The following is a 72,089-nucleotide window of genomic DNA, read 5'->3' as shown; positions in this document are numbered from 1 at the left end:
ATCTCCAACCTTTCGGTTAACAGCCGATCGCGCTAGCCAATTGCGCCATCGAGACAGTCGTGCTCTACTCTCACCACCATCAGAACATATCTTCATAGCTATCAGCCCAAAGAAAAAAAAGCGCCGCACCACCACCGGGTGGGCTCGAACCTCCAACCTTTCGGTTAACAGCCGATGGCGCTAGCCAATTGCGCCACGGAGACAGTCCTGTTCCACTCTCTCCACAATCAGAACATGTCTTCAAAGCTATCAGCCCATAGAAAAAAAGGCGCCGCACCACCACCGGGTGGGCTCGAATCACCAACCTTTCGGTTAACGGCCGAACGCGCTAGCCAATTGCGCCACGGAGACAGTCCTGTTCCACTCTCACCACCATCAGAACGTATCTTCAAAGGTATCAACCCAAAGAAAAAAAAGCAACACACCACTCCCGGGAGGGTTCGAACCTCCAACCTTTCGGTTAACAGCCGACCGCGCTAGCCAATTGTGCCACGGAGGCAGTCCTGCTATACTCTCACCACCATCAGAACATATCTTCAAAGCTATCAGCGCAAAGAAAAAAAAGCACCGCACCACCACCGGGTGGGCTCGAAACACCAACCTACGGTTAACAGCCGATCGCGCTAGCCGATTGCGCCACGGAGACAGTCCTGCTCCACTCTCACTACCATCAGAACATATCTTCAAAGCTATCAGCGCAAAGAAAAAAGCCACACACCACTCCCGGGAGGGCTTGAAACTCCAACCTTTCAATTAACAGCCGATCGCGCTAGTCAATTGCGCCACGGAGACAGTCCTGCTCCACTCTCTCCACCATCAGAACATGTCTTCAAAGCTATCAGCCCAAAGAAAAAAAAGCGCCGAACCACCACCGGGTGGGCTCGAACCTCCAACATTTCGGTTAACAGCCGATCGCGCTAGCCGATTGCGCCACGGAGACAGTCCTGCTCCACTCTTACCACCATCAGAACATATCTTCAAAGCTATCAGCCCAAAGAAAAAAAAGCGCCGCACCACCACCGGGTGGGCTCGAAACTCCAACCTTTTGGTTATTAGCCCATCGCGATAGCCAATTACGCCACGGAGACAGTCCTGCTATACTCTCACCACCATCAGAATATATCTTTAAAGCTATCAGCCCAAAGAAAAAAAGCGCCGCACCACCACCGGATGGGCTCGAAACTCCAACCTTTCGGTTAACAGCCGATCGCGCTAGCCGATTGCGCCACGGAGACAGTCCTGCTCCACTCTTACCACCATCAGAACATATCTTCAAAGCTATCAGCCCAAAGAAAAAAAAGCGCCGCACCACCACCGGGTGGGCTCGAAACTCCAACCTTTTGGTTATTAGCCCATCGCGATAGCCAATTGCGCCATGGAGACAGTCCTGCTCCACTCTCATCACCATCAGAACATATCTTCAAAGCTATCAGCACAAAGAAAAAAAAGCAACACACCACTCCCGGAAGGGCTCTAACCTCCAACCTTTCGGTTAACAGCCGACCGCGCTGGCCAATTGTGCCACGGAGACAGTCCTGCTATACTCTCACCACCATCAGAACATATCTTCAACGCTATCAGCGCAAAGGAAAAAAAGCACCGCACCACCACTGGGTGCGCTCGAAACTCCAACCTTTCGGTTAACAGCCGATCGCGCTAGCCGATTGCGTCACAGATACAGTCCTGCTCCACTCTCACCACCATCAGAACATATCTTCAAAGCTATCAGCCCAAAGAAAAAAAAGCGCCGCACCACCACCGGGTGGGCTCGAAACTCCAACCTTTTGCTTATTAGCCCATCGCGATAGCCAATTGCGCCATGGAAACAATCCTGCTCTACTCTCATCACCATCAGAACATATCTTCAAAGCTATCAGCGCAAGAAAGAAGCAACACACCACCACCGGGTGGGCTCGAAACTCCAACCTTTCGATTAAAGCCGATCGCGCTAGCTAATTGCGCCACGGAGACAGTCCTGTTTCACTCTCTCCACCATCATAACATGTCTTCAAAGCTATCAGCCCATAGAAAAAAAGGCGCCGCACCACCACCGGGTGGGCTTGAATCTCCCACGTTTCGGTTAACGGCCGAACGCGCTAGGCAATTGCGCCACGGAGACAGTCTTGTTCCACTCTCACCACCATCAGAACATTTCTTCAGAGCTATCCGCCCAAAGGAAAAAAAGCGCCGCACCACCACCGAGTGGGCTTGAACCTCCAACCTTTCGGTTAACAGCTGATCGCGCTAGCCAATTGCGCCACGGAGGCAGTCCTCCTCCACTCTCTCCACCATCAGAACATGTCTTCAAAGCTATCAGCCCAAAGAAAAAAAAGCGCCGAACCACCACCGGGTGGGCTCGAACCTCCAACATTTCGGTTAACAGCCAATCGCGCTAGCCGATTGCGCCACGGAGACAGTCCTGCTCCACTCTTACCACCATCAGAACATATCTTCAAAGCTATCAGCCCAAAGAAAAAAAAGCACCGCACCACCACCGGGTGGGCTCGAAACTCCAACCTTTTGTATATTAGCCCATCGCGATAGCCAATTGCGCCACGGAGACAGTCCTGCTATACTCTCACCACCATCAGAATATATCTTTAAAGCTATCAGCCCAAAGAAAAAAAAGCGCCGCACCACCACCGGATGGGCTCGAAACTCCAACCTTTCGGTTAACAGCCGATCGCGCTAGCCGATTGCGCCACGGAGACAGTCCTGCTCCACTCTTACCACCATCAGAACATATCTTCAAAGCTATCAGCCCAAAGAAAAAAAAGCGCCGCACCACCACCGGGTGGGCTCGAAACTCCAACCTTTTGGTTATTAGCCCATCGCGATAGCCAATTGCGCCACGGAGACAGTCCTGCTATACTCTCACCACCATCAGAATATATCTTTAAAGCTATCAGCGCAAAGGAAAAAAAGCACCGTACCACCACCGGGTGGGCTCGAAACTCCAACCTTTCGGTTAACAGCCGATCGTGCTAGCCGATTGCGCCACGGAGACAGTCCTGCTCCACTCTTACCACCATCAGAACATATCTCCAAAGCTATCAGCCCAAAGAAAAAAAGTGCCGCACCACCACGGGGTGGGCTCGAAACTCCAACCTTTCGGTTAACAGCCGATCGCGCTAGCCAATTGCGCCACGGAGACAGTCCTCCTCCACTCTCTCCACCATCACAACATGTCTTCAAAGCTATCAGCCCATGGAAAAAAAGGCGCCGCACCACCACCGGGTGGGCTCGAATCTCCAACCTTTCGGTTAACAGCCGATCGCGCTAGCCAATTGCGCCATCGAGACAGTCGTGCTCTACTCTCACCACCATCAGAACATATCTTCAAAGCTATCAGCCCAAAGAAAAAAAGGCGCCGCACCACCACCGGGTGGGCTCGAATCACCAACCTTTCGGTTAACGGCCGAACGCGCTAGCCAATTGCGCCACGGAGACAGTCCTGTTCAACTCTCACCACCATCAGAACGTATCTTCAAAGGTATCAACCCAAAGAAAAAAAAGCAACACACCACTCCCGGGAGGGTTCGAACCTCCAACCTTTCGGTTAACAGCCGACCGCGCTAGCCAATTGTGCCACGGAGACAGTCCTGCTATACTCTCACCACCATCAGAACATATCTTCAAAGCTATCAGCGCAAAGAAAAAAAAGCACCGCACCACCACCGGGTGGGCTCGAAACAGCAACCTACGGTTAACAGCCGATCGCGCTAGCCGATTGCGCCACGGAGACAGTCCTGCTCCACTCTCACTACCATCAGAACATATCTTCAAAGCTATCAGCCCAAAGAAAAAAAAGCGCCGCACCACCACCGGGTGGGCTCGAAACTCCAACCTTTTGGTTATTAGCCCATCGCGATAGCCAATTGCGCCATGGAGACAGTCCTGCTCCACTCTCATTACCATCAGAACATATCTTCAAAGCTATCAGCGCAAAGAAAAAAGCCACACACCACTCCCGGGAGGGCTTGAAACTCCAACCTTTCAATTAACAGCCGATCGCGCTAGTCAATTGCGCCACGGAGACAGTCCTGCTCCACTGTCACCACCATCAGAACATATCTCCAAAGCTATCAGCCCAAAAAAAAAAGCGCTGCAACACCACGGGGTGGGCTCGAAACTCCAACCTTTTGGTTAACAGCCGATCGCGCTAGCCAATTGCGCCACGGAGACAGTCCTCCTCCACTCTCTCCACCATCAGAACATGTCTTCAAAGCTATCAGCCCATTGAAAAAAAGGCGCCGCAACACCACCGGGTGGGCTCGAATCTGCAACCTTTCGATTAAGGGCCGAACGCGCTAGCCAATTGCGCCACGGAGACAGTCCTGTTCCACTCTCACCACCATCAGAACGTATCTTCAAAGGTATCAGCACAAAGAAAAAAAGCAACACACCACTCCCGGGAGGGCTCGAACCTCCAACCTTCCGGTTAACAGCCGACCGCGCTAGCCAATTGTGCCACGGAGATAGTCCTGCTATACTCTCACCACCATCAGAACATATCTTCAACGCTATCAGCGCAAAGGAAAAAAAGCACCGCACCACCACTGGGTGCGCTCGAAACTCCAACCTTTCGGTTAACAGCCGATCGCGCTAGCCGATTGCGTCACGGATACAGTCCTGCTCCACTCTCACCACCATCAGAACATATCTTCAAAGCTATCAGCCCAAAGAAAAAAAAAGCGCCGCACCACCACCGGGTGGGCTCGAAACTCCAACCTTTTGGCTATTAGCCCATCGCGATAGCCAATTGCGCCATGGAGACAGTCCTGCTCTACTCTCATCACCATCAGAACATATCTTCAAAGCTATCAGCGCAAAGAAAGAAGCAACACACCACCACCGGGTGGGCTCGAAACTCCAACCTTTCGATTAAAGCCGATCGCGCTAGCTAGTTGCGCCACGGAGACAGTCCTGTTCCACTCTCTCCACCATCAGAACATGTCTTCAAAGCTATCAGCCCATAGAAAAAAAGGCGCCGCACCACCACCGGGTGGGCTTGAATCTCCCACGTTTCGGTTAACGGCCGAACGCGCTAGGCAATTGCGCCACGGAGACAGTCTTGTTCCACTCTCACCACCATCAGAACATTTCTTCAGAGCTATCCGCCCAAAGGAAAAAAAGCGCCGCACCACCACCGAGTGGGCTTGAACCTCCAACCTTTCGGTTAACAGCTGATCGCGCTAGCCAATTGCGCCACGGAGGCAGTCCTCCTCCACTCTCTCCACCATCAGAACATGTCTTCAAAGCTATCAGCCCAAAGAAAAAAAAGCGCCGAACCACCACCGGGTGGGCTCGAACCTCCAACATTTCGGTTAACAGCCGATCGCGCTAGCCGATTGCGCCACGGAGACAGTCCTGCTCCACTCTTACCACCATCAGAACATATCTTCAAAGCTATCAGCCCAAAGAAAAAAAAGCGCCGCACCACCACCGGGTGGGCTCGAAACTCCAACCTTTTGGTTATTAGCCCATCGCGCTAGCCAATTGCGCCACGGAGACAGTCCTGCTATACTCTCACCACCATCAGAATATATCTTTAAAGCTATCAGCCCAAAGAAAAAAAAGCGCCGCACCACCACCGGATGGGCTCGAAACTCCAACCTTTCGGTTAACAGCCGATCGTGCTAGCCGATTGCGCCACGGAGACAGTCCTGCTCCACTCTTACCACCATCAGAACATATCTCCAAAGCTATCAGCCCAAAGAAAAAAAAGCGCCGCACCACCACGGGGTGGGCTCGAAACTCCAACCTTTCGGTTAACAGCCGATCGCGCTAGCCAATTGCGCCACGGAGACAGTCCTCCTCCACTCTCTCCACCATCACAACATGTCTTCAAAGCTATCAGCCCATGGAAAAAAAGGCGCCGCACCACCACCGGGTGGGCTCGAATCTCCAACCTTTCGGTTAACAGCAGATCGCGCTAGCCAATTGCGCCATCGAGACAGTCCTGCTCTACTCTCACCACCATCAGAACATATCTTCAAAGCTATCAGCCCAAAGAAAAAAAAGCGCCGCACCACCACCGGGTGGGCTCGAACCTCCAACCTTTCGGTTAACAGCCGATGGCGCTAGCCGATTGCGCCACGGAGACAGTCCTGTTCCACTCTCTCCACCATCAGAACATGTCTTCAAAGCTATCAGCCCATAGAAAAAAAGGCGCCGCACCACCACCGGGTGGGCTCGAATCACCAACCTTTCGGTTAACGGCCGAACGCGCTAGCCAATTGCGCCACGGAGACAGTCCTGTTCCACTCTCACCACCATCAGAACGTATCTTCAAAGGTATCAGCCCAAAGAAAAAAAAGCAACACACCACTCCCGGGAGGGTTCGAACCTCCAACCTTTCGGTTAACAGCCGACCGCGCTAGCCAATTGTGCCACGGAGACAGTCCTGCTATACTCTCACCACCATCAGAACATATCTTCAAAGCTATCAGCGCAAAGAAAAAAAAGCACCGCACCACCACCGGGTGGGCTCGAAACACCAACCTACGGTTAACAGCCGATCGCGCTAGCCGATTGCGCCACGAAGACAGTCCTGCTCCACTCTCACTACCATCAGAACATATCTTCAAAGCTATCAGCCCAAAGAAAAAAAAGCGCCGCACCACCACCGGGTGGGCTCGAAACTCCAACCTTTTGGTTATTAGCCCATCGCGATAGCCAATTGCGCCATGGAGACAGTCCTGCTCCACTCTCATCACCATCAGAACATATCTTCAAAGCTATCAGCGCAAAGAAAAAAGCCACACACCACTCCCGGGAGGGCTTGAAACTCCAACCTTTCAATTAACAGCCGATCGCGCTAGCCAATTGCGCCACGGAGACAGTCCTCCTCCACTCTCTCCACCATCAGAACATGTCTTCAAAGCTATCAGCCCATAGAAAAAAAGGCGCCGCAACACCACCGGGTGGGCTCGAATCTGCAACCTTTCGATTAAGGGCCGAACGCGCTAGCCAATTGCGCCACGGAGACAGTCCTGTTCCACTCTCACCACCATCAGAACGTATCTTCAAAGGTATCAGCACAAAGAAAAAAAAGCAACACACCACTCCCGGGAGGGCTCGAACCTCCAACCTTTCGGTTAACAGCCGACCGCGCTAGCCAATTGTGCCACGGAGATAGTCCTGCTATACTCTCACCACCATCAGAACATATCTTCAACGCTATCAGCGCAAAGGAAAAAAAGCACCGCACCACCACTGGGTGCGCTCGAAACTCCAACCTTTCGGTTAACAGCCGATCGCGCTAGCCGATTGCGTCACGGATACAGTCCTGCTCCACTCTCACCACCATCAGAACATATCTTCAAAGCTATCAGCCCAAAGAAAAAAAAGCGCCGCACCACCACCGGGTGGGCTCGAAACTCCAACCTTTTGGCTATTAGCCCATCGCGATAGCAAATTGCGCCATGGAGACAGTCCTGCTCTACTCTCATCACCATCAGAACATATCTTCAAAGCTATCAGCGCAAAGAAAGAAGCAACACACCACCACCGGGTGGGCTCGAAACTCCAACCTTTCGATTAAAGCCGATCGCGCTAGCTAGTTGCGCCACGGAGACAGTCCTGTTCCACTCTCTCCACCATCAGAACATGTCTTCAAAGCTATGAGCCCATAGAAAAAAAGGCGCCGCACCACCACCGGGTGGGCTCTAATCTCCAACCTTTCGGTTAACGGCCGAACGCGCTAGCCAATTGCGCCACGGAGACAGTCTTGTTCCACTCTCACCACCATCAGAACATTTCTTCAGAGCTATCCGCCCAAAGGAAAAAAAGCGCCGCTCCACCACCGAGTGGGCTTGAACCTCCAACCTTTCGGTTAACAGCCGATGGCGCTAGCCAATTGCGCCACGAAGACAGTCCTCCTCCACTCTCTCCACCATCAGAACATGTCTTCAAAGCTATCAGCCCAAAGAAAAAAAAAGCGCCGAACCACCACCGGGTGGGCTCGAACCTCCAACATTTCGGTTAACAGCCGATCGCACTAGCCAATTGCGCCCCGGAGACAGTCCTGCTCCACACTCACCACCATCAGAACATATCTTCAAACCTATCAGCGCAAAGAAAAAAGCAACACACTACCACCGGGTGGGCTCGAAACTCCAACCTTTCGATTAAAAGCCGATCGCGCTAGCTAATTGCGCCACGGAGACAGTCCTGTTCCGCTCTCTCCACCATCAGAACATGTCTTCAAAGCTATCAGCCCATATGAAAAAAGGCGCCTCACCACCACCGGGTGGGCTCGAATCTCCAACCTTTCGGTTAACGGCCGAACGCGCTAGCCAATTGCGCCATGGAGACAGTCCTGTTCCACTCTCACCACCATCAGAACGTATCTTCAAAGGTATCAGCCCAAAGAAAAAAAAGCAACACACCACTCCCGGGAGGGCACGAACCTCCAACCTTTCGGTTAACAGCCGACCGCGCTAGCCAATTGTGCCACGGAGACAGTCCTGCTATACTCTCACCACCATCAGAACATATGTTCAAAGCTATCAGCAAAAAGGAAAAAAAGCACCGCACCACCACCGGGTGGGCTCGAAACTCCAACCTTTTGGTTAACAGCCGATCGCGCAAGCCGATTGCGCCCTGGAGACAGCCCTGCTCCACTCTCTCCACCATCAGAACATATCTTCAAAGCTATCAGCCCAAAGAAAAAAAAGCGCCACACCACCACCGGGTGGGCTCGAAACTCCAACCTTTTGGTTATTAGCCCATCGCGATAGCCAATTGCGCCATGGAGACAGTCCTGCTCCACAATCATCACCATCAGAACATATCTTCAAAGCTATCAGCGCAAAAAAAAAGCAACACACCACCACCTGGTGGGCTCGAAACTCCAACCATTCGATTAACAGCCGATCGCGCTAGCTAATTGCGCCACGTAGACAGTCCTGTTCCACTCTCTCCACCATCAGGACATGTCTTCGAAGCTATCAGCCCATAGAAAAAAAGGCGCCGCACCACCACCGGGTGGGCTCGAATCACCAACCTTTCGGTTAATGGCCGAACGCGCTAGCCAATTGCGCCACGGAGACAGTCCTGTTCCACTCTCACCACCATCAGAACGTATCTTCAAAGGTATCAGCCCAAAAAAAAGCAACACACCACTCCCGGGAGGGCTCGAACCTCCAACCTTTCGATTAACAGCCGACCGCGCTAGCCAATTGTGCCACGGACACAGTCCTGCTATACTCTCACCACCATCAGAACATATCTTCAAAGCTATCAGCCCAAAGAAAAAAAAGCGCCGCACCACCACCGGGTGGGCTCGAAACTCCAACCTTTTGGTTATTAGCCCATCGCGATAGCCAATTGCGCCATGGAGACAGTCCTGCTCCACTCTCACCACCATCAGAACGTATCTTCAAAGGTATCAGCCCAAAGAAAAAAAAGCAACACACCACTCCCGGGAGGGCTTGAACCTCAAACCTTTCGGTTAACAGCCGACCGTGCTAGCCTTGTTGTGCCACGGAGACAATCCTGCTATACTCTCACCACCATCAGAACATATCTTCAAAGCTATCAGCGCAAAGGAAAAAAAGCACCGCACCACCACCGGGTGGGCTCGAAACTCCAACCTTTCGGTTAACAGCCGATCGCGCTAGCCGATTGCGCCACGGAGACAGTCCTGCTCCACTCTTACCACCATCAGAACATATCTTCAAAGCTATCAGCCCAAAGAAAAAAAAGCGCCGCACCACCACCGGGTGGGCTGGAAACTCCAACCTTTTGGTTATTAGCCCATCGCGATAGCCAATTGCGCCACGGAGACAGTCCTGCTATACTCTCACCACCATCAGAATATATCTTTAAAGCTATCAGCGCAAAGGAAAAAAAGCACCGCACCACCACCGGGTGGGCTCGAAACTCCAACCTTTCGGTTAACAGCCGATCGTGCTAGCCGATTGCGCCACGGAGACAGTCCTGCTCCACTCTTACCACCATCGAAACATATCTCCAAAGCTATCAGCCCAAAGAAAAAAAAGCGCCGCACCACCACGGGGTGGGCTCGAAACTCCAACCTTTCGGTTAACAGCCGATCGCGCTAGCCAATTGCGCCACGGAGACAGTCCTCCTCCACTCTCTCCACCATCACAACATGTCTTCAAAGCTATCAGCCCATGGAAAAAAAGGCGCCGCACCACCACTGGGTGGGCTCGAATCTCCAACCTTTCGGTTAACAGCCGATCGCGCTAGCCAATTGCGCCATCGAGACAGTCCTGCTCTACTCTCACCACCATCAGAACATATCTTCAAAGCTATCAGCCCAAAGAAAAAAAAGCGCGCACCACCACCGGGTGGGCTCGAACCTCCAACCTTTCGGTTAACAGCCGATGGCGCTAGCCAATTGCGCCACGGAAACAGTCCTGTTCCACTCTCTCCACCATCAGAACATGTCTTCAAAGCTATCAGCCCATAGAAAAAAAGGCGCCGCACCACCACCGGGTGGGCTCGAATCACCAATCTTTCGGTTAACGGCCGAACACGCTAGCCAATTGTGCCACGGAGACAGTCCTGTTCCACTCTCACCACCATCAGAACGTATCTTCAAAGGTATCAGCCCAAAGAAAGAAAGCAACACACCACTCCCGGGAGGGCTCGAACCTCCAACCTTTCGGTTAACAGCCGACCGCGCTAGCCAATTGTGCCACGGAGACAGTCCTGCTATACTCTCACCACCATCAGAACATATCTTCAAAGCTATCAGCGCAAAGAAAAAAAAGCACCGCACCACCACCGGGTGGGCTCGAAACACCAAGCTTTCGGTTAACAGCCGATCGCGCTAGCCGATTGCGCCACGGAGACAGTCCTGCTCCACTCTCACTACCATCAGAACATATCTTCAAAGCTATCAGCCCAACGAAAAAAAAGCACCGAACCACCACCGGGTGGGCTCGAAACTCCAACCTTTTGGTTATTAGCCCATCGCGATAGCCAATTGCGCCATGGAGACAGTCCTGCTCCACTCTCATCACCATCAGAACATATCTTCAAAGCTATCAGCGCAAAAAAAAAATCCACACACCACTCCCGGGAGGGCTTGAAACTCCAACCTTTCGATTAACAGCCGATCGCGCTAGTCAATTGCGCCACGGAGACAGTCCTGCTCCACTGTCACCACCATCAGAACATATCTCCAAAGCTATCAGCCCAAAAAAAAGCGCCGCAACACCACGGGGTGGGCTCGAAACTCCAACCTTTTGGTTAACAGCCGATCGCGCTAGCCAATTGCGCCACGGAGACAGTCCTCCTCCACTCTCTCCACCATCAGAACATGTCTTCAAAGCTATCAGCCCATAGAAAAAAAGGCGCCGCAACACCATCGGGTGGGCTCTAATCTCCAACCTTTCGGTTAACAGCCGATCGCGCTAGCCAATTGCGCCATCGAGACAGTCCTGCTCTACTCTCACCACCATCAGAACATATCTTCAAAGCTATCAGCCCAAAGAAAAAAAAGCGCCGCACCACCACCGGGTGGGCTCGAACCTCCAACCTTTCGGTTAACAGCCGATGGCGCTAGCCAATTGCGCCACGAAGACAGTCCTGTTCCACTCTCTCCACCATCAGAACATGTCTTCAAAGCTATCAGCCCATAGAAAAAAAGGCGACGCACCACCACCGGGTGGGCTCGAATCACCAACCTTTCGGTTAACGGCCGAACGCGCTAGCCAATTGCGCCACGGAGACAGTCCTGTTCCACTCTCACCACCATCAGAACGTATCTTCAAAGGTATCAGCCCAAAGAAAAAAAAGCAACACACCACTCCCGGGAGGGCTCAAACCTCCAACCTTTCGGTTAACAGCCGACCGCGCTAGCCAATTGTGCCACGGAGACAGTCCTGCTATACTCTCACCACCATCAGAACATATCTTCAAAGCTATCAGCGCAAAGAAAAAAAAGCACCGCACCACCACCGGGTGGGCTCGAAACACCAACCTTTCGGTTAACATCCGTACGCGCTAGCCGATTGCGCCACGGAGAAAGTCCTGCTCCACTCTCACTACCATCAGAACATATCTTCAAAGCTATCAGCCCAAAGAAAAAAAAGCGCCGCACCACCACCGGGTGGGCTCGAAACTCCAACCTTTTGGTTATTAGCCCATCGCGATAGCCAATTCCGCCATGGAGACAGTCCTGCTCCACTCTCATCACCATGAGAACATATCTTCAAAGCTATCAGCGCAAAGAAAAAAGCCACACACCACTCCCGGGAGGGCTCGAACCTCCAACCTTTCGATTAACAGCCGACCGCGCTAGCCAATTGTGCCACGGACACAGTCCTGCTATACTCTCACCACCATCAGAACATATCTTCAAAGCTATCAGCCAAAGAAAAAAAAGCGCCGCACCACCACCGGGTGGGCTCGAAACTCCAACCTTTTGGTTATTAGCCCATCGCGATAGCCAATTGCGCCATGGAGACAGTCCTGCTCCACTCTCACCACCATCAGAACGTATCTTCAAAGGTATCAGCCCAAAGAAAAAAAAGCAACACACCACTCCCGGGAGGGCTTGAACCTCAAACCTTTCGGTTAACAGCCGACCGTGCTAGCCAGTTGTGCCACGGAGACAATCCTGCTATACTCTCACCACCATCAGAACATATCTTCAAAGCTATCAGCGCAAAGGAAAAAAAGCACCGCACCACCACCGGGTGGGCTCGAAACTCCAACCTTTCGGTTAACAGCCGATCGCGCTAGCCGATTGAGCCACGGAGACAGTCCTGCTCCACTCTTACCACCATCAGAACATATCTTCAAAGCTATCAGCCCAAAGAAAAAAAAGCGCCGCACCACCACCGGGTGGGCTCGAAACTCCAACCTTTTGGTTATTAGCCCATCGCGATAGCCAATTGCGCCACGGAGACAGTCCTGCTATACTCTCACCACCATCAGAATATATCTTTAAAGCTATCAGCGCAAAGGGAAAAAAGCACCGCACCACCACCGGGTGGGCTCGAAACTCCAACCTTTCGGTTAACAGCCGATCGTGCTAGCCGATTGCGCCACGGAGACATTCCTGCTCCACTCTTACCACCATCGAAACATATCTCCAAAGCTATCAGCCCAAAGAAAAAAAAGCGCCGCACCACCACGGGGTGGGCTCGACACTCCAACCTTTCGGTTAACAGCCGATCGCGCTAGCCAATTGCGCCACGGAGACAGTCCTCCTCCACTCTCTCCACCATCACAACATGTCTTCAAAGCTATCAGCCCATGGAAAAAAAGGCGCCGCACCACCACTGGGTGGGCTCGAATCTCCAACCTTTCGGTTAACAGCCGATCGCGCTAGCCAATTGCGCCATCGAGACAGTCCTGCTCTACTCTCACCACCATCAGAACATATCTTCAAAGCTATCAGCCCAAAGAAAAAAAAGCGCGCACCACCACCGGGTGGGCTCGAACCTCCAACCTTTCGGTTAACAGCCGATGGCGCTACCCAATTGCGCCACGGAGACAGTCCTGTTCCACTCTCTCCACCATCAGAACATGTCTTCAAAGCTATCAGCCCATAGAAAAAAAGGCGCCGCACCACCACCGGGTGGGCTCGAAACTCCAACCTTTCGGTTAACAGCCGATCGCGCTAGCCGATTGAGCCACGGAGACAGTCCTGCTCCACTCTTACCACCATCAGAACATATCTTCAAAGCTATCAGCCCAAAGAAAAAAAAGCGCCGCACCACCACCGGGTGGGCTCGAAACTCCAACCTTTTGGTTATTAGCCCATCGCGATAGCCAATTGCGCCACGGAGACAGTCCTGCTATACTCTCACCACCATCAGAATATATCTTTAAAGCTATCAGCGCAAAGGGAAAAAAGCACCGCACCACCACCGGGTGGGCTCGAAACTCCAACCTTTCGGTTAACAGCCGATCGTGCTAGCCGATTGCGCCACGGAGACAGTCCTGCTCCACTCTTACCACCATCTAAACATATCTCCAAAGCTATCAGCCCAAAGAAAAAAAAGCGCCGCACCACCACGGGGTGGGCTCGAAACTCCAACCTTTCGGTTAACAGCCGATCGCGCTAGCCAATTGCGCCACGGAGACAGTCCTCCTCCACTCTCTCCACCATCACAACATGTCTTCAAAGCTATCAGCCCATGGAAAAAAAGGCGCCGCACCACCACTGGGTGGGCTCGAATCTCCAACCTTTCGGTTAACAGCCGATCGCGCTAGCCAATTGCGCCATCGAGACAGTCCTGCTCTACTCTCACCACCATCAGAACATATCTTCAAAGCTATCAGCGGAAAGGAAAAAAAGCACCGCACCACCACCGGGTGGGCTCGAAACTCCAACCTTTTGGTTAACAGCCGATCGCGCAAGCCGTTTGCGCCACGGAGACAGTCCTGTTCCACTCTCACCACCATCAGAACGTATCTTCAAAGGTATCAGCCCAAAAAAAAGCAACACACCACTCCCGGGAGGGCTCGAACCTCCAACCTTTCGATTAACAGCCGACCGCGCTAGCCAATTGTGCCACGGACACAGTCCTGCTATACTCTCACCACCATCAGAACATATCTTCAAAGCTATCAGCCCAAAGAAAAAAAAGCGCCGCACCACCACCGGGTGGGCTCGAAACTCCAACCTTTTGGTTATTAGCCCATCGCGATAGCCAATTGCGCCATAGAGACAGTCCTGCTCCACTCTCACCACCATCAGAACGTATCTTCAAAGGTATCAGCCCAAAGAAAAAAAAGCAACACACCACTCCCGGGAGGGCTTGAACCTCAAACCTTTCGGTTAACAGCCGACCGTGCTAGCCAGTTGTGCCACGGAGACAATCCTGCTATACTCTCACCACCATCAGAATATATCTTCAAAGCTATCAGCGCAAAGAAAAAAAAGCACCGCACCACCACCGGGTGGGCTCGAAACTCCAACCTTTCGGTTAACAGCCGATCGCGCTAGCCGATTGCGCCACGGAGACAGTCCTGCTCCACTCTTACCACCATCAGAACATATCTTCAAAGCTATCAGCCCAAAGAAAAAAAAGCGCCGCACCACCACCGGGTGGGCTCGAAACTCCAACCTTTTGGTTATTAGCCCATCGCGATAGCCAATTGCGCCACGGAGACAGTCCTGCTATACTCTCACCACCATCAGAATATATCTTTAAAGTTATCAGCGCAAAGGAAAAAAAGCACCGCACCACCACCGGGTGGGCTCGAAACTCCAACCTTTCGGTTAACAGCCGATCGTGCTAGCCGATTGCGCCACGGAGACAGTCCTGCTCCACTCTCTCCACCATCACAACATGTCTTCAAAGCTATCAGCCCATGGAAAAAAAGGCGCCGCACCACCACTGGGTGGGATCGAATCTCCAACCTTTCGGTTAACAGCCGATCGCGCTAGCCAATTGCGCCATCGAGACAGTCCTGCTCTACTCTCACCACCATCAGAACATATCTTCAAAGCTATCAGCGGAAAGGAAAAAAAGCACCGCACCACCACCGAGTGGGCTCGAAACTCCAACCTTTTGGTTAACAGCCGATCGCGCAAGCCGATTGCGCCACGGAGACAGTCCTGCTCCACTCTCTCCACCATCAGAACATATCTTCAAAGCTATCAGCCCAAAGAAAAAAAAGCGCCACACCACCACCGGGTGGGCTCGAAACTCCAACCTTTTGGTTATTAGCCCATCGCGATAGCCAATTGCGCCATGGAGACAGTCCTGCTCCACTCTCATCACCATCAGAACATATCTTCAAAGCTATCAGCGCAAAGAAAAAAGCCACACACCACCACCTGGTGGGCTCGAAACTCAAACCATTCGATTAACAGCCGATCGCGCTAGCTAATTGCGCCACGGAGACAGTCCTGTTCCACTCTCTCCACCATCAGGACATGTCTTCGAAGCTATCAGCCCATGGAAAAAAAGGCGCCGCACCACCACTGGGTGGGCTCGAATCTCCAACCTTTCGGTTAACAGCCGATCGCGCTAGCCAATTGCGCCATCGAGACAGTCCTGCTCTACTCTCACCACCATCAGAACATATCTTCAAAGCTATCAGCCCAAAGAAAAAAAAGCGCGCACCACCACCGGGTGGGCTCGAACCTCCAACCTTTCGGTTAACAGCCGATCGCGCTAGCCAATTGCGCCACGGAGACAGTCCTGTTCCACTCTCACCATCATCAGAACGTATCTTCAAAGGTATCAGCACAAAGAAAAAAAAGCAACACACCACTCCCGGGAGGGCTCGAACCTCCAACCTTTCGGTTAACAGCCGACCGCGCTAGCCAATTGTGCCACGGAGATAGTCCTGCTATACTCTCACCACCATCAGAACATATCTTCAAAGCTATCAGCGGAAAGGAAAAAAAGCACCGCACCACCACCGGGTGGGCTCGAAACTCCAACCTTTTGGTTAACAGCCGATCGCGCAAGCCGATTGCGCCACGGAGACAGTCCTGCTCCACTCTCTCCACCATCAGAACATATCTCCAAAGCTATCAGCCCAAAGAAAAAAAAAGCGCCACACCACCACCGGGTGGGCTCGAAACTCCAACCTTTTGGTTATTAGCCCATCGCGATAGCCAATTGCGCCACGGAGACAGTCCTGCTATACTCTCACCACCATCAGAATATATCTTTAAAGCTATCAGCGCAAAGGAAAAAAAGCACCGCACCACCACCGGGTGGGCTCGAAACTCCAACCTTTCGGTTAACAGCCGATCGTGCTAGCCGATTGCGCCACGGAGACAGTCCTGCTCCACTGTCACCACCATCAGAACATATCTCCAAAGCTATCAGCCCGAAAAAAAAGCGCCGCAACACCACGGGGTGGGCTCGAAACTCCAACCTTTTGGTTAACAGCCGATCGCGCTAGCCAATTGCGCCACGGAGACAGTCCTCCTCCACTCTCTCCACCATCAGAACATGTCATCAAAGCTATCAGCCCATAGAAAAAAAGGCGCCGCAACACCACCGGGTGGGCTCGAATCTCCAACCTTTCGATTAAGGGCCGAACGCGCTAGCCAATTGCGCCACGGAGACAGTCCTGTTCCACTCTCACCATCATCAGAACGTATCTTCAAAGGTATCAGCACAAAGAAAAAAAAGCAACACACCACTCCCGGGAGGGCTCGAACCTCCAACCTTTCGGTTAACAGCCGACCGCGCTAGCCAATTGTGCCACGGAGATAGTCCTGCTATACTCTCACCACCATCAGAACATATGTTCAAAGCTATCAGCGGAAAGGAAAAAAAGCACCGCACCACCACCGGGTGGGCTCGAAACTCCAACCTTTTGGTTAACAGCCGATCGCGCAAGCCGATTGCGCCACGGAGACCGTCCTGCTCCACTCTCTCCACCATCAGAACATATCTTCAAAGCTATCAGCCCAAAGAAAAAAAAGCGCCACACCACCACCGGGTGGGCTCGAAACTCCAACCTTTTGGTTATTATCCCATCGCGATAGCCAATTGCGCCATGGAGACAGTCCTGCTCCACAATCATCACCATCAGAACATATCTTCAAAGCTATCAGCGCAAAGAAAAAAGCAACACACCACCACCTGGTGGGCTCGAAACTCCAACCATTCGATTAACAGCCGATCGCGCTAGCTAATTGCGCCACGGAGACAGTCCTGTTCCACTCTCTCCCCCATCAGGACATGTCTTCGAAGCTATCAGCCCATAGAAAAAAAGGCGCCGCACCACCACCGGGTGGGCTCGAATCACCAACCTTTCGGTTAATGGCCGAACGCGCTAGCCAATTGCGCCACGGAGACAGTCCTGTTCCACTCTCACCACCATCAGAACGTATCTTCAAAGGTATCAGCCCAAAAAAAAGCAACACACCACTCCCGGGAGGGCTCGAACCTCCAACCTTTCGATTAACAGCCGACCGCGCTAGCCAATTGTGCCACGGACACAGTCCTGCTATACTCTCACCACCATCAGAACATTTCTTCAAAGCTATCAGCCCAAAGAAAAAAAAGCGCCGCACCACCACCGGGTGGGCTCGAAACTCCAACCTTTTGGTTATTAGCCCATCGCGATAGCCAATTGCGCCATTGAGACAGTCCTGCTCCACTCTCACCACCATCAGAACGTATCTTCAAAGGTATCAGCCCAAAGAAAAAAAAGCAACACACCACTCCCGGGAGGGCTTGAACCTGAAACCTTTCGGTTAACAGCCGACCGTGCTAGCCAGTTGTGCCACGGAGACAATCCTGCTATACTCTCACCACCATCAGAACATATTTTCAAAACTATCAGCGCAAAGGAAAAAAAGCACCGCACCACCACCGGGTGGGCTCGAATCTCCAACCTTTCGGTTAACAGCCGATCGCGCTAGCCGATTGCGCCACGGAGACAGTCCTGCTCCACTCTTACCACCATCAGAACATATCTTCAAAGCTATCAGCCCAAAGAAAAAAAAGCGCCGCACCACCACCGGGTGCGCTCGAAACTCCAACCTTTTGGTTATTAGCCCATCGCGATAGCCAATTGCGCCACGGAGACAGTCCTGCTATACTCTCACCACCATCAGAATACATCTTTAAAGCTATCAGCGCAAAGGAAAAAAAGCACCGCACCACCACCGGGTGGGCTCGAAACTCCAACCTTTCGGTTAACAGCCGATCGTGCTAGCCGATTGCGCCACGGAGACAGTCCTGCTCCGCTCTTACCACCATCGAAACATATCTCCAAAGCTATCAGCCCAAAGAAAAAAAAGCGCCGCACCACCACGGGGTGGGCTCGAAACTCCAACACTTCGGTTAACAGCCGATCGCGCTAGCCAATTGCGCCACGGAGACAGTCCTCCTCCACTCTCTCCACCATCACAACATGTCTTCAAAGCTATCAGCCCATGGAAAAAAAGGCGCCGCACCACCACTGGGTGGGCTCGAATCTCCAACCTTTCGGTTAACAGCCGATCGCGCTAGCCAATTGCGCCATCGAGACAGTCCTGCTCTACTCTCACCACCATCAGAACATATCTTCAAAGCTATCAGCCCAAAGAAAAAAAAGCGGGCACCACCACCGGGTGGGCTCGAACCTCCAACCTTTCGGTTAACAGCCGATGGCGCTAGCCAATTGCGCCACGGAGACAGTCCTGTTCCACTCTCTCCACCATCAGAACATGTCTTCAAAGCTATCAGCCCATAGAAAAAAAGGCGCCGCACCACCACCGGGTGGGCTCGAATCACCAACCTTTCGGTTAACGGCCGAACGCGCTAGCCAATTGCGCCACGGAGACAGTCCTGTTCCACTCTCTCCACCATCAGAACATGTCTTCAAAGCTATCAGCCCAAAGAAAAAAAAGCGCCACACCACCACCGGGTGGGCTCGAAACTCCAACCTTTTGGTTATTAGCCCATCGCGATAGCCAATTGCGCCATGGAGACAGTCCTGCTCCACTCTCATCACCATCAGAACATATCTTCAAAGCTATCAGCGCAAAGAAAAAAGCCACACACCACCACCTGGTGGGCTCGAAACTCCAACCTTTTGGTTATTAGCCCATCGCGATAGCCAATTGCGCCATGGAGACAGTCCTGCTCCACTCTCACCACCATCAGAACGTATCTTCAAAGGTATCAGCCCAAAGAAAAAAAAGCAACACACCACTCCCGGGAGGGCTTGAACCTCAAACCTTTCGGTTAACAGCCGACCGTGCTAGCCAGTTGTGCCACGGAGACTATCCTGCTATACTCTCACCACCATCAGAATATATCTTCAAAGCTATCAGCGCAAAGAAAAAAAAGCACCGCACCACCACCGGGTGGGCTCGAAACTCCAACCTTTCGGTTAACAGCCGATCGCGCTAGCCGATTGCGCCACGGAGACAGTCCTGCTCCACTCTTACCACCATCAGAACATATCTTCAAAGCTATCAGCCCAAAGAAAAAAAAGCGCCGCACCACCACCGGGTGGGCTCGAAACTCCAACCTTTTGGTTATTAGCCCATCGCGATAGCCAATTGCGCCACGGAGACAGTCCTGCTATACTCTCACCACCATCAGAATATATCTTTAAAGTTATCAGCGCAAAGGAAAAAAAGCACCGCACCACCACCGGGTGGGCTCGAAACTCCAACCTTTCGGTTAACAGCCGATCGTGCTAGCCGATTGCGCCACGGAGACAGTCCTGCTCCACTCTCTCCACCATCACAACATGTCTTCAAAGCTATCAGCCCATGGAAAAAAAGGCGCCGCACCACCACTGGGTGGGATCGAATCTCCAACCTTTCGGTTAACAGCCGATCGCGCTAGCCAATTGCGCCATCGAGACAGTCCTGCTCTACTCTCACCACCATCAGAACATATCTTCAAAGCTATCAGCGGAAAGGAAAAAAAGCACCGCACCACCACCGTGTGGGCTCGAAACTCCAACCTTTTGGTTAACAGCCGATCGCGCAAGCCGATTGCGCCACGGAGACAGTCCTGCTCCACTCTCTCCACCATCAGAACATATCTTCAAAGCTATCAGCCCAAAGAAAAAAAAGCGCCACACCACCACCGGGTGGGCTCGAAACTCCAACCTCTTGGTTATTAGCCCATCGCGATAGCCAATTGCGCCATGGAGACAGTCCTGCTCCACTCTCATCACCATCAGAACATATCTTCAAAGCTATCAGCGCAAAGAAAAAAGCCACACACCACCACCTGGTGGGCTCGAAACTCAAACCATTCGATTAACAGCCGATCGCGCTAGCTAATTGCGCCACGGAGACAGTCCTGTTCCACTCTCTTCACCATCAGGACATGTCTTCGAAGCTATCAGCCCATGGAAAAAAAGGCGCCGCACCACCACTGGGTGGGCTCGAATCTCCAACCTTTCGGTTAACAGCCGATCGCGCTAGCCAATTGCGCCATCGAGACAGTCCTGCTCTACTCTCACCACCATCAGAACATATCTTCAAAGCTATCAGCCCAAAGAAAAAAAAGCGCGCACCACCACCGGGTGGGCTCGAACCTCCAACCTTTCGGTTAACAGCCGATCGCGCTAGCCAATTGCGCCACGGATACAGTCCTGTTCCACTCTCACCATCATCAGAACGTATCTTCAAAGGTATCAGCACAAAGAAAAAAAAGCAACACACCACTCCCGGGAGGGCTCGAACCTCCAACCTTTCGGTTAACAGCCGACCGCGCTAGCCAATTGTGCCACGGAGATAGTCCTGCTATACTCTCACCACCATCAGAACATATCTTCAAAGCTATCAGCGGAAAGGAAAAAAAGCACCGCACCACCACCGGGTGGGCTCGAAACTCCAACCTTTTGGTTAACAGCCGATCGCGCAAGCCGATTGCGCCACGGAGACAGTCCTGCTCCACTCTCTCCACCATCAGAACATATCTTCAAAGCTATCAGCCCAAAGAAAAAAAAAGCGCCACACCACCACCGGGTGGGCTCGAAACTCCAACCTTTTGGTTATTAGCCCATCGCGATAGCCAATTGCGCCACGGAGACAGTCCTGCTATACTCTCACCACCATCAGAATATATCTTTAAAGCTATCAGCGCAAAGGAAAAAAAGCACCGCACCACCACCGGGTGGGCTCGAAACTCCAAACTTTCGGTTAACAGCCGATCGTGCTAGCCGATTGCGCCACGGAGACAGTCCTGCTCCACTGTCACCACCATCAGAACATATCTCCAAAGCTATCAGCCCGAAAAAAAAGCGCCGCAACACCACGGGGTGGGCTCGAAACTCCAACCTTTTGGTTAACAGCCGATCGCGCTAGCCAATTGCGCCACGGAGACAGTCCTCCTCCACTCTCTCCACCATCAGAACATGTCTTCAAAGCTATCAGCCCATAGAAAAAAAGGCGCCGCAACACCACCGGGTGGGCTCGAATCTCCAACCTTTCGATTAAGGGCCGAACGCGCTAGCCAATTGCGCCACGGAGACAGTCCTGTTCCACTCTCACCATCATCAGAACGTATCTTCAAAGGTATCAGCACAAAGAAAAAAAAGCAACACACCACTCCCGGGAGGGCTCGAACCTCCAACCTTTCGGTTAACAGCCGACCGCGCTAGCCAATTGTGCCACGGAGATAGTCCTGCTATACTCTCACCACCATCAGAACATATGTTCAAAGCTATCAGCGGAAAGGAAAAAAAGCACCGCACCACCACCGGGTGGGCTCGAAACTCCAACCTTTTGGTTAACAGCCGATCGCGCAAGCCGATTGCGCCACGGAGACCGTCCTGCTCCACTCTCTCCACCATCAGAACATATCTTCAAAGCTATCAGCCCAAAGAAAAAAAAGCGCCACACCACCACCGGGTGGGCTCGAAACTCCAACCTTTTGGTTATTATCCCATCGCGATAGCCAATTGCGCCATGGAGACAGTCCTGCTCCACAATCATCACCATCAGAACATATCTTCAAAGCTATCAGCGCAAAGAAAAAAGCAACACACCACCACCTGGTGGGCTCGAAACTCCAACCATTCGATTAACAGCCGATCGCGCTAGCTAATTGCGCCACGGAGACAGTCCTGTTCCACTCTCTCCCCCATCAGGACATGTCTTCGAAGCTATCAGCCCATAGAAAAAAAGGCGCCGCACCACCACCGGGTGGGCTCGAATCACCAACCTTTCGGTTAATGGCCGAACGCGCTAGCCAATTGCGCCACGGAGACAGTCCTGTTCCACTCTCACCACCATCAGAACGTATCTTCAAAGGTATCAGCCCAAAAAAAAGCAACACACCACTCCCGGGAGGGCTCGAACCTCCAACCTTTCGATTAACAGCCGACCGCGCTAGCCAATTGTGCCACGGACACAGTCCTGCTATACTCTCACCACCATCAGAACATATCTTCAAAGCTATCAGCCCAAAGAAAAAAAAGCGCCGCACCACCACCGGGTGGGCTCGAAACTCCAACCTTTTGGTTATTAGCCCATCGCGATAGCCAATTGCGCCATTGAGACAGTCCTGCTCCACTCTCACCACCATCAGAACGTATCTTCAAAGGTATCAGCCCAAAGAAAAAAAAGCAACACACCACTCCCGGGAGGGCTTGAACCTGAAACCTTTCGGTTAACAGCCGACCGTGCTAGCCAGTTGTGCCACGGAGACAATCCTGCTATACTCTCACCACCATCAGAACATATTTTCAAAACTATCAGCGCAAAGGAAAAAAAGCACCGCACCACCACCGGGTGGGCTCGAATCTCCAACCTTTCGGTTAACAGCCGATCGCGCTAGCCGATTGCGCCACGGAGACAGTCCTGCTCCACTCTTACCACCATCAGAACATATCTTCAAAGCTATCAGCCCAAAGAAAAAAAAGCGCCGCACCACCACCGGGTGCGCTCGAAACTCCAACCTTTTGGTTATTAGCCCATCGCGATAGCCAATTGCGCCACGGAGACAGTCCTGCTATACTCTCACCACCATCAGAATACATCTTTAAAGCTATCAGCGCAAAGGAAAAAAAGCACCGCACCACCACCGGGTGGGCTCGAAACTCCAACCTTTCGGTTAACAGCCGATCGTGCTAGCCGATTGCGCCACGGAGACAGTCCTGCTCCGCTCTTACCACCATCGAAACATATCTCCAAAGCTATCAGCCCAAAGAAAAAAAAGCGCCGCACCACCACGGGGTGGGCTCGAAACTCCAACACTTCGGTTAACAGCCGATCGCGCTAGCCAATTGCGCCACGGAGACAGTCCTCCTCCACTCTCTCCACCATCACAACATGTCTTCAAAGCTATCAGCCCATGGAAAAAAAGGCGCCGCACCACCACTGGGTGGGCTCGAATCTCCAACCTTTCGGTTAACAGCCGATCGCGCTAGCCAATTGCGCCATCGAGACAGTCCTGCTCTACTCTCACCACCATCAGAACATATCTTCAAAGCTATCAGCCCAAAGAAAAAAAAGCGGGCACCACCACCGGGTGGGCTCGAACCTCCAACCTTTCGGTTAACAGCCGATGGCGCTAGCCAATTGCGCCACGGAGACAGTCCTGTTCCACTCTCTCCACCATCAGAACATGTCTTCAAAGCTATCAGCCCATAGAAAAAAAGGCGCCGCACCACCACCGGGTGGGCTCGAATCACCAACCTTTCGGTTAACGGCCGAACGCGCTAGCCAATTGCGCCACGGAGACAGTCCTGTTCCACTCTCTCCACCATCAGAACATGTCTTCAAAGCTATCAGCCCAAAGAAAAAAAAGCGCCACAACACCACCGGGTGGGCTCGAAACTCCAACCTTTTGGTTATTAGCCCATCGCGATAGCCAATTGCGCCATGGAGACAGTCCTGCTCCACTCTCATCACCATCAGAACATATCTTCAAAGCTATCAGCGCAAAGAAAAAAGCCACACACCACCACCTGGTGGGCTCGAAACTCCAACCTTTTGGTTATTAGCCCATCGCGATAGCCAATTGCGCCATGGAGACAGTCCTGCTCCACTCTCACCACCATCAGAACGTATCTTCAAAGGTATCAGCCCAAAGAAAAAAAAGCAACACACCACTCCCGGGAGGGCTTGAACCTCAAACCTTTCGGTTAACAGCCGACCGTGCTAGCCAGTTGTGCCACGGAGACAATCCTGCTATACTCTCACCACCATCAGAATATATCTTCAAAGCTATCAGCGCAAAGAAAAAAAAGCACCGCACCACCACCGGGTGGGCTCGAAACTCCAACCTTTCGGTTAACAGCCGATCGCGCTAGCCGATTGCGCCACGGAGACAGTCCTGCTCCACTCTTACCACCATCAGAACATATCTTCAAAGCTATCAGCCCAAAGAAAAAAAAGCGCCGCACCACCACCGGGTGGGCTCGAAACTCCAACCTTTTGGTTATTAGCCCATCGCGATAGCCAATTGCGCCACGGAGACAGTCCTGCTATACTCTCACCACCATCAGAATATATCTTTAAAGTTATCAGCGCAAAGGAAAAAAAGCACCGCACCACCACCGGGTGGGCTCGAAACTCCAACCTTTCGGTTAACAGCCGATCGTGCTAGCCGATTGCGCCACGGAGACAGTCCTGCTCCACTCTCTCCACCATCACAACATGTCTTCAAAGCTATCAGCCCATGGAAAAAAAGGCGCCGCACCACCACTGGGTGGGATCGAATCTCCAACCTTTCGGTTAACAGCCGATCGCGCTAGCCAATTGCGCCATCGAGACAGTCCTGCTCTACTCTCACCACCATCAGAACATATCTTCAAAGCTATCAGCGGAAAGGAAAAAAAGCACCGCACCACCACCGAGTGGGCTCGAAACTCCAACCTTTTGGTTAACAGCCGATCGCGCAAGCCGATTGCGCCACGGAGACAGTCCTGCTCCACTCTCTCCACCATCAGAACATATCTTCAAAGCTATCAGCCCAAAGAAAAAAAAGCGCCACACCACCACCGGGTGGGCTCGAAACTCCAACCTTTTGGTTATTAGCCCATCGCGATAGCCAATTGCGCCATGGAGACAGTCCTGCTCCACTCTCATCACCATCAGAACATATCTTCAAAGCTATCAGCGCAAAGAAAAAAGCCACACACCACCACCTGGTGGGCTCGAAACTCAAACCATTCGATTAACAGCCGATCGCGCTAGCTAATTGCGCCACGGAGACAGTCCTGTTCCACTCTCTCCACCATCAGGACATGTCTTCGAAGCTATCAGCCCATGGAAAAAAAGGCGCCGCACCACCACTGGGTGGGCTCGAATCTCCAACCTTTCGGTTAACAGCCGATCGCGCTAGCCAATTGCGCCATCGAGACAGTCCTGCTCTACTCTCACCACCATCAGAACATATCTTCAAAGCTATCAGCCCAAAGAAAAAAAAGCGCGCACCACCACCGGGTGGGCTCGAACCTCCAACCTTTCGGTTAACAGCCGATCGCGCTAGCCAATTGCGCCACGGAGACAGTCCTGTTCCACTCTCACCATCATCAGAACGTATCTTCAAAGGTATCAGCACAAAGAAAAAAAAGCAACACACCACTCCCGGGAGGGCTCGAACCTCCAACCTTTCGGTTAACAGCCGACCGCGCTAGCCAATTGTGCCACGGAGATAGTCCTGCTATACTCTCACCACCATCAGAACATATCTTCAAAGCTATCAGCGGAAAGGAAAAAAAGCACCGCACCACCACCGGGTGGGCTCGAAACTCCAACCTTTTGGTTAACAGCCGATCGCGCAAGCCGATTGCGCCACGGAGACAGTCCTGCTCCACTCTCTCCACCATCAGAACATATCTTCAAAGCTATCAGCCCAAAGAAAAAAAAAGCGCCACACCACCACCGGGTGGGCTCGAAACTCCAACCTTTTGGTTATTAGCCCAACGCGATAGCCAATTGCGCCACGGAGACAGTCCTGCTATACTCTCACCACCATCAGAATATATCTTTAAAGCTATCAGCGCAAAGGAAAAAAAGCACCGCACCACCACCGGGTGGGCTCGAAACTCCAAACTTTCGGTTAACAGCCGATCGTGCTAGCCGATTGCGCCACGGAGACAGTCCTGCTCCACTGTCACCACCATCAGAACATATCTCCAAAGCTATCAGCCCGAAAAAAAAGCGCCGCAACACCACGGGGTGGGCTCGAAACTCCAACCTTTTGGTTAACAGCCGATCGCGCTAGCCAATTGCGCCACGGAGACAGTCCTCCTCCACTCTCTCCACCATCAGAACATGTCTTCAAAGCTATCAGCCCATAGAAAAAAAGGCGCCGCAACACCACCGGGTGGGCTCGAATCTCCAACCTTTCGATTAAGGGCCGAACGCGCTAGCCAATTGCGCCACGGAGACAGTCCTGTTCCACTCTCACCATCATCAGAACGTATCTTCAAAGGTATCAGCACAAAGAAAAAAAAGCAACACACCACTCCCGGGAGGGCTCGAACCTCCAACCTTTCGGTTAACAGCCGACCGCGCTAGCCAATTGTGCCACGGAGATAGTCCTGCTATACTCTCACCACCATCAGAACATATGTTCAAAGCTATCAGCGGAAAGGAAAAAAAGCACCGCACCACCACCGGGTGGGCTCGAAACTCCAACCTTTTGGTTAACAGCCGATCGCGCAAGCCGATTGCGCCACGGAGACCGTCCTGCTCCACTCTCTCCACCATCAGAACATATCTTCAAAGCTATCAGCCCAAAGAAAAAAAAGCGCCACACCACCACCGGGTGGGCTCGAAACTCCAACCTTTTGGTTATTAGCCCATCGCGATAGCCAATTGCGCCATGGAGACAGTCCTGCTCCACAATCATCACCATCAGAACATATCTTCAAAGGTATCAGCCCAAAGAAAAAAAAGCAACACACCACTCCCGGGAGGGCTTGAACCTGAAACCTTTCGGTTAACAGCCGACCGTGCTAGCCAGTTGTGCCACGGAGACAATCCTGCTATACTCTCACCACCATCAGAACATATTTTCAAAGCTATCAGCGCAAAGGAAAAAAAGCACCGCACCACCACCGGGTGGGCTCGAATCTCCAACCTTTCGGTTAACAGCCGATCGCGCTAGCCGATTGCGCCACGGAGACAGTCCTGCTCCACTCTTACCACCATCAGAAGATATCTTCAAAGCTATCAGCCCAAAGAAAAAAAAGCGCCGCACCACCACCGGGTGCGCTCGAAACTCCAACCTTTTGGTTATTAGCCCATCGCGATAGCCAATTGCGCCACGGAGACAGTCCTGCTATACTCTCACCACCATCAGAATACATCTTTAAAGCTATCAGCGCAAAGGAAAAAAAGCACCGCACCACCACCGGGTGGGCTCGAAACTCCAACCTTTCGGTTAACAGCCGATCGTGCTAGCCGATTGCGCCACGGAACAGTCCTGCTCCGCTCTTACCACCATCGAAACATATCTCCAAAGCTATCAGCCCAAAGAAAAAAAAGCGCCGCACCACCACGGGGTGGGCTCGAAACTCCAACACTTCGGTTAACAGCCGATCGCGCTAGCCAATTGCGCCACGGAGACAGTCCTCCTCCACTCTCTCCACCATCAGAACATGTCTTCAAAGCTATCAGCCCATAGAAAAAAAGGCGCCGCAACACCACCGGGTGGGCTCGAATCTCCAACCTTTCGATTAAGGGCCGAACGCGCTAGCCAATTGCGCCACGGAGACAGTCCTGTTCCACTCTCACCATCATCAGAACGTATCTTCAAAGGTATCAGCACAAAGAAAAAAAAGCAACACACCACTCCCGGGAGGGCTCGAACCTCCAACCTTTCGGTTAACAGCCGACCGCGCTAGCCAATTGTGCCACGGAGATAGTCCTGCTATACTCTCACCACCATCAGAACATATGTTCAAAGCTATCAGCGGAAAGGAAAAAAAGCACCGCACCACCACCGGGTGGGCTCGAAACTCCAACCTTTTGGTTAACAGCCGATCGCGCAAGCCGATTGCGCCACGGAGACCGTCCTGCTCCACTCTCTCCACCATCAGAACATATCTTCAAAGCTATCAGCCCAAAGAAAAAAAAGCGCCACACCACCACCGGGTGGGCTCGAAACTCCAACCTTTTGGTTATTATCCCATCGCGATAGCCAATTGCGCCATGGAGACAGTCCTGCTCCACAATCATCACCATCAGAACATATCTTCAAAGCTATCATCGCAAAGAAAAAAGCAACACACCACCACCTGGTGGGCTCGAAACTCCAACCATTCGATTAACAGCCGATCGCGCTAGCTAATTGCGCCACGGAGACAGTCCTGTTCCACTCTCTCCCCCATCAGGACATGTCTTCGAAGCTATCAGCCCATAGAAAAAAAGGCGCCGCACCACCACCGGGTGGGCTCGAATCACCAACCTTTCGGTTAATGGCCGAACGCGCTAGCCAATTGCGCCACGGAGACAGTCCTGTTCCACTCTCACCACCATCAGAACGTATCTTCAAAGGTATCAGCCCAAAAAAAAGCAACACACCACTCCCGGGAGGGCTCGAACCTCCAACCTTTCGATTAACAGCCGACCGCGCTAGCCAATTGTGCCACGGACACAGTCCTGCTATACTCTCACCACCATCAGAACATATCTTCAAAGCTATCAGCCCAAAGAAAAAAAAGCGCCGCACCACCACCGGGTGGGCTCGAAACTCCAACCTTTTGGTTATTAGCCCATCGCGATAGCCAATTGCGCCATTGAGACAGTCCTGCTCCACTCTCACCACCATCAGAACGTATCTTCAAAGGTATCAGCCCAAAGAAAAAAAAGCAACACACCACTCCCGGGAGGGCTTGAACCTGAAACCTTTCGGTTAACAGCCGACCGTGCTAGCCAGTTGTGCCACGGAGACAATCCTGCTATACTCTCACCACCATCAGAACATATTTTCAAAACTATCAGCGCAAAGGAAAAAAAGCACCGCACCACCACCGGGTGGGCTCGAATCTCCAACCTTTCGGTTAACAGCCGATCGCGCTAGCCGATTGCGCCACGGAGACAGTCCTGCTCCACTCTTACCACCATCAGAACATATCTTCAAAGCTATCAGCCCAAAGAAAAAAAAGCGCCGCACCACCACCGGGTGCGCTCGAAACTCCAACCTTTTGGTTATTAGCCCATCGCGATAGCCAATTGCGCCACGGAGACAGTCCTGCTATACTCTCACCACCATCAGAATACATCTTTAAAGCTATCAGCGCAAAGGAAAAAAAGCACCGCACCACCACCGGGTGGGCTCGAAACTCCAACCTTTCGGTTAACAGCCGATCGTGCTAGCCGATTGCGCCACGGAGACAGTCCTGCTCCGCTCTTACCACCATCGAAACATATCTCCAAAGCTATCAGCCCAAAGAAAAAAAAGCGCCGCACCACCACGGGGTGGGCTCGAAACTCCAACACTTCGGTTAACAGCCGATCGCGCTAGCCAATTGCGCCACGGAGACAGTCCTCCTCCACTCTCTCCACCATCACAACATGTCTTCAAAGCTATCAGCCCATGGAAAAAAAGGCGCCGCACCACCACTGGGTGGGCTCGAATCTCCAACCTTTCGGTTAACAGCCGATCGCGCTAGCCAATTGCGCCATCGAGACAGTCCTGCTCTACTCTCACCACCATCAGAACATATCTTCAAAGCTATCAGCCCAAAGAAAAAAAAGCGGGCACCACCACCGGGTGGGCTCGAACCTCCAACCTTTCGGTTAACAGCCGATGGCGCTAGCCAATTGCGCCACGGAGACAGTCCTGTTCCACTCTCTCCACCATCAGAACATGTCTTCAAAGCTATCAGCCCATAGAAAAAAAGGCGCCGCACCACCACCGGGTGGGCTCGAATCACCAACCTTTCGGTTAACGGCCGAACGCGCTAGCCAATTGCGCCACGGAGACAGTCCTGTTCCACTCTCTCCACCATCAGAACATGTCTTCAAAGCTATCAGCCCAAAGAAAAAAAAGCGCCACACCACCACCGGGTGGGCTCGAAACTCCAACCTTTTGGTTATTAGCCCATCGCGATAGCCAATTGCGCCATGGAGACAGTCCTGCTCCACTCTCATCACCATCAGAACATATCTTCAAAGCTATCAGCGCAAAGAAAAAAGCCACACACCACCACCTGGTGGGCTCGAAACTCCAACCTTTTGGTTATTAGCCCATCGCGATAGCCAATTGCGCCATGGAGACAGTCCTGCTCCACTCTCACCACCATCAGAACGTATCTTCAAAGGTATCAGCCCAAAGAAAAAAAAGCAACACACCACTCCCGGGAGGGCTTGAACCTCAAACCTTTCGGTTAACAGCCGACCGTGCTAGCCAGTTGTGCCACGGAGACAATCCTGCTATACTCTCACCACCATCAGAATATATCTTCAAAGCTATCAGCGCAAAGAAAAAAAAGCACCGCACCACCACCGGGTGGGCTCGAAACTCCAACCTTTCGGTTAACAGCCGATCGCGCTAGCCGATTGCGCCACGGAGACAGTCCTGCTCCACTCTTACCACCATCAGAACATATCTTCAAAGCTATCAGCCCAAAGAAAAAAAAGCGCCGCACCACCACCGGGTGGGCTCGAAACTCCAACCTTTTGGTTATTAGCCCATCGCGATAGCCAATTGCGCCACGGAGACAGTCCTGCTATACTCTCACCACCATCAGAATATATCTTTAAAGTTATCAGCGCAAAGGAAAAAAAGCACCGCACCACCACCGGGTGGGCTCGAAACTCCAACCTTTCGGTTAACAGCCGATCGTGCTAGCCGATTGCGCCACGGAGACAGTCCTGCTCCACTCTCTCCACCATCACAACATGTCTTCAAAGCTATCAGCCCATGGAAAAAAAGGCGCCGCACCACCACTGGGTGGGATCGAATCTCCAACCTTTCGGTTAACAGCCGATCGCGCTAGCCAATTGCGCCATCGAGACAGTCCTGCTCTACTCTCACCACCATCAGAACATATCTTCAAAGCTATCAGCGGAAAGGAAAAAAAGCACCGCACCACCACCGAGTGGGCTCGAAACTCCAACCTTTTGGTTAACAGCCGATCGCGCAAGCCGATTGCGCCACGGAGACAGTCCTGCTCCACTCTCTCCACCATCAGAACATATCTTCAAAGCTATCAGCCCAAAGAAAAAAAAGCGCCACACCACCACCGGGTGGGCTCGAAACTCCAACCTTTTGGTTATTAGCCCATCGCGATAGCCAATTGCGCCATGGAGACAGTCCTGCTCCACTCTCATCACCATCAGAACATATCTTCAAAGCTATCAGCGCAAAGAAAAAAGCCACACACCACCACCTGGTGGGCTCGAAACTCAAACCATTCGATTAACAGCCGATCGCGCTAGCTAATTGCGCCACGGAGACAGTCCTGTTCCACTCTCTCCACCATCAGGACATGTCTTCGAAGCTATCAGCCCATGGAAAAAAAGGCGCCGCACCACCACTGGGTGGGCTCGAATCTCCAACCTTTCGGTTAACAGCCGATCGCGCTAGCCAATTGCGCCATCGAGACAGTCCTGCTCTACTCTCACCACCATCAGAACATATCTTCAAAGCTATCAGCCCAAAGAAAAAAAAGCGCGCACCACCACCGGGTGGGCTCGAACCTCCAACCTTTCGGTTAACAGCCGATCGCGCTAGCCAATTGCGCCACGGAGACAGTCCTGTTCCACTCTCACCATCATCAGAACGTATCTTCAAAGGTATCAGCACAAAGAAAAAAAAGCAACACACCACTCCCGGGAGGGCTCGAACCTCCAACCTTTCGGTTAACAGCCGACCGCGCTAGCCAATTGTGCCACGGAGATAGTCCTGCTATACTCTCACCACCATCAGAACATATCTTCAAAGCTATCAGCGGAAAGGAAAAAAAGCACCGCACCACCACCGGGTGGGCTCGAAACTCCAACCTTTTGGTTAACAGCCGATCGCGCAAGCCGATTGCGCCACGGAGACAGTCCTGCTCCACTCTCTCCACCATCAGAACATATCTTCAAAGCTATCAGCCCAAAGAAAAAAAAAGCGCCACACCACCACCGGGTGGGCTCGAAACTCCAACCTTTTGGTTATTAGCCCAACGCGATAGCCAATTGCGCCACGGAGACAGTCCTGCTATACTCTCACCACCATCAGAATATATCTTTAAAGCTATCAGCGCAAAGGAAAAAAAGCACCGCACCACCACCGGGTGGGCTCGAAACTCCAAACTTTCGGTTAACAGCCGATCGTGCTAGCCGATTGCGCCACGGAGACAGTCCTGCTCCACTGTCACCACCATCAGAACATATCTCCAAAGCTATCAGCCCGAAAAAAAAGCGCCGCAACACCACGGGGTGGGCTCGAAACTCCAACCTTTTGGTTAACAGCCGATCGCGCTAGCCAATTGCGCCACGGAGACAGTCCTCCTCCACTCTCTCCACCATCAGAACATGTCTTCAAAGCTATCAGCCCATAGAAAAAAAGGCGCCGCAACACCACCGGGTGGGCTCGAATCTCCAACCTTTCGATTAAGGGCCGAACGCGCTAGCCAATTGCGCCACGGAGACAGTCCTGTTCCACTCTCACCATCATCAGAACGTATCTTCAAAGGTATCAGCACAAAGAAAAAAAAGCAACACACCACTCCCGGGAGGGCTCGAACCTCCAACCTTTCGGTTAACAGCCGACCGCGCTAGCCAATTGTGCCACGGAGATAGTCCTGCTATACTCTCACCACCATCAGAACATATGTTCAAAGCTATCAGCGGAAAGGAAAAAAAGCACCGCACCACCACCGGGTGGGCTCGAAACTCCAACCTTTTGGTTAACAGCCGATCGCGCAAGCCGATTGCGCCACGGAGACCGTCCTGCTCCACTCTCTCCACCATCAGAACATATCTTCAAAGCTATCAGCCCAAAGAAAAAAAAGCGCCACACCACCACCGGGTGGGCTCGAAACTCCAACCTTTTGGTTATTAGCCCATCGCGATAGCCAATTGCGCCATGGAGACAGTCCTGCTCCACAATCATCACCATCAGAACATATCTTCAAAGGTATCAGCCCAAAGAAAAAAAAGCAACACACCACTCCCGGGAGGGCTTGAACCTGAAACCTTTCGGTTAACAGCCGACCGTGCTAGCCAGTTGTGCCACGGAGACAATCCTGCTATACTCTCACCACCATCAGAACATATTTTCAAAGCTATCAGCGCAAAGGAAAAAAAGCACCGCACCACCACCGGGTGGGCTCGAATCTCCAACCTTTCGGTTAACAGCCGATCGCGCTAGCCGATTGCGCCACGGAGACAGTCCTGCTCCACTCTTACCACCATCAGAAGATATCTTCAAAGCTATCAGCCCAAAGAAAAAAAAGCGCCGCACCACCACCGGGTGCGCTCGAAACTCCAACCTTTTGGTTATTAGCCCATCGCGATAGCCAATTGCGCCACGGAGACAGTCCTGCTATACTCTCACCACCATCAGAATACATCTTTAAAGCTATCAGCGCAAAGGAAAAAAAGCACCGCACCACCACCGGGTGGGCTCGAAACTCCAACCTTTCGGTTAACAGCCGATCGTGCTAGCCGATTGCGCCACGGAGACAGTCCTGCTCCGCTCTTACCACCATCGAAACATATCTCCAAAGCTATCAGCCCAAAGAAAAAAAAGCGCCGCACCACCACGGGGTGGGCTCGAAACTCCAACACTTCGGTTAACAGCCGATCGCGCTAGCCAATTGCGCCACGGAGACAGTCCTCCTCCACTCTCTCCACCATCACAACATGTCTTCAAAGCTATCAGCCCATGGAAAAAAAGGCGCCGCACCACCACTGGGTGGGCTCGAATCTCCAACCTTTCGGTTAACAGCCGATCGCGCTAGCCAATTGCGCCATCGAGACAGTCCTGCTCTACTCTCACCACCATCAGAACATATCTTCAAAGCTATCAGCCCAAAGAAAAAAAAGCGGGCACCACCACCGGGTGGGCTCGAACCTCCAACCTTTCGGTTAACAGCCGATGGCGCTAGCCAATTGCGCCACGGAGACAGTCCTGTTCCACTCTCTCCACCATCAGAACATGTCTTCAAAGCTATCAGCCCATAGAAAAAAAGGCGCCGCACCACCACCGGGTGGGCTCGAATCACCAACCTTTCGGTTAACGGCCGAACGCGCTAGCCAATTGCGCCACGGAGACAGTCCTGTTCCACTCTCTCCACCATCAGAACATGTCTTCAAAGCTATCAGCCCATAGAAAAAAAGGCGCCGCACCACCACCGGGTGGGCTCGAATCACCAACCTTTCGGTTAACGGCCGAACGCGCTAGCCAATTGCGCCACGGAGACAGTCCTGTTCCACTCTCACCACCATCAGAACGTATCTTCAAAGGTATCAGCCCAAAGAAAAAAAAGCAACACACCACTCCCGGGAGGGCTCAAACCTCCAACCTTTCGGTTAACAGCCGACCGCGCTAGCCAATTGTGCCACGGAGACAGTCCTGCTATACTCTCACCACCATCAGAACATATCTTCAAAGCTATCAGCGCAAAGAAAAAAAAAGCACCGCACCACCACCGGGTGGGCTCGAAACACCAACCTTTCGGTTAACAACCGATCGCGCTAGCCGATTGCGCCACGGAGAAAGTCCTGCTCCACTCTCACTACCATCAGAACATATCTTCAAAGCTATCAGCCCAAAGAAAAAAAAGCGTCGCACCACCACCGGGTGGGCTCGAAACTCCAACCTTTTGGTTATTAGCCCATCGCGATAGCCAATTGCGCCATGGAGACAGTCCTGCTCCACTCTCATCACCATCAGAACATATCTTCAAAGCTATCAGCGCAAAGAAAAAAGCCACACACCACTCCCGGGAGGGCTTCAAACTCCAACCTTTCGATTAACAGCCGATCGCGCTAGTCAATTGCGCCACGGAGACAGTCCTGCTCCACTGTCACCACCATCAGAACATATCTCCAAAGCTATCAGCCCAAAAAAAAGCACCGCAACACCACGGGGTGGGCTCGAAACTCTAACCTTTTGGTTAACAGCCGATCGCGCTAGCCAATTGCGCCACGGAGACAGTCCTCCTCCACTCTCTCCACCATCAGAACATGTCTTCAAAGCTATCAGCCCATAGAAAAAAAGGCGCCGCAACACCACCGGGTGGGCTCGAATCTCCAACCTTTCGATTAAGGGCCGAACGCGCTAGCCAATTTCGCCACGGAGACAGTCCTGTTCCACTCTCACCATCATCAGAACGTATCTTCAAAGGTATCAGCACAAAGAAAAAAAAGCAACACACCACTCCCGGGAGGGCTCGAACCTTCAACCTTTCGGTTAACAGCCGACCGCGCTAGCCAATTGTGCCACGGAGATAGTCCTGCTATACTCTCACCACCATCAGAACATATCTTCAAAGCTATCAGCGGAAAGGAAAAAAAGCACCGCACCACCACCGGGTGGGCTCGAAACTCCAACCTTTTGGTTAACAGCCGATCGCGCAAGCCGATTGCACCACGGAGACAGTCCTGCTCCACTCTCTCCACCATCAGAACATATCTTCAAAGCTATCAGCCCAAAGAAAAAAAAGCGCCACACCACCACCGGGTGGGCTCGAAACTCCAACCTTTTGGTTATTAGCCCATCGCGATAGCCAATTGCGCCATGGAGACAGTCCTGCTCCACTCTCATCACCATCAGAACATATCTTCAAAGCTATCAGCGCAAAGAAAAAAGCAACACACCACCACCTGGTGGGCTCGAAACTCAAACCATTCGATTAACAGCCGATCGCGCTAGCGTATTGCGCCACGGAGACAGTCCTGTTCCACTCTCTCCACCATCAGGACATGTCTTCGAAGCTATCAGCCCATAGAAAAAAAGGCGCCGCACCACCACCGGGTGGGCTCGAATCACAAACCTTTCGGTTAACGGCCGATCGCGCTAGCCAATTGCGCCACGGAGACAGTCCTCCTCCACTCTCTCCACCATCACAACATGTCTTCAAAGCTATCAGCCCATGGAAAAAAAGGCGCCGCACCACCACTGGGTGGGCTCGAATCTCCAACCTTTCGGTTAACAGCCGATCGCGCTAGCCAATAGCGCCATCGAGACAGTCCTGCTCTACTCTCACCACCATCAGAACATATCTTCAAAGCTATCAGCCCAAAGAAAAAAGAGCGCGCACCACCACCGGGTGGGCTCGAACCTCCAACCTTTCAGTTAACAGCCGATGGCGCTAGCCAATTGCGCCACGGAGACAGTCCTGTTCCACTCTCTCCACCATCAGAACATGTCTTCAAAGCTATCAGCCCAAAGAAAAAAAGGCGCCGCAACACCACCGGGTGGGCTCGAATCTCCAACCTTTCGATTAAGGGCCGAACGCGCTAGCCAATTGCGCCACGGAGACAGTCCTGCTCCACTCTCACCATCATCAGAACGTATCTTCAAAGGTATCAGCACAAAGAAAAAAAAGCAACACACCACTCCCGGGAGGGCTCGAACCTCCAACCTTTCGGTTAACAGCCGACCGCGCTAGCCAATTGTGCCACGGAGATAGTCATGCTCTACTCTCACCACCATCAGAACATATCTTCAAAGCTATCAGCGGAAAGGAAAAAAAGCACCGCACCACCACCGGGTGGGCTCGAAACTCCAACCTTTTGGTTAACAGCCGATCGCGCAAGCCGATTGCGCCACGGAGACAGTCCTGCTCCACTCTCTCCACCATCAGAACATATCTTCAAAGCTATCAGCCCAAAGAAAAAAAAAGCGCCACACCACCACCGGGTGGGCTCGAAACTCCAACCTTTTGGTTATAAGCCCATCGCGATAGCCAATTGCGCCACGGAGACAGTCCTGCTATACTCTCACCACCATCAGAATATATCTTTAAAGCTATCAGCGCAAAGGAAAAAAAGCACCGCACCACCACCGGGTGGGCTCGAAACTCCAACCTTTCGGTTAACAGCCGATCGTGCTAGCCGATTGCGCCACGGAGACAGTCCTGCTCCACTCTTACCACCATCGAAACATATCTCCAAAGCTATCAGCCCAAAGAAAAAAAAGCGCCGCACCACCACGGGGTGGGCTCGAAACTCCAACCTTTCGGTTAACAGCCGATCGCGCTAGCCAATTGCGCCACGGAGACAGTCCTCCTCCACTCTCTCCACCATCACAACATGTCTTCAAAGCTATCAGCCCATGGAAAAAAAGGCGCCGCACCACCACTGGGTGGGCTCGAATCTCCAACCTTTCGGTTAACAGACGATCGCGCTAGCCAATTGCGCCATCGAGACAGTCCTGCTCTACTCTCACCACCATCAGAACATATCTTCAAAGCTATCAGCCCAAAGAAAAAAAAGCGCGCACCACCACCGGGTGGGCTCGAACCTCCAACCTTTCGGTTAACAGCCGATGGCGCTAGCCAATTGCGCCACGGAGATAGTCCTGTTCCACTCTCTCCACCATCAGAACATGTCTTCAAAGCTATCAGCCCATAGAAAAAAAGGCGCCGCACCACCACCGGGTGGGCTCGAATCACCAACCTTTCGGTTAACGGCCGAACGCGCTAGCCAATTGTGCCACGGAGACAGTCCTGTTCCACTCTCACCACCATCAGAACGTATCTTCAAAGGTATCAGCCCAAAGAAAAAAAGCAACACACCACTCCCGGGAGGGCTCGAACCTCCAACCTTTCGGTTAACAGCCGACCGCGCTAGCCAATTGTGCCACGGAGACAGTCCTGCTATATTCTCACCACCATCAGAACATATCTTCAAAGCTATCAGCCCAACGAAAAAAAAATCACCGAACCACCACCGGGTGGGCTCGAAACTCCAACCTTTTGGTTATTAGCCCATCGCGATAGCCAATTGCGCCATGGAGAAAGTCCTGCTCCACTCTCATCACCATCAGAACATATCTTCAAAGCTATCAGCGCAAAGAAAAATCCACACACCACTCCCGGGAGGGCTTGAAACTCCAACCTTTCGATTAACAGCCGATCGCGCTAGTCAATTGCGCAACGGAGACAGTCCTGCTCCACTGTCACCACCATCAGAACATATCTCCAAAGCTATCAGCCCAAAAAAAAAAGCGCCGCAACACCACGGGGTGGTCTCGAAACTCCAACCTTTTGGTTAACAGCCGATCGCGCTAGCCAATTGCGCCACGGAGACAGTCCTCCTCCACTCTCTCCACCATCAGAACATGTCTTCAAAGCTATCAGCCCAAAGAAAAAAAAGCGCGCACCACCACCGGGTGGGCTCGAACCTCCAACCTTTCGGTTAACAGCCGATCGCGCTAGCCAATTGCGCCACGGAGACAGTCCTGTTCCACTCTCACCATCATCAGAACGCATCTTCAAAGGTATCAGCACAAAGAAAAAAAAGCAACACACCACTCCCGGGAGGGCTCGAACCTCCATCCTTTCGGTTAACAGCCGACCGCGCTAGCCAATTGTGCCACGGAGATAGTCCTGCTATACTCTCACCACCATCAGAACATATCTTCAAAGCTATCAGCGGAAAGGAAAAAAAGCACCGCACCACCACCGGGTGGGCTCGAAACTCCAACCTTTTGGTTAACAGCCGATCGCGCAAGCCGATTGCGCCACGGAGACAGTCCTGCTCCACTCTCTCCACCATCAGAACATATCTTCAAAGCTATCAGCCCAAAGAAAAAAAAAGCGCCACACCACCACCGGGTGGGCTCGAAACTCCAACCTTTTGGTTATTAGCCCATCGCGATAGCCAATTGCGCCACGGAGACAGTCCTGCTATACTCTCACCACCATCAGAATATATCTTTAAAGCTATCAGCGCAAAGGAAAAAAAGCACCGCACCACCACCGGGTGGGCTCGAAACTCCAACCTTTCGGTTAACAGCCGATCGTGCTAGCCGATTGCGCCACGGAGACAGTCCTGCTCCACTGTCACCACCATCAGAACATATCTCCAAAGCTATCAGCCCGAAAAAAAAAGCGCCGCAACACCACGGGGTGGGCTCGAAACTCCAACCTTTTGGTTAACAGCCGATCGCGCTAGCCAATTGCGCCACGGAGACAGTCCTCCTCCACTCTCTCCACCATCAGAACATGTCTTCAAAGCTATCAGCCCATAGAAAAAAAGGCGCCGCAACACCACCGGGTGGGCTCGAATCTCCAACCTTTCGATTAAGGGCCGAACGCGCTAGCCAATTGCGCCACGGAGACAGTCCTGTTCCACTCTCACCATCATCAGAACGTATCTTCAAAGGTATCAGCACAAAGAAAAAAAAGCAACACACCACTCCCGGGAGGGCTCGAACCTCCAACCTTTCGGTTAACAGCCGACCGCGCTAGCCAATTGTGCCACGGAGATAGTCCTGCTATACTCTCACCACCATCAGAACATATGTTCAAAGCTATCAGCGGAAAGGAAAAAAAGCACCGCACCACCACCGGGTGGGCTGGAAACTCCAACCTTTTGGTTAACAGCCGATCGCGCAAGCCGATTGCGCCACGGAGACCGTCCTGCTCCACTCTCTCCACCATCAGAACATATCTTCAAAGCTATCAGCCCAAAGAAAAAAAAGCGCCACACCACCACCGGGTGGGCTCGAAACTCCAACCTTTTGGTTATTAGCCCATCGCGATAGCCAATTGCGCCATGGAGACAGTCCTGCTCCACAATCATCACCATCAGAACATATCTTCAAAGCTATCAGCGCAAAGAAAAAAGCAACACACCACCACCTGGTGGGCTCGAAACTCCAACCATTCGATTAACAGCCGATCGCGCTAGCTAATTGCGCCACGGAGACAGTCCTGTTCCACTCTCTCCACCATCAGGACATGTCTTCGAAGCTATCAGCCCATAGAAAAAAAGGCGCCGCACCACCACCGGGTGGGCTCGAATCACCAACCTTTCGGTTAATGGCCGAACGCGCTAGCCAATTGCGCCACGGAGACAGTCCTGTTCCACTCTCACCACCATCAGAACGTATCTTCAAAGGTATCAGCCCAAAAAAAAGCAACAGACCACTCCCGGGAGGGCTCGAACCTCCAACCTTTCGATTAACAGCCGACCGCGCTAGCCAATTGTGCCACGGACACAGTCCTGCTATACTCTCACCACCATCAGAACATATATTCAAAGCTATCAGCCCAAAGAAAAAAAAGCGCCGCACCACCACCGGGTGGGCTCGAAACTCCAAACTTTTGGTTATTAGCCCATCGCGATAGCCAACTGCGCCATTGAGACAGTCCTGCTCCACTCTCACCACCATCAGAACGTATCTTCAAAGGTATCAGCCCATAGAAAAAAAGGCGCCGCAACACCACCGGGTGGGCTCGAATCTCCAACCTTTCGATTAAGGGCCGAACGCGCTAGCCAATTGCGCCACGGAGACAGTCCTGTTCCACTCTCACCACCATCAGAACGTATCTTCAAAGGTATCAGCACAAAGAAAAAAAAGCAACACACCACTTCCGGGAGGGCTCGAACCTCCAACCTTTCGGTTAACAGCCGATCGCGCTAGCCAATTGCGCCACGGAGACAGTCCTCCTCCACTCTCCCCACCATCACAACATGTCTTCAAAGCTATCAGCCCATGGAAAAAAAGGCGCCGCACCACCACCGGGTGGGCTCGAATCACCAACCTTTCGGTTAACGGCCGAACGCGCTAGCCAATTGCGCCACGGAGACAGTCCTGTTCCACTCTCACCACCATCAGAACGTATCTTCAAAGGTATCAGCCCAAAGAAAAAAAAGCAACACACCACTCCCGGGAGGGCTCGAACCTCCAACCTTTCGGTTAACAGCCGACCGCGCTAGCCAATTGTGCCACGGAGACAGTCCTGCTATACTCTCAGCACCATCAGAACATATCTTCAAAGCTATCAGCGCAAAGAAAAAAAAAGCACCGCACCACCACCGGGTGGGCTCGAAACACCAACCTTTCGGTTAACAACCGATCGCGCTAGCCGATTGCGCCACGGAGAAAGTCCTGCTCCACTCTCACTACCATCAGAACATATCTTCAAAGCTATCAGCCCAAAGAAAAAAAAGCGTCGCACCAAGACCGGGTGGGCTCGAAACTCCAACCTTTTGGTTATTAGCCCATCGCGATAGCCAATTGCGCCATGGAGACAGTCCTGCTCCACTCTCATCACCATCAGAACATATCTTCAAAGCTATCAGCGCAAAGAAAAAAGCCACACACCACTCCCGGGAGGGCTTGAAACTCCAACCTTTCGATTAACAGCCGATCGCGCTAGTCAATTGCGCCACGGAGACAGTCCTGCTCCACTGTCACCACCATCAGAACATATCTCCAAAGCTATCAGCCCAAAAAAAAGCACCGCAACACCACGGGGTGGGCTCGAAACTCTAACCTTTTGGTTAACAGCCGATCGCGCTAGCCAATTGCGCCACGGAGACAGTCCTCCTCCACTCTCTCCACCATCAGAACATGTCTTCAAAGCTATCAGCCCATAGAAAAAAAGGAGCCACAACACCACCGGGTGGGCTCGAATCTCCAACCTTTCGATTAAGGGCCGAACGCGCTAGCCAATTGCGCCACGGAGACAGTCCTGTTCCACTCTCACCATCATCAGAACGTATCTTCAAAGGTATCAGCACAAAGAAAAAAAAGCAACACACCACTCCCGGGAGGGCTCGAACCTCCAACCTTTCGGTTAACAGCCGACCGCGATAGCCAATTGTGCCACGGAGATAGTCCTGCTATACTCTCACCACCATCAGAACATATCTTCAAAGCTATCAGCGGAAAGGAAAAAAAGCACCGCATCACCACCGGGTGGGCTCGAAACTCCAACCTTTTGGTTAACAGCCGATCGCGCAAGCCGATTGCACCACGGAGACAGTCCTGCTCCACTCTCTCCACCATCAGAACATATCTTCAAAGCTATCAGCCCAAAGAAAAAAAAGCGCCACACCACCACCGGGTGGGCTCGAAACTCCAACCTTTTGGTTATTAGCCCATCGCGATAGCCAATTGCGCCATGGAGACAGTCCTGCTCCACTCTCATCACCATCAGAACATATCTTCAAAGCTATCAGCGCAAAGAAAAAAGCAACACACCACCACCTGGTGGGCTCGAAACTCAAACCATTCGATTAACAGCCGATCGCGCTAGCGTATTGCGCCACGGAGACAGTCCTGTTCCACTCTCTCCACCATCAGGACATGTCTTCGAAGCTATCAGCCCATAGAAAAAAAGGCGCCGCACCACCACCGGGTGGGCTCGAATCACAAACCTTTCGGTTAACGGCCGATCGCGCTAGCCAATTGCGCCACGGAGACAGTCCTCCTCCACTCTCTCCACCATCACAACATGTCTTCAAAGCTATCAGCCCATGGAAAAAAAGGCGCCGCACCACCACTGGGTGGGCTCGAATCTCCAACCTTTCGGTTAACAGCCGATCGCGCTAGCCAATAGCGCCATCGAGACAGTCCTGCTCTACTCTCACCACCATCAGAACATATCTTCAAAGCTATCAGCCCAAAGAAAAAAAAGCGCGCACCACCACCGGGTGGGCTCGAACCTCCAACCTTTCAGTTAACAGCCGATGGCGCTAGCCAATTGCGCCACGGAGACAGTCCTGTTCCACTCTCTCCACCATCAGAACATGTCTTCAAAGCTATCAGCCCAAAGAAAAAAAGGCGCCGCAACACCACCGGGTGGGCTCGAATCTCCAACCTTTCGATTAAGGGCCGAACGCGCTAGCCAATTGCGCCACGGAGACAGTCCTGTTCCACTCTCACCATCATCAGAACGTATCTTCAAAGGTATCAGCACAAAGAAAAAAAAGCAACACACCACTCCCGGGAGGGCTCGAACCTCCAACCTTTCGGTTAACAGCCGACCGCGCTAGCCAATTGTGCCACGGAGATAGTCATGCTCTACTCTCACCACCATCAGAACATATCTTCAAAGCTATCAGCGGAAAGGAAAAAAAGCACCGCACCACCACCGGGTGGACTCGAAACTCCAACCTTTTGGTTAACAGCCGATCGCGCAAGCCGATTGCGCCACGGAGACAGTCCTGCTCCACTCTCTCCACCATCAGAACATATCTTCAAAGCTATCAGCCCAAAGAAAAAAAAAGCGCCACACCACCACCGGGTGGGCTCGAAACTCCAACCTTTTGGTTCTTAGCCCATCGCGATAGCCAATTGCGCCACGGAGACAGTCCTGCTATACTCTCACCACCATCAGAATATATCTTTAAAGCTATCAGCGCAAAGGAAAAAAAGCACCGCACCACCACCGGGTGGGCTCGAAACTCCAACCTTTCGGTTAACAGCCGATCGTGCTAGCCGATTGCGCCACGGAGACAGTCCTGCTCCACTCTTACCACCATCGAAACATATCTCCAAAGCTATCAGCCCAAAGAAAAAAAAGCGCCGCACCACCACGGGGTGGGCTCGAAACTCCAACCTTTCGGTTAACAGCCGATCGCGCTAGCCAATTGCGCCACGGAGACAGTCCTCCTCCACTCTCTCCACCATCACAACATGTCTTCAAAGCTATCAGCCCATGGAAAAAAAGGCGCCGCACCACCACTGGGTGGGCTCGAATCTCCAACCTTTCGGTTAACAGACGATCGCGCTAGCCAATTGCGCCATCGAGACAGTCCTGCTCTACTCTCACCACCATCAGAACATATCTTCAAAGCTATCAGCCCAAAGAAAAAAAAGCGCGCACCACCACCGGGTGGGCTCGAACCTCCAACCTTTCGGTTAACAGCCGATGGCGCTAGCCAATTGCGCCACGGAGATAGTCCTGTTCCACTCTCTCCACCATCAGAACATGTCTTCAAAGCTATCAGCCCATAGAAAAAAAGGCGCCGCACCACCACCGGGTGGGCTCGAATCACCCACCTTTCGGTTAACGGCCGAACGCGCTAGCCAATTGTGCCACGGAGACAGTCCTGTTCCACTCTCACCACCATCAGAACGTATCTTCAAAGGTATCAGCCCAAAGAAAAAAAGCAACACACCACTCCCGGGAGGGCTCGAACCTCCAACCTTTCGGTTAACAGCCGACCGCGCTAGCCAATTGTGCCACGGAGACAGTCCTGCTATACTCTCACCACCATCAGAACATATCTTCAAAGCTACCAGCCCAACGAAAAAAAAAGCACCGAACCACCACCGGGTGGGCTCGAAACTCCAACCTTTTGGTTATTAGCCCATCGCGATAGCCAATTGCGCCATGGAGAAAGTCCTGCTCTACTCTCATCACCATCAGAACATATCTTCAAAGCTATCAGCGCAAAGAAAAATCCACACACCACTCCCGGGAGGGCTTGAAACTCCAACCTTTCGATTAACAGCCGATCGCGCTAGTCAATTGCGCAACGGAGATAGTCCTGCTCCACTGTCACCACCATCAGAACATATCTCCAAAGCTATCAGCCCAAAAAAAAAGCGCCGCAACACCACGGGGTGGGCTCGAAACTCCAACCTTTTGGTTAACAGCCGATCGCGCTAGCCAATTGCGCCACGGAGACAGTCCTCCTCCACTCTCTCCACCATCAGAACATGTCTTCAAAGCTATCAGCCCATAGAAAAAAAGGCGCCGCAACACCACCGGGTGGGCTCGAATCTCCAACCTTTCGATTAAGGGCCGAACGCACTAGCCAATTGCGCCACGGAGACAGTCCTGTTCCACTCTCACCACCATCAGAACGTATCTTCAAAGGTATCAGCACAAAGAAAAAAAAGCAACACACCACTCCCGGGAGGGCTCGAACCTCCAACCTTTCGGTTAACAGCCGAACGCGCTAGCCAATTGCGCCACGGAGACAGTCCTCCTCCACTCTCTTCACCATCACAACATGTCTTCAAAGCTATCAGCCCATGGAAAAAAAGGCGCCGCACCACCACCGGGTGGGCTCGAATCTCCAACCTTTCGGTTAACAGCCGATCGCGCTAGCCAATTGCGCCATCGAGACAGTCCTGCTCTACTCTCACCACCATCAGAACATATCTTCAAAGCTATCAGCCCAAAGAAAAAAAAGCGCCGCACCACCACCGGGTGGGCTCGAACCTCCAACCTTTCGGTTAACAGCCGATGGCGCTAGCCAATTGCGCCACGGAGACAGTCCTGTTCCACTCTCTCCACCATCAGAACATGTCTTCAAAGCTATCAGCCCATAGAAAAAAAGGCGCCGCACCACCACCGGGTGGGCTCGAATCACCAACCTTTCGGTTAACGGCCGAACGCGCTAGCCAATTGTGCCACGGAGACAGTCCTGTTCCACTCTCACCACCATGAGAACGTATCTTCAAAGGTATCAGCCCAAAGAAAAAAAGCAACACACCACTCCCGGGTGGGCTCGAATCACCAACCTTTCGGTTAACGGCCGAACGCGCTAGCCAATTGCGCCACGGAGACAGTCCTGTTCCACTCTCACCACCATCAGAACGTATCTTCAAAGGTATCAGCCCAAAGAAAAAAAAGCAACACACCACTCCCGGGAGGGCTCGAACCTCCAACCTTTCGGTTAACAGCCGACCGCGCTAGCCAATTGTGCCACGGAGACAGTCCTGCTATACTCTCACCACCATCAGAACATATCTTCAAAGCTATCAGCGCAAAGAAAAAAAAAGCACCGCACTACCACCGGGTGGGCTCAAAACACCAACCTTTCGGTTAACAGCCGATCGCGCTAGCCGATTGCGCCACGGAGACAGTCCTGCTCCACTGTCACCACCATCACAACATATCTCCAAAGCTATCAGCCAAAAAAAAAGCGCCGCAACACCACGGGGTGGGCTCGAAACTCCAACCTTTTGGTTAACAGCCGATCGCGCTAGCAAATTGCGCCACGGAGACAGTCCTCCTCCACTCTCTCCACCATCAGAACATGTCTTCAAAGCTATCAGCCCATAGAAAAAAAGGCGCCGCAACACCACCGGGTGGGCTCGAATCTCCAATCTTTCGATTAAGGGCCGAACGCGCTAGCCAATTGCGCCACGGAGACAGTCCTGTTCCACTCTCACCATCATCAGAACGTATCTTCAAAGGTATCAGCACAAAGAAAAATAAGCAACACACCACTCCCGGGAGGGCTCGAACCTCCAACCTTTCGGTTAACAGCCGACCGCGCTAGCCAATTGTGCCACGGAGATAGTCCTGCTATACTCTCACCACCATCAGAACATATCTTCAAAGCTATCAGCGGAAAAGAAAAAAAGCACCGCACCACCACCGGGTGGGCTCGAAACTCCAACCTTTTGGTTAACAGCCGATCGCGCAAGCCGATTGCGCCACGGAGACAGTCCTGCCCCACTCTCTCCACCATCAGAACATATCTTCAAAGCTATCAGCCCAAAGAAAAAAAAGCGCCACACCACCACCGGGTGGGCTCGAAACTCCAACCTTTTGGTTATTAGCCCATCGCGATAGCCAATTGCGCCATGGAGACAGTCCTGCTCCACTCTCATCACCATCAGAACATATCTTCAAAGCTATCAGCGCAAAGAAAAAAGCAACACACCACCACCTGGTGGGCTCGAAACTCAAACCATTCGATTAACAGCCGATCGCGCTAGCTAATTGCGCCACGGAGACAGTCCTGTTCCACTCTCTCCACCATCAGGACATGTCTTCGAAGCTATCAGCCCATAGAAAAAAAGGCGCCGCACCACCACCTGGTGGGCTCGAAACTCAAACCATTCGATTAACAGCCGATCGCGCTAGCTAATTGCGCCACGGAGACAGTCCTGTTCTATTCTCTCCACCATCAGGACATGTCTTCGAAGCTATCAGCCCATAGAAAAAAAGGCGCCGCACCACCACCTGGTGGGCTCGAATCACCAACCTTTCGGTTAACGGCCGAACGCGATAGCCAATTGCGCCACGGAGACAGTCCTGTTCCACTCTCTCCACCATCAGAATATATCTTTAAAGCTATCAGCGCAAAGGAAAAAAAGCACCGCACCACCACCGGGAAGCTCGAAACTCCAACCTTTCGGTTAACAGCCGATCGTGCTAGCCGATTGCGCCACGGAGACAGTCCTGCTCCACTCTTACCACCATCGAAACATATCTCCAAAGCTATCAGCCCAAAGAAAAAAAAGCGCCGCACCACCACGGGGTGGGCTCGAAACTCCAACCTTTCGGTTAACAGCCGATCGCGCTAGCCAATTGCGCCACGGAGACAGTCCTCCTCCACTCTCTCCACCATCACAACATGTCTTCAAAGCTATCAGCCCATGGAAAAAAAGGCGCCGCACCACCACTGGGTGGGCTCGAATCTCCAACCTTTCGGTTAAGAGCCGATCGCGCAAGCCAATTGCGCCATCGAGACAGTCCTGCTCTACTCTCACCACCATCAGAACATATCTTCAAAGCTATCAGCCCAAAGAAAAAAAAGCGCGCACCACCACCGGGTGGGCTCGAACCTCCAACCTTTCGGTTAACAGCCGATGGCGCTAGCCAATTGCGCCACGGAGACAGTCCTGTTCCACTCTCTCCACCATCAGAACATGTCTTCAAAGCTATCAGCCCATAGAAAAAAAGGCGCCGCACCACCACCGGGTGGGCTCGAATCACCAACCTTTCGGTTAATGGCCGAACGCGCTAGCCAATTGTGCCACGGAGACAGTCCTGTTCCACTCTCACCACCATCAGAACGTATCTTCAAAGGTATCAGCCCAAAGAAAAAAAACAACACACCACTCCCGGGAGGGCTCGAACCTCCAACCTTTCGGTTAACAGCCGACCGCGCTAGCCAATTGTGCCACGGAGACAGTCCTGCTATACTCTCACCACCATCAGAACATATCTTCAAAGCTATCAGCCCAACGAAAAAAAAGCACCGAACCACCACCGGGTGGGCTCGAAACTCCAACCTTTTGGTTATTAGCCCATCGCGATAGCCAATTGCGCCATGGAGACAGTCCTGCTCCACTCTCATCACCATCAGAACATATCTTCAAAGCTATCAGCGCAAAGAAAAATCCACACACCACTCCCGGGAGGGCTTGAAACTCCAACCTTTCGATTAACAGCCGATCGCGCTAGTCAATTGCGCCACGGAGACAGTCCTGCTCCACTGTCACCACCATCAGAACATATCTCCAAAGCTATCAGCCCAAAAAAAAGCGCCGCAACACCACGAGTGGGCTCGAAACTCCAACCTTTTGGTTAACAGCCGATCGCGCTAGCCAATTGCGCCACGGAGACAGTCCTCCTCCACTCTCTCCACCATCAGAACATGTCTTCAAAGCTATCAGCCCATAGAAAAAAAGGCGCCGCAACACCACCGGGTGGGCTCGAATCTCCAACCTTTCGATTAAGGGCCGAACGCTCTAGCCAATTGCGCCACGGAGACAGTCCTGTTCCACTCTCACCACCATCAGAACGTATCTTCAAAGGTATCAGCACAAAGAAAAATAAGCAACACACCACTCCCGGGAGGGCTCGAACCTCCAACCTTTCGGTTAACAGCCGACCGCGCTAGCCAATTGTGCCACGGAGATAGTCCTGCTATACTCTCACCACCATCAGAACATATCTTCAAAGCTATCAGCGGAAAGGAAAAAAAGCACCGCACCACCACCGGGTGGGCTCGAAACTCCAACCTTTTGGTTAACAGCCGATCGCGCAAGCCGATTGCGCCACGGAGACAGTCCTGCTCCACTCTCTCCACCATCAGAACATATCTTCAAAGCTATCAGCCCAAAGAAAAAAAAGCGCCACACCACCACCGGGTGGGCTCGAAACTCCAGCCTTTTGGTTATTAGCCCATCGCGATAGCCAATTGCGCCATGGAGACAGTCCTGCTCCACTCTCATCACCATCAGAACATATCTTCAAAGCTATCAGCGCAAAGAAAAAAGCAACACACCACCACCTGGTGGGCTCGAAACTCAAACCATTCGATTTACAGCCGATCGCGCTAGCTAATTGCGCCACGGAGACAGTCCTGTTCCACTCTCTCCACCATCAGGACATGTCTTCGAAGCTATCAGCCCATAGAAAAAAAGGCGCCGCACCACCACCGGGTGGGCTCGAATCACCAACCTTTCGGTTAACGGCCGAACGCGCTAGCCAATTGCGCCACGGAGACAGTCCTGTTCCACTCTCACCACCATTAGAACGTATCTTCAAAGGTATCAGCCCAAAAAAAAGCAACACACCACTCCCGGGAGGGCTCGAACCTCCAACCTTTCGGTTAACAGCCGACCGTGCTAGCCAATTGTGCCACGGAGACAGTCCTGCTATACTCTCACCACAATCAGAACATATCTTCAAAGCTATCAGCGCAAAGGAAAAAAAGCACCGCACCACCACCGGGTGGGCTCGAAACTCCATCCTTTCGGTTAACAGCCGATCGCGCTAGCCGATTGCGCCACGGAGACAGTCCTGCTCCACTCTCACTACCATCAGAACATATCTCCAAAGCTATCAGCCCAAAGAAATAAAAGCGCCACACCGCCACCGGATGGGCTCGAAACTCCAACCTTTTGGTTATTAGCCCATCGCGATAGCCAATTGCGCCATGGAGACAGTCCTGCTCCACTCTCACCACCATCAGAACGTATCTTCAAAGGTATCAGCCCAAAGAAAAAAAAGCAACACACCACTCCCGGGAGGGCTCGAACCTCAAACCTTTCGGTTAACAGCCGACCGCGCTAGCCAATTGTGCCACGGAGACAGTCCTGCTATACTCTCACCACCATCAGAACATATCTTCAAAGCTATCAGCGCAAAGGAAAAAAAGCACCGCACCACCACCGGGTGGGCTCGAAACTCCATCCTTTCGGTTAACAGCCGATCGCGCTAGCCGATTGCGCCACGGAGACAGTCCTGCTCCACTCTCACTACCATCAGAATATATCTTCAATGCTATCAGCCCAAAGAAATAAAAGCGCCGCACCGCCACCGGGTGGGCTCGAAACTCCAACCTTTTGGTTATTAGCCCATCGCGATAGCCAATTGCGCCATGGAGACAGTCCTGCTCCACTCTCACCACCATCAGAACGTATCTTCAAAGGTATCAGCCCAAAGAAAAAAAAGCAACACACCACTCCCGGGAGGGCTCGAACCTCAAAACTTTCGGTTAACAGCCGACCGCGCTAGCAAATTGCGCCACGGAGACAGTCCTGTTCCACTCTCTCCACCATCAGAACATGTCTTCAAAGCTATCAGCCCATAGAAAAAAAGGCGCCGCACCACCACCGGGTGGGCTCGAATCACCAACCATTCGGTTAACGGCCGAACGCGCTAGCCAATTGTGCCACGGAGACAGTCCTGTTCCACTCTCACCACCACCAGAACGTATCTTCGAAGGAATCAGCGCAAAGAAAAAAAAGCACCGCACCACCAGCGGGTGGGCTCGAAACACCAACCTTTCGGTTAACAGCCGATCGCGCTAGCCGATTGCGCCACGGAGACAGTCCTGCTCCACTCTCACTACCATCAGAACATATCTTCAAAGCTATCAGCCCAAAGAAAAAAAAGCGCCGCACCACCACCGGGTGGGCTCGAAACTCCAACCTTTTGGTTATTAGCCCATCGCGATAGCCAATTGCGCCATGGAGACAGTCCTGCTCCACTCTCATCACCATCAGAACATATCTTCAAAGCTATCAGCACAAAGAAAAAAAAGCAACACACCACTCCCGGAAGGGCTCTAACCTCCAACCTTTCGGTTAACAGCCGACCGCGCTGGCCAATTGTGCCACGGATACAGTACTGCTCCACTCTCACCACCATCAGAACATATCTTCAAAGCTATCAGCCCAAAGAAAAAAAAGCGCCGCACCACCACCGGGTGGGCTCGAAACTCCAACCTTTTGGTTATTAGCCCATCGCGATAGCCAATTGCGCCATGGAGACAGTCCTGCTCTACTCTCATCACCATCAGAACATATCTTCAAAGCTTTCAGCGCAAGAAAGAAGCAACACACCACCACCGGGTGGGCTCGAAACTCCAACCTTTCGATTAAAGCCGATCGCGCTAGCTAATTGTGCCACGGAGACAGTCCTGTTCCACTCTCTCCACCATCAGAACATGTCTTCAAAGCTATCAGCCCATAGAAAAAAAGGCGCCGCACCACCACCGGGTGGGCTTGAATCTCCCACGTTTCGGTTAACGGCCGAACGCGCTAGGCAATTGCGCCACGGAGACAGTCTTGTTCCACTCTCACCACCATCAGAACATTTCTTCAGAGCTAACCGCCCAAAGGAAAAAAGCGCCGCACCACCACCGAGTGGGCTTGAACCTCCAACCTTTCGGTTAACAGCTGATCGCGCTAGCCAATTGCGCCACGGAGGCAGTCCTCCTCCACTCTCTCCACCATCAGAACATGTCTTCAAAGCTATCAGCCCAAAGAAAAAAAAGCGCCGAACCACCACCGGGTGGGCTCGAACCTCCAATATTTCGGTTAACAGCCGATCGCACTAGCCAATTGCGCCCCGGAGACAGTCCTCCTCCACACTCACCACCATCAGAACATATCTTCAAAGCTATCAGCGCAAAGAAAAAATCAACACACCACCACCGGGTGGGCTCGAAACTCCAACCTTTCGATTAACAGCCGATCGCGCTAGCTAATTGCGCCACGGAGACAGTCCTGTTCCACTCTCTCCACCATCAGAACAAGTCTTCAAAGCTATCAGCCCATAGAAAAAAGGCGCCTCACCACCACCGGGTGGGCTCGAATCTCCAACTTTTAGGTTAACGGCCGAACGCGCTAGCCAATTGCGCCACGGAGACAGTCCTGTTCCACTCTCACCACCATCAGAACGTATCTTCAAAGGTATCAGCCCAAAGAAAAAAAAGCAACACACCACTCCCGGGAGGGCTCGAACCTCCAACCTTTCGGTTAACAGCCGACCACGCTAGCCAATTGTGCCACGGAGACAGTCCTGCTATAGTCTCACCACCATCAGAACATATCTTCAAAGCTATCAGCGCAAAGGAAAAAAAGCACCGCACCACCACCGGGTGGGCTCGAAACTCCAACCTTTCGGTTAACAGCCGATCGCGCTAGCCGATTGCGCCACGGAGACAGTCCTGCTATACTCTCACCATCATCAGAACATATCTTCAAAGCTATCAGCGCAAAGGAAAAAAAGCTCCGCACCACCACCGGGTGGGCTCGAAACTCCAACCTTTCGGTTAACAGCCGATCGTGCTAGCCGATTGCGCCACGGAGACAGTCCTGCTCCACTCTTACCACCATCAGAACATATCTCCAAAGCTATCAGCCCAAAGAAAAAAAAACCGCCGCACCACCACGGGGTGGGCTCGAAACTCCAACCTTTCGGTTAACAGCCGATCGCGCTAGCCAACTGCACCACGGAGACAGTCCTCCTCCACTCTCTCCACCATCAGAACATGTCTTCAAAGCTATCAGCCCATAGAAAAAAAGGCGCCGCACCACCACCGGGTGGGCTCGAATCTCCAACCTTTCGGTTAACAGCCGATCGCGCTAGCCAATTGCGCCATCTAGACAGTCCTGCTCTACACTCACCACCATCAGAACATATCTTCAAAGCTATCAGCCGAAAGATAAAAAAGCGCCGCACCACCACCGGGTGGGCTCGAACCTCCAACCTTTCGGTTAACAGCCGATGGCGATAGCCAATTGCGCCCCGGAGACAGTCCTGCTCCACTCTCACCACCATCAGAACATATCTTCAAAACCATCAGCCCAAAGAAAAAGAAGCAACACACCACTCCCGGGAGTGCTCGAACCTCAAACCTTTCAGTTAGCAGCCGATCGCGCTAGCCAATTGCGCCACGGAGACAGTCGTGCTCCACTCTCACCACCATCAGAACATATCTTCAAAGCTATCAGCCTAAATAAAGCGCCGCACCACCACCGGGGGGGCTCGAACCTCAACCTTTCGGCTAACAGACGCTCGCGCTAGCCGATCGTGCCACGGAGACAGTCGTGCTCCACTCTCACCACCATCAGAACATATCTTCAAAGCTATCAGCACAAAGAATAAAGCAACACACCACTCCCGGGAGGGCTCGAAACTCCAACCTTTCGGTTAACAGCCGATCGCGCTAGCCAATTGCGCCACGGAGACAGTCCTGGTCTACTCTCACCACCTTTAGAACATATCTTCAAAGCTATCAGGCCATAGAAAAAAAGCGCCGCACCACCACCGGGTGAACTCGAACCTCCAACCTTTCGGTTAACAGAAGATCGCGCTAGCCAATCGCGCCATGGAGACAGTCGTGCTCCACTCTCACCACCATCAGAACATATCTTCAAAGCTATCAGCGCAAAGAAAAAAGCAACACACCACTCCAAGGAGGGCTCGAAACTCCTACCTTTCGGTTAACAGCCGATCGTGCTAGCCAATTGCGCCATTGAGACAGTTCTGCTCCACTCTCACCACCATCAGAACATATCTTCAAAGCTATCAGCCCATAGAAAAAAAAGCGCCGCACCACCACCGGGTGGGCTCGAACCTCCAACCTTTCGGTTAGCAGCCGATCGCTCTAGCCAATCGCGCCTTGGAGACAGTCCTGCGTCACTGTCACCACCATCAACACGTATCTTCAAAGCTATCAGCCCAAAGAAAAAAACAACACACCAACACCGGGTGGGCTCGAAACTCCAACCTTTCGATTAACAGCCGATCGCGCCAGCTAATTGCGCCACGGAGACAGTCCTGTTCCACTCTCTCCACCATCAGAACATGTCTTCAAAGCATCAGCCCATAGAAAAAAAGGCGCCGCACCACCACCGGGTGGGCTCGAATCACCAACCTTTCGGTTAACGGCCGAACGCGCTAGCCAATTGCGCCACGGAGACAGTCCTGTTCCACTCTCACCACCTTCAGAACGTATCTTCAAAGGTATCAGCCCAAAGAAAAAAAGCAACACACCACTCCCGGGAGGGCTCGAACCTCCAACCTTTCGGTTAACAGCCGACCGCGCTAGCCAACTGTGCCACGGAGATAGTCCTGCTATACTCTCACCACCACCAGAACATATCTTCAAAGCTATCAGCGGAAAGGAAAAAAAGCACCGCACCACCACCGGGTGGGCTCGAAACTCCAACCTTTTGGTTAGCAGCCGATCGCGCAAGCCGATTGCGCCACGGAGACAGTCCTGCTCCACTCTCTCCACCATCAGAACATATCTTCAAAGCTATCAGCCCAAAGAAAAAAAAAGCGCCACACCACCACCGGGTGGGCTCGAAACTCCAACCTTTTGGTTATTAGCCCATCGCGATAGCCAATTGCGCCACGGAGACAGTCCTGCTATACTCTCACCACCATCAGAATATATCTTTAAAGCTATCAGCGCAAAGGAAAAAAAGCACCGCACCACCACCGGGTGGGCTCGAAACACATACCTTTCGGTTAACAGCCGATCGTGCTAGCCGATTGCGCCACGGAGACAGTCCTGCTCCACTCTTACCACCATCGAAACATATCTCCAAAGCTATCAGCCCAAAGAAAAAAAAGCGCCGCACCACCACGGGGTGGGCTCGAAACTCCAACCTTTCGGTTAACAGCCGATCGCGCTAGCCAATTGCGCCACGGAGACAGTCCTCCTCCACTCTCTCCACCATCACAACATGTCTTCAAAGCTATCAGCCCATGGAAAAAAAGGCGCCGCACCACCACTGGGTGGGCTCGAACCTCCAACCTTTCGGTTAACAGCCGATGGCGCTAGCCAATTGCGCCACGGAGACAGTCCTGTTCCACTCTCTCCACCATCAGAACATGTCTTCAAAGCTATCAGCCCATAGAAAAAAAAGCACCGAACCACCACCGGGTGGGCTCGAATCTCCAACCTTTTGGTTATTAGCCCATCGCGATAGCCAATTGCGCCATGAAGACAGTCCTGCTCCACTCTCATCACCATCAGAACATATCTTCAAAGCTATCAGCGCAAAGAAAAATCCACACACCACTCCCGGGAGGGCTTGAAACTCCAACCTTTCGATTAACAGCCGATCGCGCTAGTCAATTGCGCCACGGAGACAGTCCTGCTCCACTGTCACCACCATCAGAACATATCTCCAAAGCTATCAGCCCAAAAAAAAGCGCCGCAACACCACGGGGTGGGCGCGAAACTCCAACCTTTTGGTTAACAGCCGATCGCGCTAGCCAATTGCGCCACGGAGACAGTCCTCGTCCACTCTCTCCACCATCAGAACATGTCTTCAAAGCTATCAACCCATAGAAAAAAAGGCGCCGCAACACCACCGGGTGGGCTCGAATCTCCAATCTTTCGATTAAGGGCCGAACGCGCTAGCCAATTGCGCCACGGAGACAGTCCTGTTCCACTCTCACCACCATCAGAACGTATCTTCAAAGGTATCAGCACAAAGAAAAAAAAGCAACACACCACTCCCGGGAGGGCTCGAACCTCCAACCTTTCGGTTAACAGCCGATCGCGCTAGCCAATTGCGCCACGGAGACAGTCCTCCTCCACTCTCTCCACCATCACAACATGTCTTCAAAGCTATCAGCCCATGGAAAAAAAGGCGCCGCACCACCACCGGGTGGGCTCGAATCTCCAACCTTTCGGTTAACAGCCGATCGCGCTAGCCAATTGCGCCATCGAGACAGTCCTGCTCTACTCTCATCACCATCAGAACATATCTTCAAAGCTATCAGCCCAAAGAAAAAAAAGCGCCGCACCACCACCGGGTGGGCTCGAACCTCCAACCTTTCGGTTAACAGCCGATGGCGCTAGCCAATTGCGCCACGGAGACAGTCCTGTTCCACTCTCTCCACCATCAGAACATGTCTTCAAAGCTATCAGCCCATAGAAAAAAAGGCGCCGCACTTCCACCGGGTGGGCTCGAATCACCAACCTTTCGGTTAACGGCCGAACGCGCTAGCCAATTGCGCCACGGAGACAGTCCTGTTCCACTCTCACCACCATCAGAACGTATCTTCAAAGGTATCAGCCCAAAGAAAAAAAAGCAACACACCACTCCCGGGAGGGCTCGAACCTCCAACCTTTCGGTTAACAGCCGACCGCGCTAGCCAATTGTGCCACGGAGACAGTCCTGCTATACTCTCACCACCATCAGAACATATCTTCAAAGCTATCAGCGCAAAGAAAAAAAAGCACCGCACCACCACCGGGTGGGCTCGAAACACCAACCATTCGGTTAACAGCCGATCGCGCTAGCCGATTGCGCCACGGAGACAGTCCTGCTCCCCTGTCACCACCATCAGAACATATCTCCAAAGCTATCAGCCCAAAAAAAAGCGCCGCAACACCACGTGGTGGGCTCGAAACTCCAACCTTTTGGTTAACAGCCGATCGCGCTAGCCAATTGCGCCACGGAGACAGTCCTCCTCCACTCTCTCCACCATCAGAACATGTCTTCAAAGCTATCAGCCCATAGAAAAAGAGGCGCCGCAACACCACCGGGTGGGCTCGAATCTCCAACCTTTCGATTAAGGGCCGAACGCGCTAGCCAATTGCGCCACGGAGACAGTCCTGTTCCACTCTCACCATCATCAGAACGTATCTTCAAAGGTATCAGCACAAAGAAAAAAAAGCAACACACCACTCCCGGGAGGGCTCGAACCTCCAACCTTTCGGTTAACAGCCGACCGCGCTATTCAATTGTGCCACGGAGATAGTCCTGCTATACTCTCACCACCATCAGAACATATCTTCAAAGCTATCAGCGGAAAGGAAAAAAGCACCGCACCACCACCGGGTGGGCTCGAAACTCCAACCTTTTGGTTAACAGCCGATCGCGCAAGCCGATTGCGCCACGGAGACAGTCCTGCTCCACTCTCTCCACCATCAGAACATATCTTCAAAGCTATCAGCCCAAAGAAAAAAAAGCGCCACACCACCACCGGGTGGGCTCGAAACTCCAACCTTTTGGTTATTAGCCCATCGCGATAGCCAATTGCGCCATGGAGACAGTCCTGCTCCACTCTCGTCACCATCAGAACATATCTTCAAAGCTATCAGCGCAAAGAAAAAAGCAACACACCACCACCTGGTGGGCTCGAAACTCAAACCATTCGATTAACAGCCGATCGCGCTAGCTAATTGCGCCACGGAGACAGTCCTGTTCCACTCTCTCCACCATCAGGACATGTCTTCGAAGCTATCAGCCCATAAAAAAAAAGGCGCCGCACCACCACCGGGTGGGCTCGAATCACCAACCTTTCGGTTAACGGCCGAACGCGCTAGCCAATTGCGCCACGGAGACAGTCCTGTTCCACTCTCACCACCATTAGAACGTATCTTCAAAGGTATCAGCCCAAAAAAAGCAACACACCACTCCCGGGAGGGCTCGAACCTCCAACCTTTCGGTTAACAGCCGACCGTGCTAGCCAATTGTGCCACGGAGACAGTCCTGCTATACTCTCACCACAATCAGAACATATCTTCAAAGCTATCAGCGCAAAGGAAAAAAAGCACCGCACCACCACCGGGTGGGCTCGAAACTCCATCCTTTCGGTTAACAGCCGATCGCGCTAGCCGATTGCGCCACGGAGACAGTCCTGCTCCACTCTCACTACCATCAGAACATATCTTCAAAGCTATCAGCCCAAAGAAATAAAAGCGCCACACCACCACCGGGTGGGCTCGAAACTCCAACCTTTTGGTTATTAGCCAATCGCGATAGCCAATTGCGCCATGGAGACAGTCCTGCTCCACTCTCACCACCATCAGAACGTATCTTCAAAGGTATCAGCCCAAAGAAAAAAAAGCAACACACCACTCCCGGGAGGGCTCGAACTTCAAACCTTTCGGTTAACAGCCGACCGCGCTAGCCAATTGTGCCACGGAGACAGTCCTGCTATACTCTCACCACCATCAGAACATATCTTCAAAGCTATCAGCGCAAAGGAAAAAAAGCACCGCACCACCACCGGGTGGGCTCGAAACTCCATCCTTTCGGTTAACAGCCGATCGCGCTAGCCGATTGCGCCACGGAGACAGTCCTGCTCCACTCTCACTACCATCAGAATATATCTTCAAAGCTATCAGCCCAAAGAAATAAAAGCGCCGCACCGCCACCGGGTGGGCTCGAAACTCCAACCTTTTGGTTATTAGCCCATCGCGATAGCCAATTGCGCCATGGAGACAGTCCTGCTCCACTCTCACCACCATCAGAACGTATCTTCAAAGGTATCAGCCCAAAGAAAAAAAAGCAACACACCACTCCCGGGAGGGCTCGAACCTCAGACCTTTCGGTTAACAGCCGACCGCGCTAGCAAATTGCGCCACGGAGACAGTCCTGTTCCACTCTCTCCACCATCAGAACATGTCTGCAAAGCTATCAGCCCATAGAAAAAAAGGCGCCACACCACCACCGGGTGGGCTCGAATCACCAACCTTTCGGTTAACGGCCGAACGCGCTAGCCAATTGTGCCACGGAGACAGTCCTGTTCCACTCTCACCACCATCAGAACGTATCTTCGAAGGAATCAGCCCAAAGAAAAAAAAGCAACACACCACTACCGGGAGGGCTCGAACCTCCAACCTTTCGGTTAACAGCCGACCGCGCTAGCCAATTGTGCCACGGAGACAGTCCTGCTATACTCTCACCACCATCAGAACATATCTTCAAAGCTATCAGCGCAAAGAAAAAAAAAGCACCGCACCACCAGCGGGTGGGCTCGAAACACCAACCTTAATTGATGTCTTTCTCACGAGCATTAGTTCTGAGGATACTAAAGCTGGGACCATTTCATGCGACATTAGCGATCACCTTCCCATATTTTTAGCTATTAGGCAACGAATAAAAAAGAAACGACTTTCCATACCAGTGCGTTCTATAACATCCAAAAATCTTGAAAATTTTCGTCAGGAACTAATTAATACATCCTGGAACGATGTTCTCGCAAATGACAACCCGAACATTGCTGTCAATACATTCATAGAAAAATTCAAGGAGGTATATGACCATAACTTCCCTCGAATTACCCACCGCCCATCTAAAAAAATTAGGAAGCCATGGATCACACGGGACCTGTTGCATCAAATCAATTAAAAGAATGTAATGTATAATGCATTTCTCGTCTCTCGTGACCCACAGCTACTTAGTACCTTCAAAAGATTTCGTAATCGTCTAAATAAGGACATCCAAAAGGCTAGACAAAACTACTTTCATAACATTTTTATGCAATCAGCTGGAAATTCTGCTTCCACTTGGAAAAACATCAATAAAGTGTTAGGAACACCCACCTCAAATAGCGTAATTACGGAAATTACAATTAATGGTTGTGTTAGTAATGGTAGTAACTTATCCAATACATTTAACGATTATCTAGTAAACTTAGCTTTTCCAGAAACATCTCTTGATGCGACATCATACGTTTCCAATAAATGCTCAAGTACTATGTTTGTAAGACCTACATGTGAAAGCGAGGTATATAAAACAATCATGCGGCTTAGAAATAGTAACTGCTGTGATTGTTTTGATTTTCAAATCAAACCAATTAAACACACCGCCGAAATAATTGCCCAACCATTTTCTGAAATCATTAACCTTTGTTTGGGAAAAGGAATTTTTCCTACAATACTTCAAACTGCTAAAGTGTGCATCTTGTACAAAAAGGGAGATAAGAATAATTTAGCAATATATAGACCCATCTCAATTTTGCCAGTATTCTCTAAAATAATAGAAAAAATTCTTCACTCCCAGCTGGCAGAATTCATTAACAAACATAATATGTTATGTGACGCACAATATGGTTTCAGGAAACATAGATCGACTGAGCTTGCCCTCCTTGATCAGAAAGAGTTCATTCTAAATAGCATAGAATGTAAACAACTAGTACTCGGTGTCTTTATCGATTTCAGTAAGGCCTTCGACTCTCTGAATAGACTATTACTTTTACGTAAGCTGGAGTTATACGGTGTACGAGGTGTTGCTTTAGACTTGCTCGACTCATATCTAAGCGAAAGGAAACAATACGTGTGCATAAACAATTTTTCTTCGGTGACTAAACCAAATTCTCTTGGAGTGCCTCAGGGCAGTATTTTAGGTCCATTCCTGTTTAATTTGTATATAAATGATATTGTAAACATAGACCCTTCAGCAAAATTCGTTATTTATGCGGACGATACAAGCGTATTTTTTGCACATAACGATACTGACCAGTTGATTGAAAAAGGAAATAATATATTAGAGAAGATATATAAGTGGGCATGTTCCAATGGACTATTAATAAATGCGGAAAAAACCAAAGCGGTTATATTTCGAGCAAAAGGCAAGCAGGTACAAGTAAGTTCTCCGCTCTATCTTAATAACAGTCTGATTGAAATAGTTGACAATGTCAAAACATTAGGTATCGTATTTTCAAACAACATGCTATGGGATGCACAAGTAGAGCAGGTTGCAACAAAAACGGCACGTGTACTTGGTATAATTTATCGCAACAATTATCTACTTCCATTAAAAACAATACTTATTATTTATCATTCCTTTTTTATGTCCTATGTAAACTATTGCTTTATAGTATGGGGTGACACAACACAAACAAATATTGAGAAGCTTACTAGACTTCAAACTAGATTTCTGAAAATTATTGCTAAGAAAGAACCATATCAATCAGTTATGTACATGCAACAAAAATACAAACTAATCAGTTTTCAAAATCTTTACAGTTACAACGTTTGTAGGACTATAAAAAAAGAGCTGAAGCAAAAAACTGTACTATCTGACTTAGCCAACCTTCAACCTTCGGAAAATAAATATGATACCCGTAAGCATAACCTCTGGTTAATACCACGATCACGCACAAAGTATGGTGACCAAATGGTACGCAGTGTTATTCCCAGAATGTTGAATTATTTAAGCAGCAATGACGTAAATATAGAAACCATGACCACAAAAATATTGCATCTCTGTTCTTATAAATTGTATTATGATAAAATCTACCCTTTTGTATCCGTTTGACCTCTTATGTATTTTTCAACACATGTATACACAGCCTCTTCAAGCTACTGATGTCTTGTTCTTCTATTCGTAGGCACTGTTGTATCCTGTTTACGTTCAGATTATGTAATTATTTTATTCCCAATAGCATGGGAATTTCTGTACATTATGCTTTTGTTCTCATTTGTATGCCACTGCTTGTGACCCATTTATTTTTAGGTAGCGGGAGCTAGTCAAGCTGTTTTAGTGCAGCTTTTACTCCCGCCATCCTTCATGTTGTACCAGACATGAAAATAAAGATTCAATTCAATTCAATTCAACCTTTCGGTTAACAGCCGATCGCGCTAGCCGATTGCGCCACGGAGACAGTCCTGCTCCACTCTCACTACCATCAGAACATATCTTCAAAGCTATCAGCCCAAAGAAAAAAAAGCGCCGCACCACCACCGGGTGGGCTCGAAACTCCAACCTTTTGGTTATTAGCCCATCGCGATAGCCAATTGCGCCATGGAGACAGTCCTGCTCCACTCTCATCACCATCAGAACATATCTTCAAAGCTATCAGCACAAAGAAAAAAAAGCAACACACCACTCCCGGAAGGGCTCTAACCTCCAACCTTTCGGTTAACAGCCGACCGCGCTGGCCAATTGTGCCACGGAGACAGTCCTGCTATACTCTCACCACCATCAGAACATATCTTCAACGCTATCAGCGCAAAGGAAAAAAAGCACCGCACCACCACTGGGTGCGCTCGAAACTCCAACCTTTCGGTTAACAGCCGATCGCGCTAGCCGATTGCGTCACGGATACAGTCCTGCTCCACTCTCACCACCATCAGAACATATCTTCAAAGCTATCAGCCCAAAGAAAAAAAAGCGCCGCACTACCACCGGGTGGGCTCGAAACTCCAACCTTTTGGTTATTAGCAGATCGCGATAGCCAATTGCGCCATGGAGACAGTCCTGCTCTACTCTCATCACCATCAGAACGTATCTTCAAAGCTATCAGCGCAAGAAAGAAGCAACACACCACCACCGGGTGGGCTCGAAACTCCAACCTTTCGATTAAAGCCGATCGCGCTAGCTAATTGCGCCACGGAGACAGTCCTGTTCCACTCTCTCCACCATCAGAACATGTCTTCAAAGCTATCAGCCCATAGAAAAAAAGGCGCCGCACCACCACCGGGTGGGCTTGAATCTCCCACGTTTCGGTTAACGGCCGAACGCGCTAGGCAATTGCGCCACGGAGACAGTCTTGTTCCACTCTCACCACCATCAGAACATTTCTTCAGAGCTATCCGCCCAAAGGAAAAAAGCGCCGCACCACCACCGAGTGGGCTTGAACCTCCAACCTTTCGGTTAACAGCTGATCGCGCTAGCCAATTGCGCCACGGAGGCAGTCCTCCTCCACTCTCTCCACCATCAGAACATGTCTTCAAAGCTATCAGCCTAAAGAAAAAAAAGCGCCGAACCACCACCGGGTGGGCTCGAACCTCCAACATTTCGGTTAACAGCCGATCGCACTAGCCAATTGCGCCCCGGAGACAGTCCTGCTCCACACTCACCACCATCAGAACATATCTTCAAAGCTATCAGCGCAAAGAAAAAAGCAACACACCACCACCGGGTGGGCTCGAAACTCCAACCTTTCGATTAACAGCCGATCGCGCTAGCTAATTGCGCCACGGAGACAGTCCTGTTCCACTCTCTCCACCATCAGAACAAGTCTTCAAAGCTATCAGCCCATAGAAAAAAGGCGCCTCACCACCACCGGGTGGGCTCGAATCTCCAACGTTTAGGTTAACGGCCGAACGCGCTAGCCAATTGCGCCACGGAGACAGTCCTGTTCCACTCTCACCACCATCAGAACGTATCTTCAAAGGTATCAGCCCAAAGAAAAAAAAGCAACACACCACTCCCGGGAGGGCTCGAACCTCCAACCTTTCGGTTAACAGCCGACCACGCTAGCCAATTGTGCCACGGAGACAGTCCTGCTATACTCTCACCACAATCAGAACATATCTTCAAAGCTATCAGCGCAAAGGAAAAAAAGCACCGCACCACCACCGGGTGGGCTCGAAACTCCAACCTTTCGGTTAACAGCCGATCGCGCTAGCCGATTGCGCCACGGAGACAGTCCTGCTCCCCTCTTACCACCATCAGAACATATCTTCAAAGCTATCAGCCCAAAGAAAAAAAAGCGCCGCACCACCACCCGGTGGGCTCGAAACTCCAACCTTTTGGTTATTAGCCCATCGCGATAGCCAATTGCGCCACGGAGACAGTCCTGCTATACTCTCACCACCATCAGAACATATCTTCAAAGCTATCAGCGCAAAGGAAAAAAAGCACCGCACCACCACCGGGTGGGCTCGAAACTCCAACCTTTCGGTTAACAGCCGATAGTGCTAGCCGATTGCGCCACGGAGACAGTCCTGCTCCACTCTTACCACCATCAGAACATATCTCCAAAGCTATCAGCCCAAAGAAAAAAAAAACCGCCGCACCACCACGGGGTGGGCTCGAAACTCCAACCTTTCGGTTAACAGCCGATCGCGCTAGCCAATTGCGCAACGGAGACAGTCCTCCTCCACTCTCTCCACCATCAGAACATGTCTTCAAAGCTATCAGCCCATAGAAAAAAAGGCGCCGCACCACCACCGGGTGGGCTCGAATCTCCAACCTTTCGGTTAACAGCCGATCGCGCTAGCCAATTGCGCCATCGAGACAGTCCTGCTCTACTCTCACCACCATCAGAACATATCTTCAAAGCTATCAGCCGAAAGATAAAAAAGCGCCGCACCACCACCGGGTGGGCTCGAACCTCCAACCTTTCGGTTAACAGCCGATGGCGATAGCCAATTGCGCCCCGGAGACAGTCCTGCTCCACTCTCACCACCATCAGAACATATCTTCAAAACCATCAGCCCAAAGAAAAAGAAGCAACACACCACTCCCGGGAGTGCTCGAACCTCAAACCTTTCAGTTAGCAGCCGATCGCGCTAGCCAATTGCGCCACGGAGACAGTCGTGCTCCACTCTCACCACCATCAGAACATATCTTCAAAGCTATCAGCCTAAATAAAGCGCCGCACCACCACCGGGGGGGCTCGAACCTCAACCTTTCGGCTAACAGACGCTCGCGCTAGCCGATCGTGTCACGGAGACAGTCGTGCTCCACTCTCAACACCATCAGAACATATCTTCAAAGCTATCAGCACAAAGAATAAAGCAACACACCACTCCCGGGAGGGCTCGAAACTCCAACCTTTCGGTTAACAGCCGATCGCGCTAGCCAATTGCGCCACGGAGACAGTCCTGGTCTACTCTCACCACCTTTAGAACATATCTTCAAAGCTATCAGGCCATAGAAAAAAAGCGCCGCACCACCACCGGGTGAACTCGAACCTCCAACCTTTCGGTTAACAGAAGATCGCGCTAGCCAATCGCGCCACGGAGACAGTCCTGCGTCACTGTCACCACCATCAACACGTATCTTCAAAGCTATCAGCCCAAAGAAAAAAAAGCGCCGCACCACCACCGGGTGGGCTCGAAACTCCAACGTTTCGATTAACAGCCGATCGCGCTAGCTAATTGCGCCGCGGAGGCAGTCCTGTTCTACTCTCTCCACCATCAGAACATGTCTTCAAAGCAATCAGCCCATAGAAAAAAAGGCGCCGCACCACCACCGGGTGGGCTCGAATCTCCAACCTTTCGGTTAACGGCCGAACGCGCTAGCCAATTGCGCCACGGAGACAGTCCTGTTCCTTTCTCACCACCATCAGAACGTATCTTCAAAGGTATCAGCCCAAAGAAAAAAAAGCAACACACCACTCTCGGGAGGGCTCGAACCTCCAACCTTTCGGTTAACAGCCGACCGCGCTAGCCAATTGTGCCACGGAGACAGTCCTGCTATACTCTCACCACCATCAGAACATATCTTCAAAGCTTTCAGCGCAAAGGAAAAAAAGCACCGCACCACCACTGGGTGCGCTCGAAACTCCAACCTTTTGGTTAACAGCCGATCGCGCTAGCCGATTGCGCTACGGAGACAGTCCTGCTCCACTCTCACCACCATCAGAACATATCTTCAAAGCTATCAGCCCAAAGAAAAAAAAGCGCCACATCACCACCGGGTGGGCTCGAAACTCCAACCTTTTGGTTATTAGCCCATCGCGATAGCCAATTGCGCCATGGAGACAGTCCTGCTCCACTCTCATCACCATCAAAACATATCTTCAAAGCTATCAGCGCAAAGAAAAAAACAACACACCAACACCGGGTGGGCTCGAAACTCCAACCTTTCGATTAACAGCCGATCGCGCCAGCTAATTGCGCCACGGAGACAGTCCTGTTCCACTCTCTCCACCATCAGAACATGTCTTCAAAGCTATCAGCCCATAGAAAAAAAGGCGCCGCACCACCACCGGGTGGGCTCGAATCACCAACCTTTCGGTTAACGGCCGAACGCGCTAGCCAATTGCGCCACGGAGACAGTCCTGTTCCACTCTCACCACCATCAGAACGTATCTTCAAAGGTATCAGCCCAAAGAAAAAAAGCAACACACCACTCCCGGGAGGGCTCGAACCTCCAACCTTTCGGTTAACAGCCGACCGCGTTAGCCAATTGTGCCACGGAGACAGTCCTGCTCCACTGTCGCCATCATCAGAACGTATCTTCAAAGCTATCAGCCCATAGAAAAAAAGGCGCCTCACCACCACTGGGCGGGCTCGAAACTCCAACCTTTCGGTTCACAGCCGATCGCGCTAGCCGATTGCGCCACGGATACAGTCCTGCTCCACTCTCACCACCATCAGAACATATCTTCAAAGCTATCAGCCCAAAGAAAAAAAAGCGCCGCACCACCACCGGGTGGGCTCGAAACTCCAACCTTTTGGTTATTAGCCCATCGCGATAGCCAATTGCGCCATGGAGACAGTCCTGCTCTATTCTCATCACCATCAGAACATAACTTCAAAGCTATCAGCGCAAAAAAAAAAGCAACACACCACCACCGGGTGGGCACGAAACTCCAACCTTTCGATTACCAGCCGATCGCGCTAGCTAATGGCGCCACGGAGACTGTCCTGTTCCACTCTCTCCACCATCAGAACATGTCTTCAAAGCTATCAGCCCATAGAAAAAAAGGCGCCGCACCACCACCGGGTGGGCTCGAATCTCAAACCTTTCGGTTAACGGCCGAACGCGCTAGCCAATTGCGCCACGGAGACAGCACTGCTCCCCTCTTACCACCATCAGAACATATCTTCAAAGCTATCAGCCCAAAGAAAAAAAAGCGCCGCACCACCACCCGGTGGGCTCGAAACTCCAAGCTTTTGGTTATTAGCCCATCGCGATAGCCAATTGCGCCACGGAGACAGTCCTGCTATACTCTCACCACCATCAGAACATATCTTCAAAGCTATCAGCGCAAAGGAAAAAAAGCACCGCACCACCACCGGGTGGGCTCGAAACTCCAACCTTTTGGTTAACAGCCGATCGTGCTAGCCGATTGCGCCACGGAGACAGTCCTGCTCCACTCTTACCACCATCAGAACATATCTCCAAAGCTATCAGCCCAAAGAAAAAAAAAACCGCCGCACCACCACGGGGTGGGCTCGAAACTCCAACCTTTCGGTTAACAGCCGATCGCGCTAGCCAATTGCGCCACGGAGACAGTCCTCCTCCACTCTCTCCACCATCAGAACATGTCTTCAAAGCTATCAGCCCATAGAAAAAAAGGCGCCGCACCACCACCGGGTGGGCTCGAATCTCCAACCTTTCGGTTAACAGCCGATCGCGCTAGCCAATTGCGCCATCGAGACAGTCCTGCTCTACTCTCACCACCATCAGAACATATCTTCAAAGCTATCAGCCGAAAGATAAAAAAGCGCCGCACCACCACCGGGTGGGCTCGAACCTCCAACCTTTCGGTTAACAGCCGATGGCGATAGCCAATTGCGCCCCGGAGACAGTCCTGCTCCACTCTCACCACCATCAGAACATATCTTCAAAACCATCAGCCCAAAGAAAAAGAAGCAACACACCACTCCCGGGAGTGCTCGAACCTCAAACCTTTCAGTTAGCAGCCGATCGCGCTAGCCAATTGCGCCACGGAGACAGTCGTGCTCCACTCTCACCACCATCAGAACATATCTTCAAAGCTATCAGCCTAAATAAAGCGCCGCACCACCACCGGGGGGGCTCGAACCTCAACCTTTCGGCTAACAGACGCTCGCGCTAGCCGATCGTGCCACGGAGACAGTCGTGCTCCACTCTCACCACCATCAGAACATATCTTCAAAGCTATCAGCACAAAGAATAAAGCAACACACCACTCCCGGGAGGGCTCGAAACTCCAACCTTTCGGTTAACAGCCGATCGCGCTAGCCAATTGCGCCACGGAGACAGTCCTGGTCTACTCTCACCACCTTTAGAATATATCTTCAAAGCTATCAGGCCATAGAAAAAAAGCGCCGCACCACCACCGGGTGAACTCGAACCTCCAACCTTTCGGTTAACAGAAGATCGCGCTAGCCAATCGCGCCACGGAGACAGTCGTGCTCGACTCCCACCACCATCAGAACAAAGCTATCAGCGCAAAGAAAAAAGCAACACACCACTCCAAGGAGGGCTCGAAACTCCTACCTTTCGGTTAACAGCCGATCACGCTAGCCGATTGCGCCACGGAGACAGTCCTGCTCCACTCTTACCACCATCAGAACATATCTTCAAAGCTATCAGCCCAAAGAAAAAAAGCAACACACCACTCCCGGGAGGGCTCGAACCTCCAACCTTTCGGTTAACAGCCGACCGCGTTAGCCAATTGTGCCACGGAGACAGTCCTGCTCCACTGTCGCCATCATCAGAACGTATCTTCAAAGCTATCAGCCCATAGAAAAAAAGGCGCCTCACCACCACTGGGCGGGCTCGAAACTCCAACCTTTCGGTTCACAGCCGATCGCGCTAGCCGATTGCGCCACGGATACAGTCCTGCTCCACTCTCACCACCATCAGAACATATCTTCAAAGCTATCAGCCCAAAGAAAAAAAAGCGCCGCACCACCACCGGGTGGGCTCGAAACTCCAACCTTTTGGTTATTAGCCCATCGCGATAGCCAATTGCGCCATGGAGACAGTCCTGCTCTATTCTCATCACCATCAGAACATAACTTCAAAGCTATCAGCGCAAAAAAAAAGCAACACACCACCACCGGGTGGGCACGAAACTCCAACCTTTCGATTACCAGCCGATCGCGCTAGCTAATGGCGCCACGGAGACTGTCCTGTTCCACTCTCTCCACCATCAGAACATGTCTTCAAAGCTATCAGCCCATAAAAAAAAAGGCGCCGCACCACCACCGGGTGGGCTCGAATCTCAAACCTTTCGGTTAACGGCCGAACGCGCTAGCCAATTGCGCCACGGAGACAGCACTGCTCCCCTCTTACCACCATCAGAACATATCTTCAAAGCTATCAGCCCAAAGAAAAAAAAGCGCCGCACCACCACCCGGTGGGCTCGAAACTCCAAGCTTTTGGTTATTAGCCCATCGCGATAGCCAATTGCGCCACGGAGACAGTCCTGCTATACTCTCACCACCATCAGAACATATCTTCAAAGCTATCAGCGCAAAGGAAAAAAAGCACCGCACCACCACCGGGTGGGCTCGAAACTCCAACCTTTTGGTTAACAGCCGATCGTGCTAGCCGATTGCGCCACGGAGACAGTCCTGCTCCACTCTTACCACCATCAGAACATATCTCCAAAGCTATCAGCCCAAAGAAAAAAAAAACCGCCGCACCACCACGGGGTGGGCTCGAAACTCCAACCTTTCGGTTAACAGCCGATCGCGCTAGCCAATTGCGCCACGGAGACAGTCCTCCTCCACTCTCTCCACCATCAGAACATGTCTTCAAAGCTATCAGCCCATAGAAAAAAAGGCGCCGCACCACCACCGGGTGGGCTCGAATCTCCAACCTTTCGGTTAACAGCCGATCGCGCTAGCCAATTGCGCCATCGAGACAGTCCTGCTCTACTCTCACCACCATCAGAACATATCTTCAAAGCTATCAGCCGAAAGATAAAAAAGCGCCGCACCACCACCGGGTGGGCTCGAACCTCCAACCTTTCGGTTAACAGCCGATGGCGATAGCCAATTGCGCCCCGGAGACAGTCCTGCTCCACTCTCACCACCATCAGAACATATCTTCAAAACCATCAGCCCAAAGAAAAAGAAGCAACACACCACTCCCGGGAGTGCTCGAACCTCAAACCTTTCAGTTAGCAGCCGATCGCGCTAGCCAATTGCGCCACGGAGACAGTCGTGCTCCACTCTCACCACCATCAGAACATATCTTCAAAGCTATCAGCCTAAATAAAGCGCCGCACCACCACCGGGGGGGCTCGAACCTCAACCTTTCGGCTAACAGACGCTCGCGCTAGCCGATCGTGCCACGGAGACAGTCGTGCTCCACTCTCACCACCATCAGAACATATCTTCAAAGCTATCAGCACAAAGAATAAAGCAACACACCACTCCCGGGAGGGCTCGAAACTCCAACCTTTCGGTTAACAGCCGATCGCGCTAGCCAATTGCGCCACGGAGACAGTCCTGGTCTACTCTCACCACCTTTAGAATATATCTTCAAAGCTATCAGGCCATAGAAAAAAAGCGCCGCACCACCACCGGGTGAACTCGAACCTCCAACCTTTCGGTTAACAGAAGATCGCGCTAGCCAATCGCGCCACGGAGACAGTCGTGCTCGACTCCCACCACCATCAGAACAAAGCTATCAGCGCAAAGAAAAAAGCAACACACCACTCCAAGGAGGGCTCGAAACTCCTACCTTTCGGTTAACAGCCGATCGTGCTAGCCGATCGCGCCACGGAGACAGTCGTGCTCCACTCTCACCACCATCAGAACATATCTTCAAAGCTATCAGCGCAAGGAAAAAAGCAACACACCACTCCCGAGAGGGCTCAAAACTCCCACCTTTCGGTTAACAGCCGATCGCGCTAGCCAATTGCGCAACGGAGACAGTCCTGTTCCACTCTCACCACCTTCAGAACATATCTTCAAAGCTATCAGCGCAAAGGAAAAAAAGCACCGCACCACCACCGGGTGGGCTCAAAACTCCACCCTTTCGGTTAACAGCCGATCACGCTAGCCGATTGCGCCACGGAGACAGTCCTGCTCCACTCTTACCACCATCAGAACATATCTTCAAAGCTATCAGCCCAATGAAAAAAAGCGCCGCACCACCACCGGGTGGGCTCGAAACTCCAACCTTTTGGTTATTAGCCCATCGCGATAGCCAATTGCGCCACGGAGACAGTCCTGCTCCACTCTCATCACCACCAGAACATATCTTCAAAGCTATCAGCGCAAAGAAAAAAACAACACACCAACACCGGGTGGGCTCGAAACTCCAACCTTTCGATTAACAGCCGATCGCGCCAGCTAATTGCGCCACGGAGACAGTCCTGTTCCACTCTCTCCACCATCAGAACATGTCTTCAAAGCTATCAGCCCATAGAAAAAAAGGCGCCGCACCACCACCGGGTGGGCTCGAATCACCAACCTTTCGGTTAACGGCCGAACGCGCTAGCCAATTGCGCCACGGAGACAATCCTGTTCCACTCTCACCACCATCAGAACGTAACTTCAAAGGTATCAGCCCAAAGAAAAAAAGCAACACACCACTCCCGGGAGGGCTCGAAACTCCAACCTTTCGGTTAACAGCCGACCGCGTTAGCCAATTGTGCCACGGAGACAGTCCTGCTCCACTGTCGCCACCATCAGAACGTATCTTCAAAGCTATCAGCCCATAGAAAAAAAGGCGCCTCACCACCACCGGGTGGGCTCGAATCTCCAACCTTTCGGTTAACGGCCGAACGCGCTAGCCAATTGCGCCAGGGAGACAGTCCTGTTCCACTCTCACCACCATCAGAACGTATCTTCAAAGGTATCAGCCCAAAGAAAAAAAAGCAACACACCACTCCCGGGAGGGCTCGAACCTCCAACCTTTCGGTTATCAGCCGACCACGCTAGCCAATTGTGCCGCGGAGACAGTCCTGCTATACTCTCACCACCATCAGAACATATCTTCAACGCTATCAGCGCAAAGGAAAAAAAGCACCGCACCACCACTGGGCGGGCTCGAAACTCCAACCTTTCGGTTCACAGCCGATCGCGCTAGCTGATTGCGCCACGGATACAGTCCTGCTCCACTCTCACCACCATCAGAACATATCTTCAAAGCTATCAGCCCAAAGAAAAAAAAGCGCCGCACCACCACCGGGTGGGCTCGAAACTCCAACCTTTCGGTTAACAGCCGACCGCGCTAGCCAATTGTGCCACGGAGACAGTCCTGCTATACTCTCACCACCATCAGAACATATCTTCAAAGCTATCAGCGCAAAGGAAAAAAAGCACCGCACAACCACCGGGTGGGCTCGAAACTCCAACCTTTTGGTTATTAGCCCATCGCGATAGCCAATTGCGCCATGAAGACAGTCCTGCTCCACTCTCATCACCATCAAAACATATCTTCAAAGCTATCAGCGCAAAGAAAAAAACAACACACCAACACCGGGTGGGCTCCAAACTCCAACCTTTCGATTAACAGCCGATCGCGCCAGCTAATTGCGCCACGGAGACAGTCCTGTTCCACTCTCTCTACCATCAGAACATGTCTTCAAAGCTATCAGCCCATAGAAAAAAAGGCGCCGCACCACCACCGGGTGGGCTCGAATCACCAACCTTTCGGTTAACGGCCAAACGCGCTAGCCAATTGCGCCACGGAGACAGTCCTGTTCCA

General features: G+C 51.9%; 1 non-coding gene across 1 annotated transcript; it reads right to left on the bottom strand.

Annotated features, from left to right (window-relative positions):
* Positions 1-45,139: 45,139 nt before the first annotated feature.
* TRNAN-GUU (transfer RNA asparagine (anticodon GUU)) lies at positions 45,140-45,216 on the bottom strand. The gene has a single exon. It is a non-coding gene; the product is annotated as a tRNA-Asn (tRNA).
* Between the last annotated feature and the right edge of the window lie 26,873 nt (positions 45,217-72,089).

The sequence above is a fragment of the Rhipicephalus microplus genome, unplaced genomic scaffold, assembly GCF_043290135.1.
Source record: "Rhipicephalus microplus isolate Deutch F79 unplaced genomic scaffold, USDA_Rmic scaffold_38, whole genome shotgun sequence".
In the NCBI taxonomy this organism is placed as follows: domain Eukaryota; kingdom Metazoa; phylum Arthropoda; class Arachnida; order Ixodida; family Ixodidae; genus Rhipicephalus; species Rhipicephalus microplus.
Note: the sequence above shows the minus strand (reverse complement) of the source record. Positions and strands in the feature narration are given on the sequence as shown.